At 31.7% G+C, this 72,089-nt stretch overlaps 3 protein-coding genes across 4 annotated transcripts in view; 1 reads left to right on the forward strand and 2 right to left on the reverse strand.

Moving 5' to 3' along the window:
* Positions 1-3,989, forward strand: part of LOC141723611 (formin-like protein 20) — a 22,555-nt gene extending 18,566 nt beyond the window's left edge. Inside the window, exon 17 of the mRNA XM_074525455.1 lies at positions 3,056-3,989. Within this exon, the coding sequence (XP_074381556.1) occupies positions 3,056-3,207 (152 nt within the window). The 3' untranslated portion in view covers positions 3,208-3,989. The remainder of the gene's footprint in view (positions 1-3,055) is intronic.
* A 1,369-nt stretch (positions 3,990-5,358) lies between these two features.
* Positions 5,359-6,943, reverse strand: LOC141723612 (uncharacterized). Its single transcript, XM_074525456.1, has one exon. It carries the CDS (start codon positions 6,775-6,777, stop codon positions 5,779-5,781), a length of 999 nt encoding a protein of 332 aa, XP_074381557.1. The 5' UTR covers positions 6,778-6,943; the 3' UTR covers positions 5,359-5,778.
* A 31,258-nt stretch (positions 6,944-38,201) lies between these two features.
* On the reverse strand, positions 38,202-47,944 carry LOC141723614 (uncharacterized). 2 transcript variants are annotated; one of them, XM_074525457.1, is made up of 18 exons: positions 47,481-47,944; positions 47,120-47,218; positions 46,435-46,517; positions 46,235-46,319; positions 46,054-46,140; positions 45,604-45,665; positions 45,263-45,444; positions 45,111-45,171; positions 42,840-43,017; positions 42,242-42,280; positions 42,068-42,129; positions 41,940-41,976; positions 40,929-40,978; positions 40,773-40,842; positions 40,167-40,242; positions 39,235-39,314; positions 39,066-39,134; positions 38,202-38,503 (listed from the first exon to the last, which is right to left on the reverse strand). In XM_074525457.1, exons 1-18 carry the CDS (start codon positions 47,547-47,549, stop codon positions 38,444-38,446), a joined length of 1,449 nt encoding a protein of 482 aa, XP_074381558.1. In that variant the 5' UTR covers positions 47,550-47,944; the 3' UTR covers positions 38,202-38,443. The 2 variants fall into 2 exon arrangements, with proteins under 2 accessions (XP_074381558.1, XP_074381559.1); XM_074525458.1 differs by lacking the exons at positions 46,435-46,517; positions 47,120-47,218; positions 47,481-47,944 and having other exon boundaries at positions 46,054-46,156; positions 46,235-46,314.
* Positions 47,945-72,089: the final 24,145 nt, after the last annotated feature.

Consider the following 72,089-nt stretch of genomic DNA (forward strand, 5'->3'; position numbering starts at 1 on the left):
ATGCCTCGAAAACAGTAGAATCACAAGTTTGCTGCATTTTTTCCAATGTAGCACTCATGTCCTTCGATAACTTCCATAGTTGCTCTAATAATGATTTTTTACACTCATACTCGAGATGTCCAATTAAATCATCATAGTATTTTCATTTTTCATGTGATAGCCTATAATAAGTGCTAAAGGAATGAAGCAACGAACGTATAATTGATAGAGCTTAATTGGAGCTTAATTGATGTATTTTAAACACAAAATATCTCCTAATCAATTGCTTTGGGTGTTTATTGTGATGACATAGTTTTACGCAAGAAAATTAGGGAGTATGGGGCTGCTGTGAATAATTTTAGGGTCTTCAAAGCCTTCAAACCGTCTATCCACAGTGGTGAAAAGCATCCGCTAGTGGCCAATGTTGGTTGTTGGCTGCTGATGGTGGTCACTGGATGTTGGTGGTTATTGGATGATTGCGGAAGTAGGAGTTCATGGGTTTTGTGGGTGGAGCAAAGTTGCTCTTGATGCCACTTGATGTGGGACAAGGTTAGGAAAAGGGATAAACAATGGATAATGGCATATCTTCGCAGAGAATCAGCGAAAACACACCATAAATTTGCATATTTTAAGTCATATTATCATTTCTATTACAATAATGATGCATATTTAATTCATATTATCATTTCCATTCCAATAATGAAAGATTACGAATGGATAAAAAATTACATAGAAGCCAAGTAATTTCTTGAAAGTAAATACTTATCTATAAAAACTACCATAATTAGTTAAAGGAAACAAATTCTTTTGTTATAACTTACTAAACATAACTAAAATACCTAATCAATTATATTCAATTTTATTCTTAAATAATAACACTATGTACAATTTAATTTGTTAATTCCTCACATCATATATTCAATTTTGTTGTTAAAATTGGTTTTGGAGTTCTCCTTGTATAAAAGGAACTGTGTTCTCAAATAATCTTTAGAGTATAATGTATTTTCAAAATTTAAGTTGCTCTGTTGTCGGGGGGGTTGCTATCTAAACACTTTTCTCTCTATCATGTCGTTCACATGTTCATGCAACCAGAACAAGTCGGATCGCGCTAGTATATAGTCTAATAAGAGTATAATTTCTACAAAGAACCAAGATCAATATAAATTTCAAGTACTTTATTTCTTAAAATCTAGAAGTTTAGAAAATAGTTTGAGGGTTTGTTATCACCTAAATATTAATCTAATAAGTATATAAACAGTGAGGATTAAATATGAGAAAAGGCAATCCAGGAATGCCTAACGTTGTTCCCAGTTATTACTTTTAAAGCTTAAATGGATATTTTCAGCAAGATGAATAACAAGACCTATAAGAGAGGAACCTATCTGTCCCGAATCGGAATTCCATCTTGTCTGGATTAATAATGGAACATAATCCATTTCACCAATTTTAGCATCCATCATCATGTCTTCAATGAAAGAAATATTGAAGAACGACCTGAGATCATAGACAACTCTATAAAAAGTTTGAAAATGTTATAAAGTAGAAAACAGTTATCATAGTGAGGCCAAGGCCGCAAAATGGTGCCCTGTAATGTTTTATAAATTAAAGAAGTACTATTAACGGAGTCATTGTATTGATCCTCGTATCCAATTCACAGGAGACAAGAATCCCGTACCCGTACACAGTAACGGCCAGTGGTCTGTGCAACATTCTTATTTTGTTTAAGTTGTCCCGTAGGACACATACGTAGAAAGAGAAAGAAATGTTTTTTAAATAATCTAATTTGTTAGTAGTGTGAAATTTTAGATGTGAATTTTCAGTCAGTACTGATACATTGTAATAATCTCTATATTCTCGTTTAGTAACTGGTTGCAAATAAATCACATGGTATAATTTAGCCCTTCAAGTATAACTTGATGTACACATGATGAGCCCTTAAACAAATATATTATATATTTTTCCCCAATAACTATTAGTTTTGAACACTTCAATCATTTTACTGATTTTTTTCCAATATAACTCTTAAGGGTTGTACACGTTTGCCATGTATCTATGAATTTTGTAAATTTCAACCCTTTAATCTTTTTACACACTATTTTGATTCTTTTAATAAATTATTTAAATTTGCTTAATATATATATTTTTTAAAATATTATTATCATAATATTTACTTTATACTATTAAATAAGTTAAAAAAATTAAATTGGTTATAATTACATTTATCATGAGATATTAATAGTATATTATAATTGTGCAAGATCTTATTATAATTTAACTTAATAATTTTAATAATATTCATCGAAAGTAAAATAAAATATAATAATACATAGTTAATTAGTATATTATATATATTTGTATTATTTGATAAATTAAAAATGACACAAAAATGATTGACAGACAATGTAGCCCTTGAAGTTTATGATTGCGGACGTAATAACCCTTGAGGGCAATATTGGAATAAATTTTAAGAAAAGGGTTAAATTGAACAAATCTCATAGTTGAAGGGTTATAATACACGACTTTTTTCTTTAAGGGTTCGTGTGCACAACATGTCATACTTTAAGGGTTAAGTTATAATTAAGCCTAAATCATATAAAAGTACAGTAATTAAAAACCTAAGTACTGCATAGTTTATATCTTTTCTAATTGAAAATTTCAAGAAACTCGGAAAAGTATTTAAGACATGATTGGTACTTTTTTCTATAAACTTTGTTTAAATTTTGCATCTGCTACTTCTTTCTATAAATTTTGTTTAAATTTTGCATCACATGTGTCGAACACTATAAATGTATAAACTACATATTTTACAATTCCGCGCACACACAAGAGCTAATCAGGTATCTGGCTAGTCAGCTCATTCTGTGGGTTTCCCCCCTTTCTGTCTATTTAATTTGCCATTTTTCTCTAGAAAATCTTAGTACATTGTTTATTTCACACCTTTGGGACAATCAGATCTAGGCACTATTACAAGTAATTGCTTGCTTTTACTGGTTTATTCCCTTTTAGTTTCTCTATTATATGTGCAAGTATGTCGAGAGCTAACTCTGCTTCTTCCACCAAATGATTTGCCATGCAGTTACTTCAACCCTCTTAAACTTCGTAAGAATGTTCAGGAAAGCTCATGAAGAGAATTGTAAACAGGATGAACTAGAGAGAAAGAAAAAACAGAAGGAGGCTGAAAAGGAGAAGGCAAAGGGATTTAATCAAACTAAGAAAGGTGTGAAATAGCTAGTAATTGTTCACCTGGTTCTATGCATAGGGTTTTGATACTTCATATGATCCCCCCGACCCGGTGATTACGGCTTACGCCTAAATTATCTCGGTAACCAGAAACCTCCCTCAGTGGTGTGTACATAAAATGAACAGAATTGCAAAAGCCAGTTGTTCGAACTTGCAAATGTGGGTGGCTTGGGTTACAAGGCTGGTCGGAAATTCAGACAGCATGCCGGTTTTTTAAGCAGCGAGTGTTTGATGCGGTCTGAGCTTGGGTTTCACATTATTTATTCAAGGAATCCAATCTGGTCAGTCTTATTTGTTTCCCTCTGAGTGGTTTGATTTATATCAAGCCTGGAACACAAAATTTGCTTGTCTGGGCTCTTCGATGAAATTGTGGTAAGTGGATGCTATTGTTAACGGAGAATGACAAGACCATGTTGTACCATTAAAAACATGTACATAACACCAGAGCTATACGGTCTGATGATTTACTGTAACATAGAAATTAGATCTCAGTTGACCAACTCACTTTAATAGGAACCTAGCAGGAACATTGTTGTATATACATATAGTGAGGATTCAGGATTAGCACAGGAAATCTAGATGAATACATAGTTTTAGTTTTAGATGTATAGTCTACAGCAACTTTGGGCCGATTTGAAATCAGATAGATTATTGAAAAGCAAAGTATATTTAGCTTCTACAAGTTTCCCTGCTATTGTTAAAAGCCATTGTTGCTTTTGTATCTGATGTACTCGTATTTAGATCATGAGGCTAAGTTCTTTTTGTCTAAATCATTCTATTATTCTTCTGCAGCTTACTTGTTTTTTAGTCTTTCTGCGTGTTCTGTGTTGAAGCTAGTAGCTTCTCAATGCAAATGCTTAATAAAATTCTCATCCCTCTCTCATACACATGGCAATATATTAATAATAAGAAAATAAAATTATATAATACTGTCAAATTATAAGTTAAAACAGATATGGTAAAAAATCAATTGCAAACTTTAATATAAAAAGCTGTATAATAAATGTGTAAATAGTATTCGTTCGTATGGTATCTTATTTATCTATATGTTAAATTTTAATAAATAAAAGTCAAATGAAAATGAAAATATAATATTGTCACATAGATAATATCTGTAATCATGTTATTTAATTTAACTAGATACCTTATAAATTAGTGGCAAGTAGGAGCTGGTTTTTGGAAAAGCTAGGGGATGATTGATCCAGCTAATGTATCCTATAAAGTTGTGGTTACTATGCTGAACACTGCATGTGGTTGAATTCTAAATATATAATTGTAGAAACGGACACAGGCTAAAATCCAATACAACTCCCTATAATTCCATGCCTTGTAAGAGCTATATGGGGTATTTGTGTAGTTGGAAACTATCAAGTTGACATCATGTTGCAAACCATTCTTGGTTTTGTAGGTGCCGTTATTTCCTTCAGTTGCCGTAACAAGAGGTCAAGAGTTCGAGTATCAGAGTTTGGTTTTCCATCAGAGACATGGCATATACTGCCAATACTGAGGAGTTTGAAAGAAAGCTGCTGGTAGTGTTAAGTAACATGCCAAATTATCAAAAACTTATGCTTTTTTAACAATTGTTTGATAAAAAACAGTGTAGTTGTGTTTTTGTGTATAGCGTTTTTAAACCAACCCTTCACTACATGTTGCCTGTGATTTGTATGAGCTTGACAATCATTGAAAGATACTATCTTTAAATGGGGGCAGTTTATTGCATGATAACATCTTGGACTCTTATAAATCTTTGTTGTATTGTCTTTTCAGAAACAGCATGTTACATATAGCTTATCTAGGCTGTCATCGCAGCTATATTATCCGACGTGTCCACTTTGCTGACTTGTCCAATCCCACTTCATTTGCAGATATTAAACTTTTTGATGAATACATTTTGAGCATATCCTGGTCTGCTTCACTACACATTACACCTGAACAGACTTCTGAATGCTGCTTCGACTAGAAAACTATTAGCATTGTCGTAGAATGTAAGCCATATGTAAGCAATGTGATCCAAAGAAAGATGACCATTAACTAAATACTTGTTTGTCTTGAGGTAACATGTAGGCTGTAGTGATAAAAACATTCGCTTACACATATTAAAGGGTTGGATTTGTCAAGTTCACCTTCTAAGGGAATGTGTGTCCTTAAGACAACCCGCCTTCGGGCGAAGAGTAGATGTATATACAACCAGGTTTTCTATTACATTCTGTTCTTAAAAAAATAGTATGGTCTGAGGCCTCTTGGCATTGGATTTCCAGTACAAATACAACTAGGAACTGAATACAATGACATTTACATATATTTTTACAGTGTAAAAAACCCCTCAAATTCAACAAAGTAGACTTGTGTATAGAAAAAACATGTGAATGGAACAGAGCATTTTGTGCCTTTTTTGCTCCATTTCCAGCTTACTCCAAGTGATTGTAATGTAGCTTCTTGGCTTGACTTGTTTGACTTTATTTTTTACCTATGCATTGTCGCCTCTTGGAATTGAAATGAATGATTGTAGAAACTACCTACTAAAAAGTAATTATAAAGAAAATTCAAGAAAACTCAATTTCAAGTCTTTACATTTGCAGAAGAATTGCAGTGTTCTTCTAGTTCTGCAATGTCAATCCGATAAGAATATTTCCCCGCCTGGTCTTTAATCGCGAAAGATGCTGTGCAGCTTTTGTAAAACAGACAACTTACTATTGTATCAAGAACAATGAAGATAGAATATAGATATGCAATGAACATCCACTCTAAAGCCATGGAGGAAGTGGGAATTCCAGTTCTGTAATAAGCTCCGACAACGCGGTATTGGAACAAAGCTTCAATTGCAGCCAAAGTTAAGTTTAGAGGCAGAGCTAATGACAAAGCTGTTGAGTTTCTTCCTCTGATCAAAACACATGCCTTGATTATCGACATGTAACCTCCACTTTTCTCCATACCAGATGTAACCAATGCTAAATTGCAAATAATGATCGCATTAGCAAGAACTATGGAATAAAAAACAGCTGCAGTTGCTGATAAAAATAAAGTTGACGTGGGGGACAATAGTAGGCCAAAGGCTTCAAGAATGTTGAAGGCAATAAACAGGATTGAGAAGCAAGTCGCGTTTGCTGAAATGATGACTAACAGGTTGCAAATTTGAGTACTGAGAAGCGAGGCATAAAGGGAGACGAAAGACGAAAAATTGAGTTTTGAAGATGGTTTATGGTGATGATTTAGAGCTTGGATGATAAACGCTTTCGCGATCAGGAGGAATGAAAGGGTGAAAGGAAGAACAAGAATCGACGAGGTTATGGTTTGGGAGAGTTTTAGGCTTAGAATTTTGAACAATTCTGATGATGGAGGAAAGCCTGCTGCAAAAAATAGAGCTTGTAGCCTATTGTGAATTGATGGTAAGATAGATGCATAAGGTACAAGAGGTTGTGATAGTAGAAGTGGAGCTGAAAAGGGTAAGAGCAGAAGAGCTGTGCTTGTAAAATACTGATAATTTGAAAGAAAAGTGTAGATTGATCTCCTCAAAATCCTGCCTGTTTTCACCATTGGAAGAGATGAGGATTCTTCCATTTTGGATGTTTTCTCAAACAAGACTAAAGATTGAGTCTTTTAATCTTTTCTCTGTCTTTCAAGAATAGGACTAACGGTGCTTTATATGAATGAGTAGAGTGAAAGGCAATCATGCATTGATGTTTCTTCTCTCTTTTCTTGAAAGGTTCATTTGAAGGTTGTTTCAATATGTATGTAAAAAATGAAGATGAATATTTAATATATGTGTTTCACTCCATGGTAGTTTAGAGTTTTTTGGGGAGTTAGGAGAGTTTGGTGATTTGGGTGAAAAGATGAACTACCAACTAAATGCTAACAAACCATGAGGTGGATCAGTTGTTCCGCTTTGTTTTCACCTATGAGTTTAATTTGGACTTATCAAAGATTGTATCTTTGTTATTATCTCCTCATATTTTAAAACCATTTTTCAGAAATATACTCCATGTAAATTGCTTTTTGTACATTACAAAGAGGGCATGTCTTAGGTGGCTTAAAATATACACACTTTGCCATCACAATTATTATTAAGTTTTCTTTAAATTATTTAAGAGCTAAGTTTGTTTAGAGTTTGATTAGAGCAAAGTGGTCCCTTTATGTGTAATGATCACTTACCTTCCATGTAAGTTTGTATGAAATTCAATTTTGTTGCAAAATTAAGACTAAGATCTTGATAACCTTTGTATATCTACCACACAAATGACAAAATAATTAATTAGGCTAAATAATTCATACATAATCAAGTTTAGGTTTGGTGCATAATTCATTGACCTAATCACTTGCACAAAATTTGTTGAGAAATTTATATAAATAAAATTGTCTCTCTTTTCATGGTTGTTTAGGTTGGAAGGAATATAGGACAGTTCAGTTGTATCTTATCTCTAGGTAATGGGTCACTGCCATTTTAGGATTTGGACCTCCTGACCAATAATTGATTACTTTTTATTTTTATATTTATTTCCCCAAAATAACCATTAAAAAGTATGTGAAACTAAGAATTGTAAAGCATTGACTATTCATAATAATTTAATGAAATCACATTTATATATAGAGGTTGAACTCCTATATATAGTTATCATAAGCCCTATGGTGTTCCCGAAGACATGTGACAATGGTTGAAAATATGCAAAAATGTAACTTTACCGGAACATAGAATATCAAGTAAGCTACAACCTACAATACATACAAAAACCAGTTCCATTTGTTGTTTGTTTTAAAATTTTATTCTTTGTTTCACCTTTTACTTTTGCATACAGATTTTTTTAGGATAAGTAACCAACTTTAACTAGCACTCATGAAAAAATATTCATAAATTGGAAGTTCTAACTTACAAGTATTACTGTATACTATCTTTGATCGCACGGGGATGATTATATTTTTTATATATATTTTTTTTTAAATTATTTTTCTTTATTTAACAAAATTTTAATTTAATAATTTCATTTCCTAAATAAATTTTATGTCTTTCGTAAATAATATATTTTTCAAAAAAATATTTTTTTTGTTCTTTTATATTTAGTTATTATTGTATTTTTATATTTGACCTTATAACTTAAATATAACATATGTGTTATAATTTATCTTCTTTCTTCCTTATCATATTTTTTAAATTTGTAAAGAGAATACTTTAATTTCTGGAGTTTGATCAAAGATCGAAAAGTGGTTTGGGATTTGCAGCTTGCGTGTCTGTAACAATATTTTATAAAAATTTTAATTTTAGTAATGATTTTGAAAAAATACTTTACATTTAATTGTCATAGTACATTTAAATATATTTTATTAGATTTATATTTCAATTTTGAATTGTAATAATTTTGTATTATTATTATATTTCTTCCTAATTTTTATATTTTATAGGATTCATGTACCCCAATTTTTTTAAAGAAAATCCGTAATTTTCTTAATTTATAAAATGAAACAAAATATATTTAATATTTATACCTAAATACAATCTAAATATATTACTCATTTTATAAGATAAAAATTTAAATTATCTATTCAAAAATATTTAGAATCAAACCTACAAATTCCATTTTTTTAAGAAAATGATACTAATTTAACCCGATTAACAAATGATTTGTTGATTATTACTTATATTTATTTTTATTCAGATAACTGTTTGTTGTATTATATATTTAAAACTTTTAAAATTATTAATATTTTTTAGGAATATATAATTATAATTCAATTTCTCAATTAAATACCTATTATTTTTTTATACATATTATTCAATATTATAATAAAATAAATAAAATAAATATAATTTATAATGTATTTTTTAAGATTTATATTTCAATTTTGAATTGTAATAGATTTATTATTATTATTATTTATTCCTCGTGTTTATGTTTTATAAGATTCATGTGCTCTAAATTTTTTAAAAGAAAATCCGTAATTTTCCCTTTTTACAAAATAAAGCAAAAAATGTAATATTTATACCTAAATATAATCTATATATTTTTCCTTATTTTATAAGATACAAATTAAATTATCTATTCAAAAATATTTTAAAATCAAACATACCCATTTCAATATTTTTAAAAATATGATACTACTTTAACCCCGACATAAATGTTTGATAATTGTTACTTATATTTATTTAAAAGAATGCCCAAAATACACCACTTTTCACATTCAACTGCCCAAAATGCCCAAATGCGCGCGAACCGCCCAAAATACCCACGAAATACACATTTCCGGGATGCGTAGTCAACCTTTCAAATTTTAATAAAGAGTACGCATGTTCCAAATGCGTATTCACTTTTTGATTTAGGAAGAATCACTAAAATACAAAAAGTGAATCTGCATGTGCCACATGCTTAGTCTTTATAAAACATTGAAATAATGAATACGCATTCTTCACATGCGTATTCAGCAGGTATTTTGGGCGTACAGTCCGCCAATTGGCATTTTGGACATTTTTCCCCAAATGGTAGGTATTTTGGTTTTTGACCCTATTTATTTTTATTAAGATAATTGTTGCTTGTATTATATATAATATAATACTTTTAATATTTGTTATTCCCAGTGGACTAACAATGAGATTTACAGAAGGGGGGTTGAATGTAAATCTCAAAACTTTTTCAAGTTTTGAGCAGTTTGTAAGACTAAGTGTTTGAGTGATCAAATGTGTGTGAATTGCTTGGAGCTGATGCAGACAGATATATATTCAAACACAAATGTAATGAACACAAAGAACTTAAAAACTTTTCTGGTGGATTTGTTGTTCCACCAGAGATGTGTTATTTCAGAAAATCTGTGATTTAAAACTAAATCACAGCTGCTTCCTAGTACAAACTAGATGATTTTCTCTCTTGATATTTCTAAACAGCTCAGGGAAAATTCACATCTAATTACTAGCTACTACTTGGTTTATATAACACCAAGTTTACAAGTGAAGACAAAGATAAAGTACAATAAGACAATAGTTCTCCACTTGTTTCTGTTCCATTTTTTATCCAGTGTAATATGGAATTATCTGTTGACTTTCCATTTTGAACCAGACTAAAAACGGCTGTTTTTTCTGCTGTTCCTGAAATAGGCTACCACATCTCTGTCAATCCATGTGCCTCTGTCAGCTTTGTTAACTGTCACTATCAACTGCTATGAGAGTGAGCATCCGTTGAAGCTTTCATCCGTTGATGGCTTTATCCGTTGATGCTCTAGCAGTGCATCCGTTGAAGCTTTCATCCGTTGATGGCTTTATCCGTTGATGCTCTAGCAGTTGAAGCTTTATCCGTTGAAGCACTTATCCGTTGATGGATATTATCCGTTGAAGCGTTAGAGACATCCGTTGAAGCTTAGTTTCTTACCCGTTGAAGGTCTTCAATATCCGTTGACACTTCTTCACTTATACAAAATTATAAGACATGAAATATTTACAATTAGCCCTCCTATTTGTACATCCATTAGTAGTCAACATGACTGATTATCTCCTAACAACATCTAAGAATTACAGCTTGAAATCAGAGAGTGAGATGTGCTACAATACCAAACTTATTGCTAAGTAAGGCTACTCCTTCAACGGATAGCCAAGATGGTCTTATCCGTTGAGGCTACAAATACTAGATTTCTACTTAAGTGTTTTGCTGAACTTATCATCAAACTAATACACATATTCCTAACAATCTCCCCCTATTTATGTCTACTAGAACTGTAGGCATAAATTTGGGTTTAGCTTGATGATAACAAAACACTTAACAAATATATAAACTGTAACAAAGCAGAAATTCAAAAGTGCTACAAAAGTGTATATGCTGAGATGAAATTGAAGAAATACATTATTTCCAAGGGTGCTCCTTTAGCCTGAGCAAATTACTTTCTTTTCATTCAATCCCTAGTTTTCTTTCCTAGCCTCCTGTCATTCTCCTCTATTTGAAGTTGAAGTTGTCTGTAGAATTCAGCTTCATCTTCTTCATTGATATCTAACTTAGATTGCATATCCTTGAGAGTTTCATTACTGGCAATCTTTAGCTGATCTTCAATTCTGAAAAATCTTCTGACTCCTTTGTTGTCTCTGAACTCCATCAACCAATGAGGTAATTTGTGAATTGTAATACCTCTCTCTTGAATGAGTAAAGTTCTTGGCAAGGCATTGGGCTCCCTCCAAGTTTTCCTTATGTTGGCAATCTTGTTGAGAATCTCAGTCCTGGCAGTTCTGGTAAAGCCAGAATCCTTATGTATGGCTGAGTAGACTCTAATCAAGGTAGAGTAGCCTTCATTCAGAATTCTGTGAAGAGGCCATGTTCTTTCCCCAGCTCCTTTGTATTTGAACACTAGTCTTTCTGGTAGCTGTCTGTAGGCAGTTATTCCCCTTACATCCTCCAGCTCATCCAGATAGAGTTCAATGTCTGAAAATTCTTTTATGTCACAGATGTGAACATAATCATCTTTAGAGGTTTGAGGTTTAGGCTTATGCTTCTGTGTGAATTTGATTGAGGCTTTAGAGGGTGTTGATTTGATTCTTCTTTTCTGCTTCTTTGATGGTGGAGAAGAGGTTAGGAAGGTGGGCAATTTAATGGTGTCCCAATCAATTGGTTCCTCCTTGGGAATGATTGTTTCACCATGAATGTTCATGAAGGGGTCAGGTACAATGGGTTCAGGAATAGAGGGTAGTGGTTTGGATATTGATTGGGTTTCTTCAGTCTTATCTACCTTCTTTCTCTTTGCATTGACCTTCTTTCTTTTCCCTTTCTGCCATTCTTCCTTACTTATTTCCTCCATCTCAGTACCAACCATGTCCCCCATAGCTTCATCTTCACCTTTGTCTTCAATTTCTTTCTGTTCTTCAGCCTGACTTGACTTTAGCTGTTTTTCAAGCTTTGCTTGTGCTCTTTTGTCAGCCTTTAGCTGTTTGGCTTCTTCCTTCAACCTTTTGGTTTCTTCCCTCTTGGCTATTGAGAATTTGGGATGTCCTTGCATCACACTTATGCTCTTTCCCTCTCTGAAGATAATAGCCATGTTTCTCCTTACAGCCTCATCCATGGTCTCTTTGAGATATGCAATACTTCTACCTAAAAGCTTGTCCTCATCAGCTTTTGGAAGAGGAAAATTCACCTCTTTTAGAGGATTCTTTGTAGAGTCCTTATTGGATCTGTTGTTGGGCTTGAGAACAATAGGTTGCAGATCTTTGGAAGAAGTTTCTCCATCCTTATGCCTCCCTACTGGCTTGAGTACCATAATAATTGATTCCACTTTTGTGCTATGCTTCATAGATTGTGATTGAGAAGTTGTAGAACCAAATATTAGTTGCATCTTTTCATCAATCTTCTTCCTTTGCTCTTTGACTTGCAATTCAGCTGCTGCTATCTGGATTAGATCAATTCCATCTAGCTTTCCTTTGACTTGAATTGGTGGAGAAGTTGTGATGACAGGAACTAGCACTTGAGAAATCTGAACTGTTGTAGATGGCTCTCCTTCCCCTTCCCCTTTATTCTCCCCCTTTTTGTTATCATCAAGGATAGGGGTCAAGCCTTGTGTTTGTGCCAGCTGCATGAGTAGATTTGTTTGAGTTTGTTGATTTTGAAGAATGGTGACCATAGAGTCTTCAATGATTTGAACCCTATCTTCCAATCTGGCCAGCCTCTTGTCAGCATCAGATGCCTTCCTCAGTCTCCCCAACAAATCTTGCATAGTACCATAGGGTATAACTGAATCCAATTTCTCAGCATTGTAGGATTTCAGAACAGCAATGTCCAGCTTGAGCTCATCCACACTTAGATTTTGCTGGTAATGCTGCAACTGCAAGAGATGCAGAGATTCCAGATGAGCTTGAAGAATTGCCTTGGTACCAGCATCCTGAGTCTCCTGAATGGCCTGCTGAATTGTCATGACTTGTTTGACCAAAGTGACACCAAACTCTCCTGGTGTTGATGGTTTTGCCCATGCCCATGCAGGAAGATTAGGAACAGAACTTGGGCCTGCTACTCCCCCTAAGTTAATGCTCTCATTCAAAGAATTAGAGTCATCATCATTAGAATTTACTCCAAATTCTTCAGATGGCTCACCAGCTTGAGAAGGCAGCCTGTTGACAGCAGCTTTATCTCTGAGAAGAGATTCTGAAGTGTGTACAATGTGTAGTGTCTGTTCTGCCTCCACATTATCCTGTGCAGCCAATAATTGATAGGCTGAAACAGGGTGAGTAAAAGTGTCAGCATCCAAGGAAATGTTATCAATTACAGCTTTGTAGTGTTGCTGAAATTGTCTTTCCTTATCTGCAACATCCACTGTCATTAACTCACTAGCAATGGCTGGATCCACCCTTATAGCTTCTGTACCTGCCTTTCTCACAATTTCTCTCTGTTCTTGCATCAGGGGCTCCCCCTGGCTCACACACACCCTCACACCCTCACCTTCACCTTCTAAGGTGGTACTCCTCTCACTTACTTTTGCCATGCTGGAAGAAATAGCATGTATTTGGTGACTCTCAACCTCTCCTTTTGCCTAGGAGCAACCCAGCCTCTCACTTAAAAAATCACTCCCTTCCCTCAAGCCTAAAAGTGATTGTACAGTTGCCATGTCCTCTACAGTTGGAGTTGTTTCTGTTAAGTGTGTAGAGGCCATCAACGGATAGGGAGTATCCGTTGAAGTAGAAACTGATGGTATCAACGGATAACTGCTGTTAAGCTTATCCGTTGAAGAACAACCACTTGTCAACGGATGAGAGATATCCGTTGAGGAAGGAAATGATGTAGAGATAGAAAGTGACATAATTGTTGAATCTGTGTGGATTGATTTTAAGTGTGGTGACACAGATTCTGCAACTACATCTGAAAGAATTGGCTGATGATCCAACAAATCATCTAAAAGATGATGATCACCAGGTTTTGAGTGGGGCTCCTCCCTGAGTTTTAATGAGGGAGAATCAGGAATTGATGTGAATATCATATCCACATCCAGAGAGGGTGTTGGAGAGTTTGAGGAATGGTGTGTTTCTATATTGAGAGAATGGGGCTGTGATTCTACATTTGCTGGAATCACATCAAGCTGAATTTGAGAAGGCACAGATACTGGTGGATGTATCTGTACTGTGTGTGTCCCTTGTGTGAAAACTAGGGTTTTGGCCTTCTTCTTCCTTGAAAAGGCTTGAATTTTGAATATGTAGCTTCAGTGTCCCTCCCTCTTTTGTTCTGTGTCCCTGGTTGGGGACTATTTTCAATAGTTGCATCCTTTTGGGAGGATGCAACTAGGGATGTGCTGGACTCCTTTTGAACCACTACAGTCTTTTGAGAGACTGTGGCTTGGCTGGTTTGGGTACCACTCACCTCTCCCACCTTATCCTGGGGGGCTTTTTGATGTTCACCCCTCCCCTCACCACTCACACCCTGTTCACTCCCTTCAGGGTTTTTGGTAGTTGTTACAACTGTTGTCTTTTGAGAAACAACAGAGGTAGGTTTCTTTGACTTGACTTTGGAAACTTTAGATTTGGTGGCTTTGGTAGGAGCCTGTTTGGACAATGACACAGGTTCCATAGCCACACTAGAAGGCAAAGAAATATTGGGGTTGGAAATAGTAGGAGTTATAGAAACATTTACCTCACTTACCAGTGGTGCATTCATGATTGGCAAGTATACCAATGGCACCTGGCTGTTGAGGTTCATTCTCAAAAGGTCTGCAAGGACCCTTTTCTCTTGTGCCCAGCATTTGAGTTTATTATTCTCATTGGATATAACCAAACCTTCAGCAACATGGTTAGCCAATAACATAAAGAATCTAGCAAAGTAGATGTTATGTGGTCTATTTGCTTTGTTGCCTAATCTGGAACCTAATTCTAGCATAACACAGTTGCTAAAATAAAGTACCTATCAGAAACTAGCATATAGAGCATATTAACAAGAGATGAAGTGATAGCATCAAAATTGCTAATCTTCCCAGAGAAAACCTTAATAAAGGCATCTCCAAGAAAACTCCATTCTTTCCTAAGGCCTTTCCTTCTAATACTACATAAACTAGCAGAATCAAAAGCATAGCCTATGGAATCTAGCATTGCAGAGACATCTTTATCAGTATGTGGTGTCATGGCATTATTCTCAGGCAACTTAAAGCAAGATTGTATATCATCACAATTAATGCAATAGTCCTTACCTTTGACAGAGAAGGCAATAGTCATATCTGTGGAGTTGAACTCTGCAGTTGTCCAAATCTCTTCAATCACTTCACAGTAGATGGTTGGGGCTTCCAGCATTGCATAGCTCAGTTTGCAGTTCTTGATGAAGTCCATCATCTTGTGATAATCAGAATGGGCTTCATTCTTTTCAACCAAGACTATGAAATTATTCTTTTCATAAATAAATCCTGTTTGAGACATAATTTTGACTACTGGTGCCATTGTTGTGAGTAGAGATTGCAGAGAAAAACTTGAGAATTGAGAGAGAAAGAGAATGATAATTGCAAGAAAGCGTAAAGTGAAAATAAGAATTCAATTGGGCTTTTATACTTTCTTGAATTAAAACACAAATAAAATAATTAAATGATACTTTTAAGTAAGTGATAGCCGTTCAGGAATAAATGAAACTGTAGAAATTCTGAAAACTACCGTAAATATAAATATATACAACACTGTATATCTGTATCAACGGTTGAGTAAAAGAATCAACGGCTGTGACTCACTGACGTGACACATCAACGGATAAGGTAAATAGTTATCCGTTGATGAACAACACTATTTTATCTGTTGAAGGATAAAATTACCAGAAATGTATTTGTCTTTCAACGGATAATGAATATCCGTTGATAGAACAATTTTGGCTTTCAACGGATAGGGAATATCCGTTGATAGGATAAGTCTTGATTAAAGCCAACTTTGTTCTTGCAGCAAATTCATTTCAGGCTACAATACAGATTACATAGATGACATAGATTATGAATAGTTAAGCATACCTAACTCACTTACTAATCTTGTGAATGTTGATTCATCAAGTGGCTTGGTAAATATGTCTGCAATCTGCTTTTCACTTGGAACAAAATGAAGTTCCACTGTACCTTTCATCACATGTTCCCTAATGAAGTGGTACTTGATATCAATGTGCTTGGTTCTTGAGTGCTGCACTGGATTTTCAGTAATGGCAATGGCACTTGTGTTGTCACAAAATATTGGAATTTTGTCAACAGTTATACCATAGTCAAATAACTGGTTCCTCATCCACAGTATTTGTGCACAGCAACTACCAGCTGCAATGTATTCAGCTTCAGCTGTTGATGTGGAAACAGAATTCTGCTTCTTGCTGAACCATGATACAAGCTTGTTTCCTAGAAATTGACAGGTGCCTGTTGTGCTTTTCCTGTCTATTTTGCAACCTGCATAATCTGCATCTGAGTAGCCAATTAGATCAAAACCAGACTCTCTAGGGTACCAAATTCCTAGATTTGGAGTCCCCTTGAGATATTTGAAAATTCTTTTAATAGCCACTAAGTGAGATTCTTTAGGGTCAGCTTGAAATCTAGCACAGAGACATGTAGAAAATATAATATCAGGTCTACTGGCAGTTAAATATAAAAGTGAGCCAACCATGCCTCTATAACTTGTAATATCCACAGACTTTTCAGCCTTGTTTAATTCAAGCTTGGTGGTAGTGGCCATGGGAGTTTTTGCAGGTGAACAATCCATTAAGTCAAACTTCTTTAAAAGATCATAAATATATTTAGTTTGACTAATGAAAATTCCACCACTAACTTGTTTAACTTGTAAACCAAGAAAGTAAGTTAGCTCTCCCATCATGCTCATTTCATATTTACTTTGCATTAATTTAGCAAACTTTTTACAAAGTTTATCATCTGTAGATCCAAATATAATATCATCTACATAAATTTGTACAAGTATCTTAGAGCCATTAACATTTCTAAAGAAGAGAGTTTTGTCAACAGTACCTCTTGTGAAGTGATTATCTAGAAGGAACTTTGATAAAGTCTCATACCAGGCTCTAGGTGCTTGCTTTAGTCCATAGAGTGCTTTCAACAAATAATACACATGGTCTGGAAAATTTGGATCTTCAAAACCTGGAGGTTGGCTTACATAAACTTCTTCCTCCAATTTCCCATTTAGAAATGCACTCTTGACATCCATCTGATAGACTTTGAAATTGGCATTAGCTGCATAGGCTAGAAAGATTCTGATGGCTTCAAGTCTTGCAACTGGAGCAAATGTTTCATCAAAATCTATTCCCTCTTGTTGAGAATAGCCTTTGGCAACCAATCTGGTTTTATTCCTTATGAAAATGCCATTTTCATTTATCTTGTTTCTGAATACCCATTTTGTGTCAATAGAACTCTTGTTCTTTGGCTTGGGTACCAGCTTCCACACTTTGTTCCTCTCAAATTGGTTTAGCTCCTCTTGCATTGCTAAAATCCAATCTGGATCCAAAAGAGCTTCTTCCACTCGCTTAGGTTCCTCCTGTGATAGAAAGCTACTATACAGACATTCATCTTGAGTAGCCCTTCTAGTTTGTACTTTAGATTTAACATCACCAATGATCAGTTCAAAAGGGTGATTCTTGGTCCATTTCCTTTGAGGTGGTAGATTAGCCCTTGATGAGGTTGCCTTAGTATTGTCATGATGTGAGATAGAATGTGGATTTGTTGAAACTCCCCCCGAGTTGCTGATCCTTTGAAAGGAATTGGGAGTTCTATCAACTGATGAGGTGAATTGATTATCCGTTGACAGACTGTGATCAACGGATGCTTCGTTATGAACTTCAACGGATGATGCACTTTGTCTTTCAACGGATGCTGCATTGCTTCTTTCAACGGAAGCTGAATATTGTCAAATTTGAGTCCTTCATGATGTCCCTCATCTGTTAGTCCATCAATCTTTTTATCATCAAACACAACATGTACAGATTCCATGACAATGTTGGTTCTTAGATTGTAGACCCTATATGATTTTCCAGCAGAATAACCAACAAATATTCCTTCATCAGCCTTTGCATCAAACTTTCCTTTGTTATCAGATTGATTTCTTAAGATGTAACATTTGCAACCAAAGACATGTAGAAAGTTTAAAGTTGGTTTTCTTCTCTTGAATAATTGATAGGGAGTCATGCATTTTGCTTGATTGATTAGAGAAATATTCTGAGTGTAACATGCACAGTTAACAGCTTCGGCCCAAAAATAAGTTGGGAGTTTTGACTCCTCAAGCATTGTCCTTGCAGCTTCAATTAGTGATCTGTTCTTCCTTTCCACCACACTATTTTGTTGTGGAGTTCTTGGAGCTGAGAACTCATGCATGATCCCATTTTCTTCACAGAACATCTTCATGGTTGAATTCTTGAACTCAGTTCCATTGTCACTCCTAATATTTCTTACTTTGAAATCATGATGATTGTTGACTTGCTTGATATGATTGATGATGATTTCACTAGCTTTATCCTTTGATCCAAGAAAATAAACCCATGAAAACTTTAAGAAATCATCTACAATCACTAGGCAGTATCTTTTCCTTGAAATTGACAATACATTGACTGGTCCAAAAAGATCCATGTGTAGAAGTTACAGTGGTTCATCAATTGCAGATTCAAGCTTCTTACTGAATGATACTTTCTTTTGCTTTCCTTTCTGACAAGCATCACACAGTCCATCCCTTGTGAATTCCACTAGAGGCATTCCTCTAACTAAGTCCTTTTTGACTAGATCATTCATTATCTTGAAATTCAAATGGGACAGCTTCTTGTGCCATAACCAACTTTCAACTGGACTTGCTTTGCTGAGAAGACAAGTAATGGATTCTGCATCTGTAGAGTTGAAATCAGCTAAGTACACATTCCCTTTTCTAACTCCAGTTAGAACCACTTTATTGTCCTTTTTACTTGTGACAATACAGGCTTCAGAATTGAAGGAAACAGTATTCCCTCTGTCACATAGTTGACTGATGCTCAATAAATTGTGTTTGAGACCATCAACCAATGCAACTTCATCAATGATGACATTTTCTTTTGAAATCAAGCCATATCCCATAGTGAATCCTTTGTTGTCATCTCCAAAGGTTATGCTAGGGCCAGCTCTCTCCTTAAACTCTGTGAGCAGGGTGAAATCTCCTGTCATGTATCTTGAACAACCACTGTCCAAGTACCATAGATTCCTTCTTTGTCCCTGCACACAACAAAATCAATCAAGTTGATTTTGGTACCCAAGTGTCCTTGGGTCCAGTCTTGTTAGTCTTTTTCCTAGACTTCATTCCTCCTGCATCTTTTGACTTAGGTAACTTTGGGTCAACCTTGGTCTCAGATGTGGTTGGTTGAAGTGTAGGGTTAGTCACAGAATCATTTAACACATTTGATTGAATTTGATAAGGCATAGGTTGTGCAAACATGTTATTCCACATAGGCATATTGTATGGCATTTGAGGCATACTAAATGCAGTAAAGTAAGGATTGTTAATGTATGGCATGTTTGCAAAATGTGCATGGGGATTCTGGTGAGACATAACAGGCATAGCATGCAGAGGTGACATAGACATGTTAGGCATGGAGGTATTTGAAGGCATGGGAGCATTTTTAACAGATTTGCAATTATCAGATAGGTGATTAACACTTTTACAATGTACACAGCTTTTTCTAGGAGCATACCTATCAGGTGTGTAATTGTTATGTTTATTAATCCCTACCTTCCCATTTCTTTTAGATTTTTCTTTTAGTTTCCTTCTTATCCTCAACCAACTTAAGCCTATCTTTCAACTGATCTAAAGTCATGTGTCCTATATTCACCTTACTGACATCTCTGGATGTGCTAGCTCCTTCTTTGACAAAGTTCTTGAGAGTTGAATCATTCTTTTTATTTTTAAAAGAACTTGCCTGTTTTAATTGATGAGCCTTCAACGGATGCTCATTTTCTTCCTTCAACGGATAACTTTCATCATCCGTTGATTCCACATCCGTTGACAATCCATCAATTAATTCTAACTTCTTTTTGTTTTTCTTCCAGGCATCCTCACAGAATGATTCAATTCCCTGAACCTTGGCAATTTGAACACCAACATCCCTAGATATTTTCCAGGCCTTGATTACCTCTTGCTCACTTTCTAACTGTTTAGAAAGAATTTCTACTTTCTTAACAGTTTCTTCTAGTTCACTCTCAACAGTCAAGCATTTAAGTTTAATCTTTTCAAGCTCAATTACCTGACTCTCTAACACAACATTCCTATCACTTAAAAATACATTATTTTCTTTGATCCTAGTGTTTTCTTTAGCTAGTGATTTAAGAGAAACACGCAAATGATATAATTCATTGGACATATCATTTATGGCTTCATTGCATTCATGTTTAGAAAGCTGAGAGAGATCAGTAGTAATTATCTGGTTGCTTGATGAACTAGTTTCATTTTCATCAGAATTAGCCATCAGGGCTAGGTTGACATATTCCACATCATCATCTTCATTTACCCCATCTGCTGCCCAATCATCTTGAGTGAGAAAAGCTCTTTCCTTTTATTTGAGCAAATCAAAATACTTCCTTTTGTAATCAACTTGCTCAAATTTCTTTTTCTCAGAATTTGGCTTCCTACACTCACTTGCAAAGTGTCCACTAATGCCACAATTGTAACATTTGAACTTTGATTTGTCCACCATGTTTTTGTTTGGCTTAGTGAACTTTGTGTTTTTCCTGAACTTCATCTTTGCAAACCTCCTGGACAGAAAGGCCAGATGTTCATCAATATCATCAGATTCATCCTGACTGGAATTGTCTTCATCCTCAGCAACTTGCTCTTTACCCTTGCTTGATTCTGATTTGCTTGTGCCAATTTTGAGACTTGGCATTGTCTTTTCCTCATTTCTGGCTTCAACTTTTTCACTGTCAGCTACAAGTGCAACTGATCCTCCTTTTCTCTTTCCCTTTTCCAACAGCTCATCTTGCTCCATCTCAAGTTCATAAGTCTTCAATATTCCATATAATCTTTCAAGTGTGAAGTCCTTATAATCTTGAGAATTTCTTAGAGAAACAGTCATAGGCTTCCATTCCTTTGGTAGAGACCTTAGAAATTTTAAATTGGAGTCCTTGACTTGGTACACTCTCCCATACAGCTTTAATCCATTCAATAGTTTCTGAAATCTGTTGAATGTATCATTCAATGATTCTCCTTCTTCAAAATGAAAATATTCATATTGTTGAATGAGAAGCTGCATTTTGTTTTCTCTAACTTGCTCAGTGCCTTCACAGATAAGCTGCACAGTATCCCAAATTTCCTTAGCAGTTTGGCTATTGATGACATTGTCAAACATATCTTGATCCAGGCCATTAAACAAAATGTTCATGGCTTTCTTGTCCTTGTGGACCTCTTCAATATCTTCAACAGTCCATTCTGCCTTTGGCTTGGGAATAGACTGTCCAACAGCAACTGTAGCAGTAGCAGCTGTGGCCACCTTGTGTGGGATGTGAGGACCATTCTCAATGCAGTTGATGTAGCTTTCATCTTGAGAGAGAAGATGTAAATGCATCTTCACCTTCCAGTGATGATAGTTATCTCTTTCCAGGATTGGAATCTTTACACCAATATCCTTCTTACTCATGATGTTAGCAGAATAGATCTTTAAACTCTTTGTATGTTAAGAGCTTGCTCTGATACCAATTATTATTCCCAGTGGACTAACAATGAGATTTGCAGAAGGGGGGTTGAATGTAAATCTCAAAACTTTTTCAAGTTTTGAGCAGTTTGTAAGACTAAGTGTTTGAGTGATCAAATGTGTGTGAAATGCTTGGAGCTGATGCAGACAGATATATATTCAAACACAAATATAATGAACACAAAGAACTTAAAAACTTTTCTGGTGGATTTGTTGTTCCACCAGAGATGTGTTATTTCAGAAAATCTGTGATTCAAAACTAAATCACAGCTGCTTCCTAGTACAAACTAGATGATTTTCTCTCTTGATATTTCTAAACAGCTCAGAGAAAATTCACATCTAATTACTAGCTACTACTTGGTTTATATAACACCAAGTTTACAAGTGAAGACAAAGATTAAGTACAATAAGACAATAGTTCTCCACTTGTTTCTGTTCCATTTTTATCCAGTGTAATATGGAATTATCTGTTGACTTTCCATTTTGAACCAGACTAAAAACGGCTGCTTTTTCTGTTGTTCCTGAAATAGGCTACCACATCTCTGTCAATCCATGTGCCTCTGTCAGCTTTGTTAACTGTCACTATCAACTGCTATGAGACTGATTCGTTGAAGCTTTCATCCGTTGATGGCTTTATCCGTTGATGCTCTAGCAGTGCATCTGTTGAAGCTTTCATCCGTTGATGGCTTTATACGTTGATGCTCTAGCAGTTGAAGTTTTATCCGTTGATGGATATTATCCGTTGAAGCGTTAGAGACATCCGTTGAAGCTTAGTTTCTTATCCGTTGAAGGTCTTCAATATCCGTTGACACTTCTTCACTTATACAAAATTACAAGGCATGAAATATTTACAACTAGCCCTCCTATTTGTACATCCATTAGTAGTCAACATGACTGATTATCTCCTAACAACATCTAAGAATTACAGCTTGAAATCAGAGAGTGAGATGTGCTACAATACCAAACTTATTGCTAAGTAAGGCTACTCCTTCAACGGATAGCCAAGATGGTCTTATCCGTTGAGACTACAAATACTAGATTTCTACTTAAGTGTTTTGCTGAACTTATCATCAAACTAATACACATATTCCTAACAATATTATTTCATATCATTTAAGAATATATAATTATAGTTCAATTTCTTAGTTAATTAACTTTGTGTTTGTTATAGAGATTATTAGATATTATAATAGAATAATAGAATAAATGAAATAAATATAGTCCAGGACAACCAAACCATACCACCAAAAACCATTTCTCCTATTGTATTTAATATTAGATATCATAGTAGAATAATAGAATAAATGAAATAAATATAGTATATACTATACCTATACTTTTAACACGTGCAAGCCACCTCGACAGCTAAATCATGCCAGCTGTACCACCAAAACCCCTTTATTCCAATTATATAATTTTTAAAAGAAAATCTGTAATTTTCTCTTTTTACAAAATAAAGCAAAAAAATGTAATATTTATATCTAAATATAATCTAAATATTTTCCTTATTTTATAAGATACAAATGAAAATTATCTATTTAAAAATATTTTATATCAAACATACCCATTTCAATTTTTTTTAAAAATGATACTACTTTAACCCGATTATAATGTTTGATAATTGTTAATTATATTTATTTTTATTAAAGTAATTGTTGCTTGTATTATACATAATAAAATACTTTTAATATTATTTCATATCATTTAAAAATATATAATTATTGTTCACTTTTTTAATTAATTAACTATTCTGTTTGTTATAAAGATTATTAGATATTATAGTAGAATAATAGAATAAATGAAATAAATATAGTCTATACTATACCTATATTTTTAACACGTGACGACTAAACCATACCACCTAGAACCTCTTACTCCAATTATATTTAATAAATTTACAATCTTGACTTTCACGACTATGTCATCTTATCATACCACCTAAACTCCCTTAGACCAATTATCTATAGGATATAATATAATATAATTTCTGGCCTTGACGGTTGGCGCTACACAAGTCATACACAAGTTAAACAGTAATAACATATTTTATTTTATTTTTATTTTGATATTTTAATTTTATTAATTTAAATTTTAAAAAATATATAGTTTTAAATTTTAATTTAATTTAAAATACCTGAATTAAAATAATTATATTTAAATATTATTTATTTTAGTTCATTCTAGTAAAAGAAAATTTGACTTATATATGAAATTATCCAAAAAATTATATATCTTATAAGGATTTATCTATTTATCACTTTTAAATTAATTATTCATTTTAAGTGATTATTAATTATTTTAAAATTTCTCAGGCACTTCATATTCATTCTTAGAGTATCTGCAAGTATAATAGCTAAAAACGATAGCCAAATCATCATTATCTGAAATTTTATTGGTGATTAGCTATATCAAAAAATATTATTTGAATTCTATTTTTATGATTCTCAATATATTAGATGATAAAATAAAGTTGGTTAATATTTAATTCAATACATGTGAAAATAATATATATATATATAGAAAATATTGAATATAATTACAATTTAATCAATAATAAAATTTAAAATATAAACACATATTTAAATATGTAATTGTTTGTTAAATTAATTAACAAAATTTTGTTAATGCGAAAACAATATTTTTACATTTAATATTATTTAAGCTAAAATTATTAAATACAAAATAAAAATTTAATACATATATATTGAATATAATATAAATATATGAATACATTTATGTATAAACCTAATTTAAAATATGGCATAAAGCGTGGGGATGTGTTTTAGTTAATGGAACAAAATCAACGATATAAAATATGAGATAAAAGATATATGCATGTTCGGCCGACGACTTATGAGTCAGTTTATGACTTATAAGCCTGTAATAGCTAAAAACGATAGCCAAATCATCATTATCTGAAATTTTATTGGTGATTAGCTATATCAAAAAATATTATTTGAATTCTATTTTTATGATTCTCAATATATTAGATGATAAAATAAAGTTGGTTAATATTTAATTCAATACATGTGAAAATAATATATATATATAGAAAATATTGAATATAATTACAAGTTAATCAATAATAAAATTCAAAATATAAACACATATTTAAATATGTAATTGTTTGTTAAATTAATTAAACAAAATTTTGTTAATGCGAAAACAATATTTTTACATTTAATATTATTTAAGCTAAAATTATTAAATACAAAATAAAAATTTAATACATATGTATTGAATATAATATAAATATATGAATACATTTATATATAAACCTAATTTTAAATATGGCATAAAGCGTGGGGATGTGTTTTAGTTAATGGAATAAAATCAACGATATAAAAGATGAGATAAAAGATATATGTATGTTCGGCCGACGACTTATGAGTCAGTTTATGATTTATAAGCGTCATTCTTAGTGTATCTCCAAGTATAATAGCTAAAAAGGATAGCCAAATCATGATTATCTGAAATTTTATTGGTAATTAGCTATATCAAAAAATATTATTTGAATTCTATTTTTATGATTCTCAATATATTAGATGATAAAATAAAGTTGGTTAATATTTAATTCAATACATGTGAAAATAATATATATATATATAGAAAATATTGAATATAATTACAATTTAATCAATAATAAAATTCAAAATATAAACACATATTTAAATATGTAATTGTTTGTGAAATTAATTAACAAAATTTTGTTAATGCGAAAACAATATTTTTACATTTAATATTATTTAAGCTAAAATTATTAAATACAAAATAAAAATTTAATACATATGTATTGAATATAATATAAGTATATGAATACATTTATATATAAACCTAATTTTAAATATGGCATAAAGGGTGGGGATGTGTTTTAGTTAATGGAACAAAATCAACGATATGAGATAAAAGATATATGCATGTTCGGCCGACGACTTATGAGTCAGTTTATGACTTATAAGCGTCATTTTTAGTGTATCTCCAAGTATAATAGCTAAAAAGGATAGTCAAATCATCATTATCTGAAATTTTATTGGTGATTAGCTATATCAAAAAATATTATTTGAATTCTATTTTTATGATTCTCAATATAGTAGATGATAAAATATAGTTGGTTAATATTTAATTCAATACATGTGAAAATAATATATATATAGAAAATATTGAATATAATTACAATTTAATCAATAATAAAATTCAAAATATAAACACATATTTAAATATGTAATTGTTTGTTAAATTAATTAACAAAATTTTGTTAATGCGAAAACAATATTTTTACATTTATTATTATTTAAGCTAAAATTATTAAATACAAAATAAAAATTTAATACATATGTATTAAATATAATATAAATATATGAATACATTTATGTATAAACCTAATTTTAAATATTGCATAAAGTGTGGGGATGTGTTTTAGTTAATGGAACAAAATCAACGATATAAAAGATGAGATAAAAGATATATGCATGTTCGACCGACGACTTATGAGTCGGTTTATGACTTATAAGCCTGTAACAGCTTATCGTCATTCTTAGTGTATCTTCAAGTATAATAGCTAAAAAGGATAGCCAAATCATCATTATCTGAAATTTTATTGGTGATTAGCTATATCAAAAAATATTATTTGAATTCTATTTTTATGATTCTCAATATATTAGATGATAAAATAAAGTTGGTTAATATTTAATTCAATACATGTGAAAATAATATATATATATATAGAAAATATTGAATATAATTACAATTTAATCAATAATAAAATTCAAAATATAAACACATATTTAAATATGTAATTGTTTGTTAAATTAATTAACAAAATTTTGTTAATGCGAAAACAATATTTTTACATTTAATATTATTTAAGCTAAAATTATTAAATACAAAATAAAAATTTAATACATATGTATTGAATATAACATAAATATATGAAGACATTTATGTATAAACCTAATTTTAAATATGACATAAAGCGTGGGGATGTGTTTTAGTTAATGGAACAAAATTAACGATATAAAAGATGAGATAAAAGATATATGCATGTTCGGCCGACGACTTATGAGTAGTTTATGACTTATAAGCATGTAACAGCTTATCGTCGTTTGTCGACCCAATTTATAAGTCGAATTTACAACTTATAAGCTGATAAGCTGAATGTTAATAACGGCGTACTTTTTCTTAACTTATTTTGATTTTTTACTTTTTTTAATAAGTGTAATATTAAAATCTATGTTTTTAAATATTTTTATAACTTAAAATTCACGAATTATGAAAATTGTATTTAAAAAATATTTATTTTAGTTCATTTAAGTTAAAAAAATTCTAACTTATAAGTAAATTATCCATACACTTATATAACTTATAAGTTTTTATCCACTTATCACTTATAAGTCAGTTATGCATTTTAAGTTATAAGTTACTTATTTTAATATTTCTCAAACGGGCACATAGAATTATTACTAACAGGTCTCTTAGTGGGAGAGGTATATTTTTTTAAATAATATGCAATATTACAGGTAAAAAAATATTCACTTTCATTTAGCAAAAAAAAAAAAAAATATTCACTTTCGTCAGAAGGGCTCCGCTTGCTGCTTTTCATTTTGATCGGAGTAGGTGCTTGCTGCTTTTTTTCCCGAACATTCTTTTATGAGGTCATTTTGAAGCAACTAAATAGAAGGTTTGCACGCTCACTCGAACGAGCACCCCTTCTCCCGAAGTTACGGGGTCATTTTGCCGAGTTCCGCTAGTTCACGCAAATCTGAAAAAGTTATCACTATGTATGAATGGTTTGAACTGCCTAAACAAGAATTTCAACAGTACTTGAATCTTAAGTCGCAGTCATGTCTCGCCCCCAATAGTATAAGTGTGACGCCCTCAAACCCGGGATACTGATTTAGGCCTCACAACACAATTATTAAATAACATAATTAATATTATAAGTAACCCTGAGACTCATTACAAGATCTATACATGGTAAGGTATGAATAAGACTACAACTACCAACCAGGAGTTTAAAATTACATAACCAACTTAATCATTATCACAATTTACAATTCCGAGTTGAAATTGTCAGATAACCCAAAAGTATCTGGAACCAAAATATACATAACCAAAAGTCAAAGTGATCCTTCAACTTACCATCTACCTGAGCTGGGACAACAAACCTAACAGTCTGCAAAGGTCCACTAAATACACTCTTGCGCACTGTGCATCTAAGATTCGTTATCTTCTCGCTTAACTGCCATGGATTAGATCAAAATAAAATAAATGAGCCACAAGCTCAGCAAGTAACTAGAATAAATAATAACATTTAAACTTGGCAGTATAAATATAGCTAAACACTTCAACTCAATCTTATTATGGTTCAGGGTTTAGATTGAGGGTTACAAGGAAGGTAATACTCAGGATTCTACGATTCAATTCTTTTCGACAATTCTGTTCGCACTAAAACACACGTGAAAATACACGCAAGCGTACGTGATCACAAGTAGTATAAGATTTAAGTCGAGTTCGTTCCCACAGAGACTGGTTTAGGTTAAGTTTAGATTATGCACTTATGCAACAATATATGATTATCGTTCACAAGTAAGACAAGTAACAAGTTTGAGTTGATTAACTGCATTAACTAAGAGATTAAAAGTGATTTACTTATATGAGAATAAAACATGGGATTCTAACTTTATTAAATACTTCATTCAAAGTCTATGTCTTTAACCTTAGCATGTGATGGTGATGACAACTAATCAGATAACACGAAATTAGTATACGCCAACTTTCGTTATACGTATACCCTACTACTAAGCATCCACAATTAAGATAGAAGATAGTAGACACAAATTATGCTTAGAACCTATATGTCTATAAGATTTGAAAACATAACGGTTGAAGAGCAAGTTATCTATCTTGATTACATAGGGTGAATAAGATGGTTAAAATTACCCATGAATTATGCATGTCAATTCATACATAAACCTATGCTAGCATGGCAAGTTCTAAACCTCTATATCACTGTCGCTTCAATAGAGATTAACAAACAATCTTAGATGTTAGCTACGCATCAAAGACGAATAAGCACAATCAAACTTGGAAATCATAAATCACCACACACTAAATATTATAAAATAATTAACTATTAAAATTCATAGATAAATCCGTTAGAACCCAATGATAACGATTAGTTCATAATCGAACTCATCGTCACCATGGGTTCCAATGAAAATATGATAATAAACAATATAAGAGTACTAGGGTTCAAAGACAAATCGAAAATAAGCATCAAAGTATCGACTATATTAAAGAATATAAAAGTCTTCTTCTCCGTAGCCGTCTTGTGCTCTCTAGGTCTTCGTATTGCTCTCCCTTGGCTCCTCTGTTTATTAAAAATGAATTATTATGGGTATATATAGGCTTCTGGTGGACTTGGACTCTCAAAATCTCCAATTTCAACACAAAACAGGATTCTGGAACAGGGACCCCGCGCGGCCGCCCAGCTCTCCGCGCGGGCGCGCGCAACTTCTGCCCACCTGGCGCGGCCGCCCCGCATCTCCACGTGGGCGCGCCGTGCCTCTGCACTTTGACTCCAATTTCTTGTTTTGGCTGTAACTTGTGTTCCGCTTGTCAGAATTTGATGATTCAACAGTCCACGCGAAGCTATCGAGATGCTCTTCAACATGAACATGGCCTAAGCTTCCAATTCTAGTCTCTTTTCAACATATTTATTTGAAAAGCTCATTTATTCATCCAACTAATGCCTGTAATGCAGAAACATAAAAACACATCAAACATACCAGATACTTGAGTCGAAAACACTAACTTAAGTCTGTAATGAAGCGTTCCAAGTAGATATAAAATCCACTTATCGAATTCTTTCTTTCAAAACATTCTTTTTTTATTCAAAACTTCAAAAATTCATTCTCCTTTTAAATATAACCGGTGTTATTGCACACATATCACTTTTTGAAAACAAATATTAATATTTTCGATTAGAGTGTATATCAACTTTCATAAATAAATAATACGGGTTATCAACTCGTACCGACTAGGGGTGAGCAACGGGTCAGAACCGGACCGAACCGAACTGGAATCGAAAGAACCGAGAACCGAAATATGAATATTTTAAGAACCGAACCGGACCCGTTTATATGTAAAAACCAAACCGGAACCGAACCGTAAATTTCGGTTCGGTTCGGTTCTTAACCAAAAGAACCGAAGTTATTTATTTTTTTATTTATTTTTCATATTATTTTATATTCTTACTTTTTAAATTTTGACTAGTTTTGATTATTTATTAAGGGTAACTTAGTAAAAGGAGATTTTTATTATTGGTGGATCATTTTGGATTCGATTACTTTCTAATATTTAAGAACAAAAAATATTTATAAAAATATTCAAAACTCCATAAATATTTAAAGAAACGAGTAATACAATAAAAATCATATTTTTCTTAAATTTTATTAAAGTATTATATAAATAAGAAAACATAATACGTAATATATATACATATATTTATATATATTCTTGTATTTATTCATTTATATACAATTCGGTTCGGTTCTTACGGTTCTAGTATGTTAAGAACCGAACCAAGAACCAAAATTTCTAGAAAAACAAGAACCGAACCGGACCCGAATTAGTTAAGAACCGAACCAGAACCGCAAATTTTGATCGGTTCGGTTCTCGATTCCAAACCGGAAAATGCTCACTCCTAGTACTGACCTCTATCTGGTCATTAAAGGTACCTAAGGCACCGTTTGACCTTTAAATATATTTCGGTCCATCTCCGTATTCAATAACACACTGGTCCATCTCCGGCTCTATACACTTGGCTGGACCATTATTACATGGCCACTTATGCCTCCAATCAATAGGATTTCAATGAAAACCTTTATATTGGAAAATCATTTCACTTTTCAAAACTAAATTCATTTAAAAATATTTACAGACCTTTGAAATCATTTAGACTCTTTCAAGTCAAAAAACTTTTTTATTTTTATTTCAAAGTATAAGAGTGTAACAAGAATCTCATGGGAATCTATTTATCAAGGTACGAACAAGGAATGAACATAGGTATTAATAGCTTGAACGGTAGACAAGCTTAAGGGTGCAAACACTGGTTACCAAATAGCGAGGTAGTATCAATGTAAAGTTATCGCATGAACACGGTTTTTAATAAGACAAAGGTATTCAATCATTATAAGTATTGTTAAGGCACAAGTTATGAATGAACGTAATGTTAATAGAGTAAAAGTATCAATATAACTTAAAGGTTATCAAGAGTGTAATGTTTAGGTTACAATTAAGGTTGACAAGTATCTATAAGTGAATCAAGGTAAACAGGGTAAATGTATGGCATTCATAAATTCATACTATCATTTAATCCATCTTTTCATTTCAATATCACAATCATTATCGTTATAAGAAGGGCAGAGTTACTTGCCTCAAAAGTTTTCCCTCTTAACCTGAATCGGTTCACTGTCACTTAGAATTCCTATTCCTTTCCTAGTCCGCGCTTCCCCGCTTTCCAAATCTACAATCAACAAACAAACCCTAATTAGGGACTCTTATGATTACAACCCTTACAATCAAATGACGTTCCACTGACGTCTAATTCTTCAACCCTTTCGTACCAAATAACATACGTATAAGTATACACATGTACTTATATTTATCTTATCACATATATATACGTAATCACATTGTCACGTTCATACATAATCATACCTATTATGTACTTATACTCAATCTTTATCTATTTCACTTCACTACTTATCAATTAGTCTTACAGATAAACCCTAATTACACATAACATGTAATCACATCAATAGCATTCTTATATACGTATGCTTAACATATCAGTTTTCAAACAATCACTATTGTTATTCATAAATCTTTACGTTTCTAATTAATAGACGATTACATTTCTATTGAAAATTTGACATGACGTATCCGTATATTCATACTTCCCAAACTTGACATTACCAATCAATTTCACAATATAATTTACTTTTTCAAATCAATTATCCGTATAACTATATTTTCTTCCAAATTCAGATTCACATCAACTAGACAGATAATCACATAATTTGAACCATTAAAGTAATCCAAGTCAAAAAGGTAGGATCTTAACATGCATTACTTTAATTCAGATTAAATCTCGACAACCACTCACATAATCAATTATGTCAAGTTTAACTACAGAAATTTGACTTAAAAATCTAAAATTTCCGAACCAAATCCTTTCGAAATTCACAATCATATAATACAAATTTACGAAACAAGTTCATATCAAGTATTAGCAACAAAATCAAATATCTCAAATCATATTAGACATGACATCTCAAATATATCTAACACAATACGCCCGAGCAACTAAACCTCCACATCAGACTATTTTTCATCCATTGTCATCCCTTAGAATTTGTACTAGAGTACGTATATAAACTTAGAGAGGATTGCATTTTGCACCCCTTATATTTGGCCAAAACTCAATTGTGTAAACCTATTTTAATAAATTGCAGTTTGCATCCCCTTACTTTGAAATCCGCTTCAACATGCATCATTTTTGCCTAATTTTTTAGCTCTAATTGATGTCTCCAACAATATATCTCATCTTTTCTCTTCAATAATAGATTATATATGTTGTTGAAACAATAATTTGGGCAAAAAATTGACAAAATTTAGCAAAAAGGGTGCAACTTGAAGCGAATTTCAAAGTAGGGAGATACAAAGTGCAATTTATGAAAATAGGTATACAAAATTGAATTTTGGCCAAATATAAGGGTGCAAAATGCAATTCTCTCATAAACTTATTACCTGAACATATCAATTGGATTAACTATGTCATGTTCTTATGTTTAGGCTATATTCAATTATTTTAAGTCAAAATAATCCACCAATTTATTAAGGGCCGTTTTATGGGATATTTTAATTTATTTTGAAATTTTATTACAATAATATATATATAAGTAATTTAATTAAAATTAATTTCAAACAGAAATATATATATATATATAAATATATGAAAAATATATTATAAAATTAATATAAAACACTCTGATTAATATATTATAAACTCTATATAATTAAGTAAATACAAATAAAAATTTAATTTATATATACTATTCATCCGCACTTCAAAAAATTATACCATTGATACGGGATAAAATAAAAAAATTAAATATAGTTGGTTATATAAAGATTCTTTAATAGATTAATATTCACAAAATAATTATAAATACAAATAAAATTAAATATGTATAATGGCCTCATGCCAAAACAAAATAATGTATGCTATTCACCCGGGCCAAAATTTGTTTTACTATTGAACCGTTTAAAACAAAATTCAAATCAAAAAAATAATTTGTTGGTAGGTATAATGGCTGCTATAAAATAAAATAATATAGTTATTCATCCAACCTTAAGCAAAATTATACCGTTGATCCGGACTAAAATAATAAATAAAAAAACTAAAATAGTTAATTGGATTTGTTGTATCGGGTTAAATGAAATAATACATACTACTAACATGGTTAAAAAAATTATAGTATTGGACTGAGCTAAAAATAAAATTAAAATTGAAAGATAATTCGTTGGTTGATATAATGACATTGAGCTAAAAAAATAATATAATACTCATCTGGGCTAAAACAAAATAATATTCAACCCCGACTAAAATAAAATTCAAAATAAATATAATTACTTGAATTTGGTTGATATAACTCACTTATATAGTTATGACTTTTCTCTATCTATCTATGAAATATAATATCCATATTATTTTATTAAAACAAAACTATGAATATACTTTGTACAATAGTGTCTAAAAAACAAAATAATATATTCTATTCACTAGGGTTAAAAAAGATTTACAATTAATCCAAAATAAAATTAAATTAAAAATAAAAATATTTAGACCAAGTAAAACAAAGTAATATATACTTTTATCCTGAATAAAATAAAATTGTTTAAACAAATTAAAATATACCTCAATATAATTAGTCAGATTTTGGGTGGAGAACCATTATTTTAAAAATATAAAATATATAATTTATTTCATTTTTCAACATATATATTTACAAATTTTAATTACCAAGTTAAAAATTGAAATTGCACAATATTTTATTTAAAAATTTATTAAAATTTAATGAAAAGGTTTAAATTATTTCTATAGTAAAATCACAGTAGAATTACACATATTAAAAATTATTACACTGTAGAATCAAATTTAAAATCCATTATATTTTTTAATTTTAATTGTTAATTTTTTTTATTATATTCAAATACAATTATTATTCTAGATTAGCATTGTATTATATATTTTTAAAATAAAATGATACAATTTGTGATGAGATTTTGTAATATAATCAATGTTTCTCCAAGTTCTTCATATAAGATGGTTTTTCATGTAATAATGCTTTATATATATATATTATCAAATCATATTATCATATATTTTAAGTAACAAATTTCATATATTAAAATTTTCAATTCAAAATAAATTTTATTTTTTTTATGTAATATTAAAAATAATTCACGCATCACATAAATTCTACGAACTATGATAATATAGTTAGACATAAACTTACAGTTTCATTTTTAAGTAAAAAAGTAGTCAACGATTGATTTAGATTTCATATGTTCTGAGTCGCATTGTTTGTTTTGAAACCGAAAACAAATCCAAAGTTTTTTAGAATATATATCATATCAACATTAGCGAATATTTGTCAAGCTAAACCACTCATAAAAAATCATTTCTATCTTCAGTAAACTCAGTTGTAGTTTGGTCGTTTAAATTATAACCGTTTAATACGATAAAAGATATATTCAACTATATTTATTCATACATACTTACTCCCTCCGTCCCACGGGATTGTTTACGTTATTTTTCGGCACGCTTTTCAATGATCGTTTAAATTATAGTTTCATAATATTTTTTTATTTTTTTTTGAATAAAAGTTTTATATTTAAATTTTTATTCAAGATTTTTTTTTTTTGAAATAACAGTATAAAACTATATTTTATAGAAGTCTCGAAATGCGTGCAGAAATAGTAACGTAAACATCCTAGTAACGTAAAGTCACCGCCACCGGTGATGAACTCCGGTGAACCAGTGGTGAGTGATGATGTAATTACTGAGCTTTAATACACTTAAAACTTAGTTTCGGTACTTGCATGTGGTGATTGTCTAAAAACCGAATGGTTTTGATTTTTGAAGTTATTGATTTGATTTTTGTTGAATAAAGTGATTGTGGATTGTTATTTTAGAATAATAGTGAGAAATTAGATTGGTTAGTGGTTTAAAAGAAGTGAAATTGTTGTTGCATGCTAAGGTTTGTTTCGGGTGTTGTACTAATGAAAGGGTATGGAATTTTGTGACTTGATTCTTAGTATAAACTAAGTTAATTAGCAAGAAATGAGATTGCATGTTGATTTAAAAGATAAATTAGTAATGCATGTCATTGTTTGATTTTTGATATATGATTTATGATTATAGCCGAATGAAAAATGAGTTTAAAGAGATTGGTTTGATGCTATTTTAATCGCACGGTTTTTTTTACGCAAGTTTTTTTCCTTATAACTTAGTATCTGTTCAGATAACGTGGTAGGGGAAAATCGAACATTGGTGGTTCGACAAGGCATAATCCTCATTTAACACATGAGCTACACCATCACCCCTAATTGCACGGTTTTAGATTTGTTCCAATAATATAATCAAAATCTACTAAAAATGTGTGTCGTAATATCAAATGCCAATTAGTTTAAAACTGGAAAGAGAATATAAAAGAGCAAACAAAATAATTAGATCAATTAATTAATTAATTGAAGGTGGGAGTTACTCGTAGCAACAACTTTTTATTTACATAATTAGCATATTATTGGGTAGAAAAACTAGTGATCAAATAGAAGCATTGTCAATCATTAAGGCCAAATTATTACTAGGCAATAATTCACAACTTGACCCGTACGTTTAAGTTGTAATCGTACAGTAATTATTCCCAGATGCAGCATCTCTATGCATATTAGAAATTGAAAAGCCAAAAAACTAGGGAGCTGTAAGGTTTTTTTTTATGGTAAAATAAATGAGGGTTATTCTAAATTTTGTCATTAGTTAATGAAACTACTCCCTCGCTGGCTCCATCAACGTGTCTTCTTTTGATTATTACGGGGTGAATTTGACAACCATAAATTAAAAGATTTATTAATTATTTTAAGAACCTGATAGATATATTTTAATAATTGGATTAGATGTATTTTCTAATAAAATAAGTTTTTAAAAATTTTCGCATAGAGTTCAAAACTCTGTTCTAAAAATTACCGATTTTACCGAATAATTATCGGATTAATTGTTTCAATATGTCCTTTTGATCAATTTTATAATTCGATAAATCACTACATTTTTTTCTGAAATCAATATTTTTAGTTTAATAAATTAATTATTTTTATACTTTATTAAAAATATTCAATTAATATTCTGATTAATCAATTCAATTAATTACCGATTATTTGATTAGTTACTGAAAAATTGATTTATCGAACAATATTGATTTCTGTTTTTCAAAATAATGGTCCAAACTTCTAAGTAATAGTCAAAAGACAAGAATATGAGGGGGAATGTTTTATTTGCAGCCAGCTAGATACGACTGTATGTTATTAGTGCATGAATTTTGCCGACAACTAATGATTGATCTATTTGCTAATTACTTAATTATTTTTTTTTATAGATTTGCAGGAGTATTAGATGTAATTATTTTTTTTATAGATTTGCAGGAGTATTAGATGTAGATGAAAGTTGAAACACTAATAAGCTACCAGCAAAAAGTCTCCTTTAGACGAAAATACTAGAACTCCCAATATTGTTACAATAAATTTTTTCAAATTTTTTATAATGATGGTAATTTTTTTAAAATACTTTATAATGATAAATATTTATACTACTTGCCTGAAAAAATTGGTTCAGTTGATTAAATAGGGAATAATTACTTTTTTCTCACGTCTTCGAATCTCACGGAAGGAGAATTTATAATTATGACTCATGAATCGGAGCATGTCGCTTAAATGCGGTTTATCTTAGTTTATTTGGTTTGCAGGCTATTACGTGAGCTCGTGCCATTTATCTGGGTTCACGCGATTTGCAGGCTATTGCATGAGCTCATGAAGTTTATACAGCGCTCTCCTGCGGATTTCCTACGATAAAAACGGTATACAATTACTCCTATATTGTTTGAAAAGTCAAACATTAAATGTAACCGGCAGTAATTTTATAATAATTATTTTTATAGACTAAAAAACGTACCAAAAAATTGAGCCTTCATTTTATTCAAAAATAAATATATAAAAATCGTAATTTTTGTTTTTCAGTACCATTCTTTCGCATTTGTTTTTTGTCATTTTCGATATAACATTCAACAACCCCCCGTTAAGTCCAACTTTTGTGTGAGTGAATAGTAAAAATATGGATGTAATCTGGTGCAAATTTGAGAAATTATTGAGATATGATATGGATTATCGAACTACTAAATCTGGTTGTCGTTTTCAGGAAAATATACTTAAAAGATAAGTGCAATTATCAAACAGAAAGCTGTGTGTTTGAATGATTTTATCGATTTATTAAACACTTTGGATTCCCTTAATAGCAGCTCAGCCGACAGTATTTCTTTTTATTTTTCGTCTTGCTTATGTAAATTAATCTTTTAAACTTGCGGGTTAGTACTAATTACTTCTATCATCCTCTGTTTTCACAAAAAAAAATTAGTTTCTCTTAATTTAATTGAAGGAGGTGGGAATGTCATTCAGATAATGAGAATAAAATTCTAAGTGTAATGGGAATGTGTTTAAATATCACAGGATTACCCATTAATCAATATAACGATACTCATTCGATTCAATTTTTATAATTCGATTAATCTCTGTATAATTTTATTTGGCTAATATATTACATTTTTTAAGAAAAAATAGAATCCTAAAGTTTACTTTAAAAAAGTTATCTAAAGTCAATAGAATTTTGCATATAAAAATTGAATAACATTTTTGTAGTGATATAATTAGACCCCTTCATTTACAAAAATAACCTTTATTTTGTATTAAAAATTGACTTAACTTTAGATTTTAGGGTCGTTACAGCATTTTCAAGGAATATAACTAAATTGGTTGATTAAAATGATATAAATTAATGATTAGCTAAAATTTGTGGTTGATTAAAATGATATAAATTAATGGTTAGCTAAAATTTGTCGAATATACAGGATATTCCTCTTTTGTTTGCTACAACTGTCCAACCCTGTTGAGGTTAGCTATACTTTAACAGCGCAGGCTCACACAGACCACAGAGCCACTACATGGTGAACAATATAATTATACATAAACTAATAATAATTACATAAGCTAGTATACAAATAAAAATTAAGTTCAGAACGTTCAAGATTTACTATTATCTGAAATCGGGGTTTTGTGAACTTGCACAGTTTGTTGCAGCATCACGTATATATCTATCTTTTTACCTCACTTTTCTCTCATTTTCTTTCTGTTGCAGGGGACCTTTACATGGGGGGCGGGTAGTCAAAAAAAATATATTAAATCACATAAGAAAAAAAATAAAAAAATAGCCTATTACAAAAAAATTGTAGAATACATTTACAATGTAATCACCGCACTCTCCAGCCTTCTTCCTCGGCTTGCATACAGAAGACAGCAAATCGTAATCTCTGCAGGCAATCATTTTCATTAATTAATCTACATGCATATAGCAAGATGGGGTCAGTAGGCCAAGCCAAAAGAACTGCTGCTCCTCTCACTTTCATGCAAAGAAAGTCATTTGATTATGTTTATGTACATGTATATTGATCTCCCTCAAGTGAATATACATCACTAATTTCAGGTTGCTAATAATCACATTCATGAATTCAATTATCAGAAAGAGAAGTCCATTTACATGTTGTAAATACCTACTTTGCGGAATCATTCCAACATAGAAGAATTTGTAAGTTAAATAACTTATATCTAACATGAATAAGCTGAGTTTATATCTTTCTTTTATAAAAACAACAATACAGAATAATTTTCTTACTATAGCCTACAAGGAAGCAACAGTAGTAACTTGATATACTAAAAAAACCATATTGTAGTTACCTTAAACTAATATAGCAAGAGGATTAGCCGTGTAATATCACAAGTATATAAACATTCATCAACTGGCATAGGAGTTTGCTCGAGTACAATGTAGTCAACATAGTAACAAATTGTCATGACTATTTCGAAAGGGCATACCTCATTTGTATCTCTCATACGAAGCACATTTAATCTTTCAACAGGCCTCCGGTTTGTTAGAGTTGTAAGCTGCAACCAATTATCCGTCAGAAACAGCTTTTGAAGATCAAATGTACACTCAGCTGTCAAATTTCGTAAAGATCAACTAAAGCACAAATAATTTTCATACCCAGAAACTAAAACGCTCTGGATCCCTAGTTGAAGGCATTAAGCCTTCAGCTTTGAAGAGTTGTGAAAGTCGCATTTGGTCTGAATAATTATAAAACAAAAAAGAAAGAAATATCAGTGTCAGCAAAGTACTTGTGTTTCAGATAATCATGGAGTGCATGATTGGCGGAAAGGGTGCTTCAATTGTCCCCCTTCCATACTAACTATGTATAAATCATAGGGGGAAAAAAGAAGTTTTGAATCTGTTTATGCAAACATATAAAATGAAGTCCATGGGATACTTCAGCAGCAATAGACACATGTTCCACTGATTTACTGAGAACTATATGTTAAATATATATGACCCAATCTAAGTTCCTTCCTGTGACCTTAGGGTTTATGAGTGCTGATTAGTTTACATGGTATCATCATTCATCAGAACACAGGGAAAGGTCTCATGTTTGCCCTTCCACCCCCATTATTTAATTAATTTGTCTCTTTGTTTGTCCCCTCATACGTGTGAGGGTTGAAAATAATATATGATCAAATCAAGGCTTGCTCCGGCAGTACACAGATCTAAGATCTTCAATGTACTGCACAGAAGTTTTCCTTTTGTGTGGCATCCTATTTCTTTTACGCTTTTGGGGAGAGGGGATTTTGGCCACCCCCAATCAGAAAAGCTAACAATAAATAATATTGTGGACAAACAAATATGGATCTCACAGGCTAAAACTACAATCTCGGAATTATACTTCTTAAACCTGAACATATATATTTGCCAAGAAACACGTCATTACTGTCAAAATGTAGGGAAAGATTGTTAACTAGAAAGTCTCATATTTCAAATAATATAATATATCCTAATTACAAATAGTTCCTTCCACCTAAATATCCCCACCACCTAATGAAGACTGGGAAATAAGTGCTACATGAACTAGATAAATGTTTTATTACCTCCTTGTGCTGCCGCTTGTGATGCCTTTAACCATGATCGAGCATATGCTGCTGCCTTATTCGTCATCTCCTGTAGCTGAAAGTTTTTATTTATTAATCAAGACATCCTATTGTTCATTTGAGTAGATAGTCATTTGTATAGCATGATGCATGCATAGAATGTGGTTACAGAAACAGATTGGCCTTGAATATCATATGTACTACGTACCCATTCAAGCAACCCTCTGCAGCAAGGGTAGACAGCACAGATATCTAAACCAATGATCTCAGGAAGAAGTATTAACCCCCCCCCCCCAACCATCTATTGACAAGCATTACCATGTGGCATATATAAAACATGATAGTTTTTTTTACATAGGATTTACAGCTACTAGAAGATATTAGGTCCCAAAGAGTCAAAGAAGCAAGACACCAAAAGTTCTGCCCTGAGTTACACCGATATAATCATGCAACTCTAACTTATCTTTTTTGAGCTCTGCTTAAATGTAAAAGCAACGACCTCCAGACAAGAGTTCCGTCACCACGGCCTCATATGCTAATTGTTTCTTAAGGTTTAAACAAATAAATTTAACACATAGATTTAAGTAAATATTGTAACAAATATACCTCTACTTTCTCTCGTGTTCCTTCTGCTGGACATACATCTTGTACCCATTCGATTTCAGCAACTCGGTACCTTTATGTATTTCAAAAATGGTTACAAATAATATTGGAAACCATACATATACGTGATAATGGACAGGCACCATGAGTTTAACTAACCCATCTTGATCCCAGTGGTTAAGGATGCGAAATCTTCTGCGACTTTCAACCTACAAAAGAATAGAAAATCACTGACTCACTAGGCAAATACTGATTTTTCACTGAACGGGTTCTACGATATGACAGAAGAAAGAAACAGAATGGTTTCATGTTCTTTCATCGATTTCTTCACTTTGTGTTCAGCTGCATCTCTAATTTGTCTTCCTAAATGGTACTGTGCTCTTCTATTCTCCAATGTTATTAAAGAATATGTATATGCTGGAAAAAAATATTCAAAGCCTAAACCCCTCCCCTAGTCTCCATCAAGTTTTTTGGTATCATATTCTAGGTCGAGCTAATCATATATACATTGCAGTGTTGCATAGTGAACATGTGCCTACTAACAACTGTGGAAGATACTGAAACTACAAGAAACATGAAAAGGCATATATAAAGTTGTCTTAAGCAGATGTGACTGGTCCGATTCTCGCTGATTCGTTGGAAAGCTGCGACATAGTAATATTGGATGCTTCTTACAGTCTTTACTAATTCTGCGATTGAAATTATAACAAGATATCTAAATATATAATTGTTTCTACTACTGTCAGATTTTAATCATGCAATCAACATAATTAGTTGTGTTGCTAGTACTGTTAGACTCAAAACTTAGGAAGCCACCTAACTTGTGTAACGTGAGCAATCAAAAGCAAACAGATAACAAACTGACAGAGAAATGGCCTTAAAATTGAATATGCTGTGTTCCAAATATATGTCCACCCAAATTAAAGACAATAATGAATAAAAAGAGTTAAAGAAATTAAATAAAACACTCATATCTAGCCAAAGGTATCTTTCCTATAAACCTTAGCCATTATTCAATGTACTTCAAGTTTTAACATAAAATAAAAGAGTAAAAATGAATTGATTTATTACTTAACAGCAGATTACTAAATTTCTTACAAAAGATATGGATCAGACTATGTAAACAGTGAGAAGTATGAAAATGAGCAAGATTATGTAATTATATCTAACCTCAAGAAAGAAACGACCATCTGGAAGTGGCTCACATCTACAAAATATAAATATAAGCTGATTACTTTAAATCAAATTAGAATCAACATTAACCAAGACCAAAATTGACAACAAAAAAAGAATCATACTCGGTTATCTCCACTTCACAAGCATAATCAGCTACTAAACCTGTGTTTTGATCAGTGACCACCTATAAAGCATTAATAGGCAGGACACAGTGGAGTAAGGGATTTTCAAGGTATCCAAATTTTGTTGAGGAAAAGTCTGAACAAGAAAGTAAGTTAAATCATAATGTATTTTACCATTCCCATTCTTCGATTTCCTTCCATTATCCTCCTTACCTGCAATGTGATTACCGTTAGAATAGAATACCATAATCAGTAAAATTAGAGCCCTTTCAAATGGATGTTCAACATCAGCGAGAAGAGTTTCGATCATAGAAAACCAAGTAATGTTACATGTGTCCATTATATAAAGATGTCATATTATCATATTTCTAAAATAGTATAGTAGTACAGTAGTACGTGGTAGTTGGTACAAGTCTATTTGGTATTTTTTTTGCATATACTGAATCACTGAATCTCTAAAGAACACTAGCACTGGACGTGTTAGGAGACGAGATACTTGAGATTGATTGATAAACACAAAAGAGAAAATACCAATATCTAGCCTCTTTTTCAACCAGTTAAGAATTACAGTTGCCACAGGTTCCTACAGCATGTCTACATTTTTACACAAGACAATATTGAATATCCCTTTCACACAGAATCATTATAACATTTTACCAAAATTGATCATCACATGCAGGTTGTTAAACCATAGAACTAGCCAATTCGAGACTCAATTATATCATACAACGCATAGCAACCAAAAGGAAACTAGCTACTCTGACCAACCCACCATCAGTCTATACCGGGCTTCAAATATGTTGAGTTGCAGCTTCTGGCACGGTAGAACAACATCCATTACAAAAAGAGGGATTAAATTGACACCCATGTTTGTCAAACTGTCGTTCTCTAATTTCCTTTCAGCATATTCTACAGGAAAGTTTCTCTGTATGATGTTGTTCAGTGTGACACTGTACATAGATAAGCAGAAGATTTTATACATGAAAAAATCAGCATAAAGAAACTACTTAATTATATAAAATAGTAATGACATAGGAGAATTTAAATTCAAAAAAACAAGTATTCAATGCCAGTGACAGTCCCAGTTAGCAACAAGAGCACGGATCTAAAATTAAAACAGAGTAAGCTTCCTTCAAAGAATAGTTGCCAACTAAAGAAAAACCAAGGAAAACTGTCTAGTGCTAAAAATATGATCAGCCTGTGTTTACATTGTTAATAGCATTATGGACCTTCTCATTTAGACGTGTTAAATTTATCTTTTTGGCCCGCCTGTTTTGGTTTTGCACCACTAGGGCTTTACTTCCGTGAATCTATGCATTATTTAGCACCATTATATGTTTGCATAAAAGTATCTGAACATCAATTTGATCACAATAAAACCCCGTTGAATATAGTTGGGACCGGGGAATTTTTTTGCTTCGGAGAGGTCATCAAATAAGAAAGCTTAATATTTTATTCATTTAAAAATAATTATAATATATCTTTAGCTGCTAATACATACGACATACCTAGTTTATTGGATTTCTGAATAATATGTTAACAATTACGCACTTCAACACTTCCATGTCAAAATTACCCATTAATTCAATCAGTCTTAAGTTTATGAACAATTTGCCTAGGTACTGTAACATCCCTTGAGGAGATTTGGCCTTTGGGAGTTCTGTTCAGTTTATAAGACAAAGTATTACTACTATGTGCACCAAAAAATCATGATCTTTTGGGTGCATGTGGTGGGTTTGTTCTTTACCCAAGTTGGTTGCATTCAGGACAGTAGGCTTCGTCTTATTTCAGGCTCAGAATCGGGACTTGACCCAGTTTTCGAAAAAGTCTCGGGATTTGACCGGGGTTATCACAGATACAACATGAAACATATCACAACTCACAAGAAATAAAGACAATAGATGATTATGAATGGTGTTGAAGTTATTGGATAGGAAAACCTAGCACTAAATTAGTACTTCCTCCGTCCCACTGGATTCTTTACATTGGGGGACAGGGGATCGGCACGTATTTTAAGGCTCCCGTAAAGCATGGTTCCCTAAATAATTTTAAATATTTTTTTCTTTTAAATAAAAATATAATGTTTAAACTTTTATACAGAGAAAGAAAATTCTAAAAATAAATTATAGAACTATACTTTATAGTTGCCTTAAAATGCATGCCAAACATCAGGAAAAAGTATGCAAAGAATTCAGTAGGACGGAGGGAGTAAGTATTATGAAATATATTAAAATGTGCATTTAATTGAAATTCATTATGCAAAACTTGGGACAGAGATTTAACACTATAATTAAGGTTATCACGGCGCCAAGTCGACCCTCGACGCCCGAGTACCTTCGTGAAGATTAGTCGATAAGTCGCCCGACTAGTCGTAAAAAGTCGACAAAATGTTCATTATACATATAATTACTTGATTTAATATATAATAATTGAACATGTTAGTTTTATAATTTAAATCAAAAGTGATAGAATAGTAAATTCAAAATATGCACGATACACCACAATTATTGTTATGAAGACCCCAAGTCGGGTTACAAGACTCTTGGGCGACCTTCACGTCAACTAGTCGACGACAAGTCGGGCTTCGAGACTCTCGGTGCCTGAGTACCTTCTCATCGACTAGTCGCTGACTAGTCGTCGACTAGTCGTCTTCGTGATAACAATGTCTATAATCTTCATGAAAAAATATGGATTATTATGATATAGGGGTTGTTAAATTTTAACACTGGACCTGACTATGGACCTCAGATATTTTTTCAATTTAAAGATGTGATCACTTTAAAGAGTATTAATTTAGAGAGGTTCTACTGTAATTTGAAAATTAGCTTGAGGTAAGAATTGTTCAGCAGTTCAATTTTCCAACGTAATTGGTATATTCAACTATTCAAGTGCTTCCGACATCATGTTATCTGCCAACTACTTCGTATTTGTAATTCAAACACAAGGATGGAACCCAAAAGGTATGGGTACAGCAGTTTAAGAAGCAAGCATGTCAAGTGTCAACTGTCAACTATCTGCATAAAGCCATAAAATAATCACTCACCTGATTGAACATGTTCTGGGACTAATAAAAAGAACTGTTCGGCATAACGGGCATCTGTTACCTAGCATTTACCATTAAGGGTCAGAAGGACATCCAGTTTCAACATGCTTAATTATAATATAATGGAGTGACTGGAAACCTATAGAACTCACATCTGTCCATTGCTTGAAATAGGCAAGAACGACAAAAGGAGTGTCCACAAGGAGTTGTTAGTGGTTCATACAGCAACTTTAAGCAAAGGGTGCAATCAAAATCATCACTTCGTGACGCTATCCCATGAATTCTTCTCCCAAATGTACTAGCTGTTCTCATTGCAAGATTCTGAAGAGGGGTGCTAATTTCACCAAACAAAAAGAGTTTCACAATTTCGCGTTGATAATTGAATAGCCAGTAATAGAAGAATACATAAATTATGTAATCATATAAGTCAAAACAGAAACATAGACTATATAGCTTCTGTTTACTTCGAAATAGAAAAAGCAACGAAAATTACCATAGTGGATCAACCTGGAGTCCTGACAAGATTACATCATGGGCCTGCTCAAACTTTTCTAACTGCCAATCGTACAAGAGCGATGGTTACTTTAGTAAACAAAGAAAAAAACGGATTAGCTAAAAGTCAGGTTGTTAGGAACATATAATCGATCACATACTTGGGCGAAGGGAACAAAAATACTAATTCATGTAAAATGACATATAAGCAAAACAGCGAAATGACAAGAAAGCTTTTTGAGGAAGTTTATCACACTGTTCCACCTAAAATTCAATCTGCAACATCTGACTCCATGTTAAGGAAACAGTCATAGCTCTGCATGCCTCATGGATCATGATACAGCTACAGAGATACTTATGTTCATAAAAGAGCAATATCTTCTAAACTACTTGACCATGATAAAAGAGCAATATCTAAACTAATTGACCATGATAAGATTGATTATCTCACCAATATGAGTGCATCGGCCTTCAAAATATATGATGCTAATGAATTGTTCAGTAAGTTTATCAACTTCTCAGCATCCTTCAGTGCGAGCTGAAACAAGTTACCACTAAATTCAATTAGTTCTTATTGCATTACTTTAGTTGGAAAAGGATAATTTTTACCATAAAACAAACAAAAGACATACTCCAGCATGTATTGTGGGATCAAGGCCACTTAATGGTCTATTTTCTGACTCTGAAGACTGTCTTTGTACCAAGAATTGGCAGATTCTGTGACAAGTATATATCAAATTTATGTTAAAAGAATATTCATGAGATAGGCACTAAATATATAAAACAACAAAAAAGATATAGTGATTATGCATGTGTCTTATAATAACTCTACCTGAGGTAAGCCGTGCATCGGTTACGAAGAATGACGGGATCGTTTGGTTTGATATTATAAGCTTTTGAGTAACAATTGATTGCCTAACATGAAGCACGGTCTGTCAGCAATTAATATAAGATAAAGAAAACACTCAGAATTACCCATTTCATACAATGCTGAGCTTATTTCCTTGTAAGAGAAACAATCATTGTAGCATCACTGTACCATTTAAATTCACCAATAAACCACGAGCCACGTAAGATTCGAATATCTATAAGTTATAGTAGTTCACCACTTTCTCTCAGAAAAAAAAAATCTAATTCTCAACCCTATAATCACACTTGCATATTGTAAGAGCCAACTAGCAACAACTCAATGCCTATAGGCCCTATACAGTATACATAGCTAAACAAAACAAACCTTCAAAAATAAAAGTGTTCACGACGTCTCTATATAAAATATAAGAAACACATATAGGCTGCAAAACAATAATTGTAATTCTGTAACATGTAAACACTGATACCTAGAAGAATTAAACAAATTGATCCAAAATTACGACAAAAAATGATTTAGTAGACTACGAAAACAAAATTAACCCAAAAAAACACAATTAAGCAATCCCTACTACAAATTATTATTAATACAAGAAAAAAATCAGTTAAAATAGTGAATAAAGGGGGGGGGGGGGGTAAGATTATATCACCTCCTCGAAACGATTAGCACGGAATGCTTTGTTTCCCATCTGCATAAGATCATAAAGATGACTAAATCTTTCCCATGACATGCTCTCTTCTTCATTTTCCTGCACACACACAACTTAATTCAATACGAAATCGAATAAACCTTCTTCTCAATCAATTCTAAAACCTCCTCAAATTCCATAATAATCAACAAATTACAATAAACCTATTCATAACCTATCGAAATTGTGTCTAATCACCAATAACAAAACTAATACAATTTCGAACAAAAAACAAGTAGTAATTAATAATATTAACTAAATTAAATTAATACTAACAATTAAATTAATTATATGATGATATTTTAATTTAAGTTTTAATTACCCAAAGGAAGTCTTCAACATCGTTAACACCTTCCAAGCTCAAACCGGAAGAAGAAGCTTCACTAGACATTTTGTAAGTATGTATGTATGTATAGGAGGAGAGAGATAATAGCAGGAAGGAAACAAAAGAGAGTGAGAAGATGAAGAGGTGGAGTGTTATAGAGTTACAAATATAGAAACGACGTCGTAAATTAGGAAAAATAGCAGCGTAGAAGAATCGTGTGTTGCCCTGTATCCTTCATTGTATATACGGACCTCATTCGTTTACGTGGTGGTTTTACCTCTCTCTCTCTTTCTCTTTCTCTTTCTCTCTCGCTACAGCCGCTTAATTATATATATATATATACATAAAATTAATCAACGCTTTCTCTCTCTAGAAATTATGAGAGATGGGGGAGGGGGTTTATGTGAGGGAGAGCGGGGATGAGAGCTTTCCTTCTCAGACTTTTAGAGAGAGAGAGTGGGTCCTGCTAACTTGCTCTTTTTAACACCCAGATTACTGGTTTAGTCAACCTTCCGTATATGTAAGCACCTTCTAATTACTTATCACTACAGGCTACAGCTGTAATTTTCAATACCATCCGCTTGTTTACGAGTTTTCGTTAGGAGTTCGAATTTTGTCTAATACACGGAACGTGCCCATATGTTTAAAGGTAACAAATGTAATAATTGTGTGATTAAATTGAATTAGCTCATTGTAGTTTAAATAAATATTTTTTTTATCTGAACATAATTAGATAACTCAAGTGCTTAAGATTATATTCTGTCGTTTTAGATACTGGGTTCAATTCTCGCTCATTCGAAAATTTATCGGAGCTATAAGTCATATTTGTCAAAAAAAAATATTCCTTTTGTCCTCCTAAATATAAATTGGGGGACGGGGTTCAGCAAGCATTTGAAAACTAGTTTAAAGGATATTTTCGTAAATAATTTTTAATTTTTTTTTGTACTTAGAAAAAAATTATTGTTTAAAAAGAAAATTTTAAAAAAATATATGAAATTATATTTTATATTTATCTTAAAATGTGTGTCAAATATTGAAAAAAAAACTGTACAAAACGGGACAGGGAGTATAATTTAAGCAGCTGCGAAGTTATATTTTCAGAGTTTGATTTTTCTTTTCGAAATAAATTTAAGTGAAAAGATAAAATTACTGCCAAGTTTTAGTCGTGGTGTGTTATGTCATGTGTGTGTTGAGCAAACAGGGGGGATAGAAATGATACAAATACATTTTATTATTTGAATTCAAAGAACCGGATATTTCCCATTTATACGAGCATGATGAGACTTGTTTGAGATTACATAATTCAGTTACAGTCCTTTACTAACTCAAATGTGACGAGTTTCAAACAGAAAATAGTGTTAACAATGCAGAGGCCTATAATGAATATTTAATCTGTATACCAACCTATAAACAAAAGATACCGTGAGACAAAAGAAAGAAGGCCGTCTTGGTTTAGATCCCATGAAAACGGCAACACCCACTGTCAAAACATAAGCACTACAAACAATAAAATTAACCGAATTACAACAAGTCATGCTCATATTTAGAGTATAATTTAGTATTATGCTCATATTTGTTTATATAATTAGTACCGGTATCATCTTTTTATTACGTATGATATATTGCTACATGTATTATTCAGGCATATCCATGTAGGGGTCAACTGAGACACATGTACTTATAAAATTAAAAATTAGAATTCTTTGAACAATTCCGGTATAAGGCGTTCTTCAAGTCGAGCCAATTTTGTCATAAAATATATGATATTGCATTTTTATTATATTTTTCATTTGTATCCTTTTATTTTATATACCATTATTTAAAAAAAAATGCTTCAACAATTGTGAACTAAGGGTTTAAGTTTTTAGCCTATACCCTCAACTTTTGATATTTTAAGTAAATACTCACGTTCAACTCAAGTCGATTGCTAATTTAAAGAATTTTATATCATGTAATGATACGTACACGAGATTTTAAGAAACTGTAATTTTTAACGCTTCTCATACTTTGACGGCAGAACATCAACTACAAAAAAAGGAACCGGATAGGAAGCAAGGCAGAAGGAGTAAGTGAAGATAGACAAAAAAATAAAGTGACTAGTCAAAATTGGAAAGGAGCCACGTTCCATCCATGACATCCACAACGTCAAATTGTTTTAAAATCCTAGTGCTTTGGGAATAAGGTCAAAGACAACTCACTTTAAGTGCCTTGCTACAAATTCTTCATAAATCTCTTTGGTGAGGGTATTATTTGTTTGGTAGCCAGCGTCTAAGCATAAGATTTGTAGATGGAGGGTTTATTCCTATGCTCCATGAATGCATATGGTAGCCTAGCTAACTGCTGGAACAACCATTTCATAACTAATCACCTCTATTGTTTCCTCCTCTGCAGTCTACTTGTCCCAGCCATTTCATGACTATTAGCTCATTACCATTGTTTCCTCCTTTGCAGCCTAGTTGTGTCTCATTCATTGCAAGCTAAGTTAATTTTCGACAATTAACCACAAGATTTGCACTAAATTTTGTTGTTAAGTAACCTGATTAATGATTATCTAAATTCTCAAAATTTTATTATTATTTTTCTCTCATTTGTATGGATCCAAGGGTGAATTAGGAACATAAATATTTCAAATAATAATTTGATTCCGTGTTCATAATATTTGGGTATGGATGGTGGGCTGATCAAGATGATATATTTAAAATAATGATTTGATTTCATGTTCACAATATTTTATTATCATTTTTATCTTGTCCTAAAAATAAAGATATTTGTTTACACTATAGAGAAAAATGTTTTTTGTAATTTTTGATTATAATCACGTGAAGATGTGTAGCTCAGTCGAAATTCTCATCATACAAATATACTGTATATTTTTACAGTGCTTCAATTTTTTTCTCCCCAACATAAATAGCACGGCCGATTACACCACGTTGTTGGAAATATTTAGGGAAGCAAAGGCAAACCGTAGTGTAAGTTCGAAGAACTTGTTCTTTTTGATTTAAATATTACTCCCTCCGTCCCTCCCAAATGTTTACATTTGGGTGGGGCGCGGAGTTTAAGAAAAATGATAAAATAGTGGAGCAAAGTTAAAAATGTGAGTAAAGTAGTGGGACCGATTAATATTATATGTATAAAGTGGGTATAGTGGAGAGAAATAGTGGATGTAGTTATTTTAAAAATTATAAAAACCTTACTATTTTTGGAAAGTTTTGAAATGTAAACAATTGGATGGGACATCCAAAAAAGAAAAGTGTAAACAATTGGATGGGATATCCAAAAAAGAAAAATGTAAACAAATGGAAGGGACAGAGGGAGTAGTATTTAGAATTTTTTACAATACAATAAGTGAATAATAAACGGCAAGAACAAACCTAAAATGATGTACCAACATAACGGGACAGATGTCAAACGGCTAACATTATAAAATGGCGGCCGAATCTACGACCGACCTAAACTTAACTCCATTTATCTAGGTAAAAGGTAGTACTAATGCTGGTATCATAAATAATACTCTCTTTCCCTGCCCTTCTTGTTTCTTTTTAATCTTTTTAGAACGTTACTCTCCTTTATTTACGCATCAAAATTTTCTAAAGGTCTTTTTAATCTGTTTTCAAGTACAGGTAATAATCACAAACTTCAATGAATTTGGAGTATTTTTATTGATGAAATTATTGTACAGGAAGGGAATTATCATATTAATAAATAACTAATATAATTAATATAATATATTAAATAATATTTTAATATTAAAATATATTTAATTTTTATTTCGATTAATCCTTCCGATTAATTCCTAATTCCTAATTTTTGAATAAATCCTAATTGAGTAGTTCAACCAATTGATTCTTATTCCGGATTTTTAAAACACGGACTAATTCACGAAAAGGAAGCCACAACTCACTTTCATCATACAAGGAAACAAAGAAAAACAAAAAGATTATCAGATTATTTATTGTTCCGTTATTCTGGAATATAAATTAACCTAATGCAGCATTTGTATTGTGCTAACAGGAGATTTGTCTAGAGTCCCAACCCAACCGTTTCGGATCAGCTTATGCAAAAACAAGAGTACTGCCGTACGATAATTTGCGCGTGTTGAATTTAATTAAATCAATTATATATTTGGTTCTGTGAGGTTAGCCGTAATCAGAATCTAGCCGATGCAAAATCGACTTTATAAGTTTTAGTAATGAAGAAGATTAAACATGCTTTTATTATTGTTTGTTTTCCTGCTAAACACCTATTTTAAATATAAATTTTGTACTTTTTATAATTAGCCCCAGATAAATTATTTCGCCATTTCTTTTTATGATTTGAATATTTTATTTTTCGCTCAAAATCATGATGTCCAGTTTAGGTAAAAGTCTATCAAATAATATTGACATGAATAATTGCGGTATGATGTTAGTTTTATTTTTTTGTTTAAAATATATAATAGAAAAACAAAAAACTCAAATTAAACTATAACATAAATTAATTAATATGGTTTAATTTTATGAAAAAAGTTATAAGTCCCAAATTATGTCCAAACTAAAATACAATTGACACATCTACTATTCTTTTATCAGGCTTCATCACCAAAAAATTTCAGTTATCATTTTTTAATACAACTACAGAGTAATCATCACTTGAATCAGAAATGGAGGTAATATTGTTATTAATCGGGTCCATTCTGTTACTTCATCTTCTACATGTTCCATTTCATCATTTATTTTTATTCACATATGTTATTGTACATAATAGTTTTGTGTATATATTTATGTTTGTTGAACATTAGTAATGACTTTGATTAAGTAATTCTTCAAATCTGATTTCATTCATTCATACATTTTCTTCGTAGCATAAAATCAAATAGCTATTAAGCAAATATATAATGAGTTAACATTTAGAGATCAAAATGAAGCATATTTAGTATCCAATGTTACAATCATGCATTTGAACAATCCATAAAATAGTTAAACGCAAAACAAACATGTTGCTATCCAACTTCTACTTATAATACACATCTGATGTCTATATTATGACATAGGTATTTGATGAATCGAGTTTGGAAGAAAAAAAATTAAGTGCTACATCTCATAGATGTACATATTTGTTGTTTTATTAATTTATATGCAAAGTGTTTATCAATGAGACTACAACAACTGAGTACGATCTGACAACGTTCTATGATCTTGTATCGGAGGATTTGGAGAAGAACAAAACATGAATGGGTAAGAGAAAGATGTAAACGACACATTTTGCATTTGAGATACTAATGTAACATCATTATCTATTCCAAACTTCCTTACAGTACTAAAGTATTCTTTTTTATTACTGTGTGTAGATGAAAATTGAATGTTTAGATGTTACACGATTCATCGCTATTCTTGATCTTTATAAAGATAATAATAATGTTATAGTACGCCTATATGTACATTTAAGAAATTCCTATATGTTAAACAAATGTATAAGAAATCCCATAATTTAATACCTTCGAAATATGATCTAATACTATATCAAATGAAATTTTTTAAGTATCGTTAAAATATAATATTTAAGTTTTCAAGAAACAAAATAAGCGATTTTTCCTAATACATACATATATATGATGTGTGTGTGTGTTTTATTATATATATATTAATAAATATAATTGAAGTATTAAAATATGTATATTTAACAAAAAAAAAAGAAATAAAAAATAATGCAAAATTTTGTAGTGCATAATTTCGGTCATTACATTTTACATAAATCAAATCATGTCAATTTTTTGTTTAAATTTTTTTCTCAATAATTTTGAGATTTGACTAAAATCAAAGTAAGGTATTTATTGATAGTTATACGACGCCTAGTATTTTGCCACTAAAAGTTATGATAGAGGATGCACAATAATTTTAAAATTAAAATAAAATCAATATAAGATATTTATTAACAATTTATCAGCGTTGTTAGTCGACGCCTTATATTCTCTAACTAAAATAGAATAAAAGAGGAATTACAATAATTTAGAAATTGGAATAAAATCAAAATACTTTATTCATTGAGTGTTTCTCGACTTCGTTTTCAAGGACGAATCGTATTCTATAATTAAAAAGTATAATAGTGGATATACAATAAATTTAAAATTAGAAAAAAATCAAAAAAAAAGAAATTTATTGATAGTTTCTCGGCGTCGTCGAATACGACACCTCGTATTCAACAACTAAAAAGGTATAAAAGGGGAATACAATAATTTTAAAATTGGAATAAAATCAAAATAAGATATCAATTGACTGTTACTCGACTTCCTTTTCTACGATGCCTCGTATTCTATCACTAAAAAAAGTATAATGGAGGATATATAATAAATTTGAAATTATAATAAAACCAAGATTAAACATTTAATGATAGTTTCTCGGACGAAGACGATGCCTCGTGTTCAGCAACTAAAAAGGTTTAAAAGAGGATTTATAATAATTTTTAAATTGAAATAAATTTAAACTAAGATATTAATTGACTGTTTATCGTCCTCGTATTCGACAACGCTTCGTAATCTATAACTTAAAAGTATAATAGAGGATATAAAATAATTTTAAAATTGGAATAAAATCAAAATAAGATTTTTATTGACAGTTTCCCGGCATCATTGAAAACGATGTCTCCTATTCTGCAACTTAAAAGGTATAAAAGAAGATATATAATAATTTTGATATTGGACTAAAATCAAAATAAAATATCCATTGAATGTTTCCCAGCTTTTTTGTTCGACGACGCCCCGTATTCTATAATTAAAAAGTATTATCTAGTATATACAATAAATTTGAAATTAGAATAAAATTAAAATAATATATTTATTGACAGTTTCTCGGCGTCGTCTTCGACAACGCTTCGTATTCTGTAACTAAAAAGATATAAAAACATAATATACAGCAATTTTGAAATTGGAATAAATCAAAATAAGATATTAGTTGACTGTTTCTCGACTTTCTTTTCGACGATGCCTCGTATTTTATCACTAAAAATTATAATATAGGATATTCAATAATTTTGAAATTTGAATAAAATCAAAATAAGATATTGATTGACAGTATCTTGGTGTTGTTTTCGACGACGCCTCATATTTTAATAACTAAAAAGATATAAAAGAAGATATACAATAGTTCTGAAATTGGAATAAAAACAAAATAATATATTGATCGATTATTTCTAGACTTCGTATTGGACGACACCTCGTACTTTATAACTAAAAACTATAATAGAGGATATAAAATAATATTGAAATTGGAATAAAATCAAAATACAATATTTGTTGATAGTTTACGACGCCTCGTATTCTTCTACTAAAAAGGTATAAAGATATAAAAAGTAATTTTTTTAATTTTAAAATTATTGAATTAAAAAAATAACACATTCAATTCTTTTTACGTGTATTTTACAAAAAGTATGAATTAAAAAAGACTCTGAAATTAATAGTGCACAATTTCAGTCATTATATTTTACAAAAGTCATATCATATTAATTGTTTTTAAATATATGCTCATTTCTCAATATGTATATTTAAAGTAGAATAATGCATATTTTTTGAAAAAGTATGAATAGGAAAAGGATGTGAAATTAATGGTATAGAGTTTCACTTATTATACTTCACAAAAGACAAATTAGATAAGTTTTTTACTTAACTTTATTTCTGAATAATTTTAAAATTAGAATATAATTAAAATAAAATATTTTATTGACGGTTCCTCGATTTCGTCTTCGACGACTCCTCGTATTTTATAACTAAAATGGTGTAATATAAAATATGTATATATTATAATTCGTTGCAGTATATAAACAATACCCTAATATTAAAGAAATAACACAGCAGAGTTAGTTTAATCTCGTAGTATGTCAAATGAAAAATTATAATTACCGATGAAATAAAAAATTAAGTTATAAAAAAATATAATTAGTTATTTCTCCTAGTAAATGTATTTATTTCTCAATCTGTATGTTTGAAGTTGAAAATATGAATATTTAATGAAAAAATATCAATTGAAAAAGGATGTGAAAATAACGGTGTAGAGTTTCATTTGTTAACTCTTATGAAAATCGGATTAGATTAATTTGTTGCTAAAATTTATTTCTCAATAATTCAAAATTTTGAATCAAATCAAAATAATATTTTTATTGACAGTTTCTATTTTATAACTTAAAAGGTATATTAGAGAATATTTATATGTTATAATTTGTTGCACAATGTAAACAATAACCTCAAATGAGATGAAAGAACAAAAAAGAGTTTGTATAATTTGTCAAATGAAAAAATATAATTACAGATGGAATAAAAAAGTTAAATTACGATGAAACATCATTAAATGTTTCTCAAAGTAATACATATTTTACATTTATTATTACGAATAGCATTACAACAATTTTTTATTGGTGATTTATTCCGAGATAAATATTAATTTATATTGTAACATTGAAAAATATACAATAAATACTCTTGATTACGAAAGATTTAAGCTAAAAATAAAAATATTAGTGGCCTCTCCTTATAAGATTCTAAATTTTACATGTATAAAATGAAAATTAGTGGACTAAAAGATAGATAAATATTTATCTTCTTAGAAGATAAATATTAATGTGTATAATTTATCCTAATTTCTTGTTTACAACGATAATTAAGCATATTTGATACTCTAAAGAAAGTTTTTTTAAAAGCTATTTTTATTAAATAAATTTTATTTCCACGAAGCATAACTTTTAAGTGCTAAGAAATAAGTGATATAATTACATTTTTTTTGTTTTAATAAGATATATGTGCATATTTCAAAAAAAAATTGTTTCACTTTAATTTCTTAAAGATGTTTGCAACCAATAAACCTTAAATAGTAAAATGAAAAATGTGAACTTGTTCAACAATATTTTTTTCTATCATATGATAACTCTATCTTTATTTTGGTTTTGAGCATTTTCTCTTAATCATGAATTTTGTATCATTTTTAATGATTGAAATACATGTATACCTATTTATATATACATATTCAATTACTCTAACTCAAGTTTTAATATCCACTTTGTTAATTGTTTAACATAAAACTTCCATTTATCTTGAGGTATGTTAAAATGAAACAAATATATATATATATATATATATATAAATTTACTTTTGAAAATATATTATAGTTAAAAATATAAATATTTCTACTTTTATCACACACACAAATATATATATATATATATATTAGAATAGAAACTAGAAATTAAATAATTTTTTTAAAAATTACTTCGAAATATATCATATATGGTATGTAATATATCTATATATATAGCTCTATTATATTTATGTATAATAATTAAAATTATTATTTTTTTATTTTTAATTAAATTATATGTAATATGATTTAAATTCTGATTAAAGAAAAAATTGGAATTATTATAAAAGGTGGCTTTATAATATCTAAAAAACACCAAACTACTTGATAATGATATTTTGGTCCATTTATATTAATATTATTAAAATTTTACATTTGCGAGGTGTTGAGAAATTTAATATGTACCGATGGTAACCGATCAAAAATGAAATATTTATTATTTTAAAAAAAACAAATTTTGAACTTGATGTATATTTTTTTAAAGATAAATTTAAAATAATATTATTATTTCCTAATTTACTTTACAAATTCTCATTTTTTATATGTATTAAATAAGTTTATAAAAAATCTTTTAAAGTGGAAGTATATTTAAGTTCTAAAAATAGTAGTGATTTTTTTTATTATATGTATAATTATCAATAAGTTAGAAAGATAGTTGTGAAAAAAATGATTATATATATAATTATCAAACAAAAAAAAGTTTGTGCTCAAGTGTCATAGATTTATATAATTTGCACAAATAATTATCGTCCAAGAGTAAATTTGCTGACAACATTTGTAACTTTGTTCATATTCATTTGAAAAACTTTTTGTCATTATCATTATTTTCTATTATAAGTTAACTGTATTTGCACGAAAACCATCATTATGAAAAAACAATCATTTTTCCATAATGGCAAGGAGATTTTTGTATATGCTCATACTCTACAAACTCAAAATTTGGTGAATAACTTCCATTGTCGAGTCTAATCTTTAGGAACATTACTATACAAAAATCTAACTTTCAAACCAACTTCACTCGTAGAGTCTATCTCCGACAAATATCAAATGACAAAATCAAAGTAATGTTAAAAAATTAACTAACATCATATTAATACGGTGTTTGTGTTTGTTACCAAAAATAAAAATAATACTAATAGAAAATACAATTAATTTTTAAAATATTTAAATTATTGTCCAAGAAATTTATGTGAACCTCATTACAAACATTTAAACTGTTTTAATTATTGTCCAGAAAATTTATCATAAGTTTTGGTCATGAACAGAGCAGCCACACTTTTAGCTTAAATTTACAGAATAACAAACTCGACAACTTGTTTTTATTGATATTAAAAATAAAAAAAAATACAAACTCGACTAAAACACAGTGAAACTAAATAGTTATATATACCCGACTTAATAATTGCTGAAAACATGGTGCGATTTATCCTCCGTCATTTAAATGTTAGTATTTTGAAGTAATCTAAACATATGAGTGCAACCAAATTTAAAGAAACAAATTCAAAACATATACATGTTAGATTTTAAGTAATCTAAATTGAGCCGGAGGATTAAAAACAAATCTCTTTTAGAAATTTCATCAAATATGTAAACCCCATTAACAAAATTAATATAATTGTCTTCGTTTAAGAATTTTTATCCGATTTAATAGAACCTAAATAAAAAAACCTTCATCCTGCATAGATCAATTACATTGGCATACGTTTCATCCTGCACAAATTAAATAAATTAAACAAGGCGACAAAAAATGGGAAAAAGAAAAAAGTCTAAGAAGGAAAAAGAAAAAAAGAAATATATTAATGATTTTGTGTGTCTCGCCATTCTTGAAAGAGTTCTGAGAAAAGATATACAATCAGTTATTATTTTGAATTTTGAAATTTGTCTAAGAATAATGAAAAAATATTATTGCTATAATAGGGAGCTGTTTAGGTGTATAAAGTGATTTGTTAGGTTAGTTTTTTATGGGTTAAGATGAATTTAAAGAAAGATCCATGGATACATGTATAATATAAAGTTTTTACGTGTAAAAAATAAAGTGGGTCATGGATTATGGGTAATGGGTAAATTAGTATGTAAATGCTAAATGAGCAGTAGTAGTCTTTAAAATAATATAGATATAGATTTTATATAGTAATATTTAATTTTGCGTTGTTAGCATATAATCTCACAATTACAAGTAAAATGGTCCAAAATCTCATATTTCAGAAAAATTATCTTTTGTATCACATGAAAATGTATTTTTAAATTGCGTTTTCATAAAACGCTGTTTTATTTTTCATTTATATTAATTATAAAATTTAAAATTGAAAACTAGAAATTAAAAAAAATGAAAAAGCATTCGGCTTGTTACTACGTCGTTGCAAAAGCATTGCATGTATGCGTTTTTTGTGCTAAAAATATATGGTTTGCTGCAGGTTGAATTCGAACATGCGACCTTCAGCGCTAGGCTCTTATTAGCACAGCTAAACCACTACAGAAACTAGCACATTTGTTAAAGTATAAAAACATTTTTTATGAACGTTTCTTTGCGAGAGAAATGACCATCTTTTTATATTATGATATTAAGAGCATTTTACTCCAAAATTGTGAAAATTATGGACATTTTTCTTAATTTTGAGGGTACGTGATTGCAGAAAGTTGTTTAAAATGAATATTTAAATAATATAGAGGTATTTTTTAATATATTTTAATCAATGAATATTTAAATTTATTCTTTTATTTAAATTAGAATTTGATATAATTTTACCTAAAATTACTAAAAGTATTTCTCGAAAGTAATTTTCCATGTACTAGTTCTCTCATTTGTACCGTGATTTTAAAGATCCCCGATTTTATCGATTAATTCTCGATTAATCATCTTAAAAGTACGTGACCGATCCGATTTTTTTAAATCCGATTAATCTTTATGTATTATCTTGATCTGTATGTTGCAAATTAATTATTATTTATAATATATAATTTCTATTAAATTTTAAAAATTATTAATTATATAATATGATAAATTTTCATTAACTTATAAATTACTACTAAACTAAGGATGTTAAAATTAAATATAATTAAAAATATAAAATGCATCCGCTTTTTCTCCGATTTATCCTTCCAATTAATCGCCAATTTTTCAATTAAATATAAATCATTACTTCGACCGATCTCTTCAGATTACCAATTTTTATAACATTTCTGCGGACATTATTGTATAACATATGCGTATATTGTATTCTATTTAATTAAAAATGGAGCAGATATTGTGCTGAAGAGTGAAGTGGGGCAATAAGAGGAACTCCAAGGCATGACACTCTTCGATGTTAACTTATTAGAGTATCAAGGGTGCTTGAAGAGTGTAATACCCGAGAAATTTTGTGACCGTAATTACGTGTTTAATATATAAATATATGTTTCTTATTCTAATTTGGTGCATTTTTATTTTTCTGAATTTCAAAAACGCAATTTAAAGCATCATTATTACTACTTGTTACGTGTTATCCATTTTTGTAGCATGTTATGTGTTTTAGCATGTTCTGTAATTGTTTTCAGGGTTTGTTATTATTTTAGAAAATATTTTGTTTTAGAAAAGTGTATCGAACCGGGCCCTTACCGGGACGTCAGAGCCCTCAAAATCATGTTTTTATTTTTATAAAATTATGGGTATTTCAAAGATTCGTTATTTTTATATTTTTTAAAAATCCGTATTTTTTTGGGAATTTTGACATATATATTGTATTTATTTAATAATAATATTTTTAAAATTATTCCCCATAAAATAAATTTGGGGTCAGATATTTTAATTAAGGGATTAAAAACACCCTTAGATGATTTTTGGATATTAATTTTCTGATTAATATATATAGCAGAAGTTAATCTTTTTATTTTCATAATTATCCATAAAATTCAAATAATTACAAAATGATTTTCAGAAATTAGGGTTTTAAGTTCATTGTGTTATTGAAGTCGGATTCAATCGTTCAAGGTGATATGATTGGTTGTTTTTGAAGTTCAAATAACAAAATCGAAGCTTAAATCGCCCTCTTCCTGTTCATAACCTGTGAATTTAACAAATGCTAATCAAATTTTAATCTCGATTTTGTTCTCCATAATCGAATTTTGGGGTTTCATAATTGTTGATTGTTTGTTGTTTTAATTGTCGCAGTTACCTGTTATTCCCAAGGAACTAACAATGAAATTTACAGAAGGGGGTTGAATGTAAATCTCAAAATTTTTTCAAGTTTTGAGCAGTTTCAAAAGCTAAGTGTATGATGAACAGATGTGTGTGAATTGCTTTAAGCAAGTGCAGACAGATGTATATTCAAAACACAAATGTAAAGAACACAAAGGCTTTAAAAACTTTTCTGGTGGATTTGTTGTTCCACCAAAGATGTGTATTTCAGAAAATCTGTGATACAAAGAATTGATCACAACTGCTTCCTAGTACAAACTAGATGATTTTCTCTCTATGTTTTTATAAACAGCTCTGGAAAATTCACATCTAATTACTAGCTGCAACTTGGTTTATATATCACCAAGTTTACAAGTGAAGACAAAGATAAAATATAATTATAAAATAGTTCTTCACATATTTCTTCTTCATTTCTCTATCCAATGCAATCTAAGATAATTTGTGAATCTTTGAATACTTCCTTGTTTGCACCAGAATTGAAATGCTGCTTTTTCTTGATTACTCCAAGAGGCTACCACATTCCAATTATCTCTGTCAACCCATGTGCCTCTGTCAGCTTATGAATTATCACTATCAACTGCTATGGAACTGAGCATCCGTTGAAGCTTTCATCCGTTGATGGCTTTATCCGTTGATGCTTTAGTGACATCCGTTGATACTTTAACAGTTGAAGCTTTATTCGTTGATGCACTCATCCGTTGATGGATGTTATCCGTTGAAGCTTTAGAGACATCCGTTGAAGCTTTGTTTCTCATCCGTTGAAGCCCTTTAATCTATCAGTTGATACTAATTCATTTACACAAAATTAGAAGGCATGAAATATTTACAATTAGCCCTCCTATTTGCATATCCACTAGTAGTCAACATGACTTATAATTTCCCACAACTTCTAAAAATTATATCTTAAATACAGAGACTAAAATGTGCTACAATACTAAACTTATTTCTAAGTAAAGCTACTCCATCAACGGATAGCCAAGATGGTCTTATCCGTTGAGGCTAAAAACACTAGATTTCTACTTAAGTGTTTTGTTTAACTTATCATCAAACTAATATATATATTCCTAACAATCTCCCCTATTTATGTCTACTAGAGTTGTAGGCATAAATTCAGGGTTAACTTGATGATAACAAAATACTTAACTAATATATGAGTTGAAATCAAGTAGAAATTCAAAAGTGATGCAAAAGTGTATGTACTGAGATAGAATTGAAGATTTACAGTGTTTCCAAGGGTGCTCCTTTAGTCTGAGCAAATCATTTTCTTTTCCTTTGTTCCCTTGTTTTCTTCCCCAGCCTCCTGTCATTTTTCTCTACTTGGAGTTGGAGTTGTCTGTAGAATTCAGTTTCATCTTCTTCACTGATATCCAACTTAGATTGCATGTCCTTGAGAGTTTCATTACTGGCAATTTTAAGCTGATCTTCAAATCTGAAAAATCTTCTGACTCCTTTATTGTCTCTGAACTCCATCAACCAATGAGGTGATTTATGAATTTTAATTCCATGCTCAGGGATGAGTAATGTTCTAGGCAAGGAATTTGACTCCCACCAATTCTTCCTTATGCTGGCAATCTTGTTGAGAATCTCAGTTTTGGCAGTCCTGGTAAAGCCAGTATCCCTTTTGATAGCTGAGTAGATTCTAATCAAGGTAGAGTAACCCTCACTTAGAATTCTTTGAAGAGGCCAAGTCCTTTCCACACTTCCTTTATAGTTGAACACTAGTCTTTCTGGTAGCTGTCCATAGGCACTTATTCCCCTTACTTCCTCCAGCTCATCCAGGAAGAGTTCAATATCTGTATGTTCTTTTATGTCACAAATGTGAACATAATTATCCTTTGAGGCTTGTGGCTTTGGCTTAGGTTTATGTTTCTGAGTGAATTTACTTGAGGTTAGAGCAGGTGTTGGTTTGGATTTTTTTTTCAGTTTCTTTGGTGGTGGAGAAGTAGTTAGGAAGGTAGGCAATTTGATGGTGTCCCAATCAATAGGTTCCTCTTTAGGGATGATTGTTTCACCATGAATATTTATACTGGGATCAGCCACAACAGGTTCAAGGATAGAAAGTAGTGGTTTAGATTTTGATTGGGTTTCCTCAGTGTCATCTTCTCTCTTCCTTTTTGCCTTGACCTTCTTTCTGTTCCCTTTCTGCCATTCCTTTCTTTCCTCACTCCTTTCCTCCACACTCTCACCAACCATATTCCCCATATCCACATTTATGCTTTCAGTCTTGTCTCCTTCACTCTTATCTTCAATCTTCTTCTTTTCTTCAATTTGACTTGACTTTAGCTGTTTTTCAAGCTTTGTTTATGCTCTTTTGTCAGCCTTCAGCTTTTTAGCTTCTTTCTTTAGCCTCTTGGTCTCTTCCCTCTTGGCTATTGAGAATTTGGGATGTCCTTGCATCACACAGATGCTCTTTCCCTCTCTATAGATGATAGTCATATTCATTCTTTCCACTGCATCCTTGGTCTCTTTGTGCTTTATGATGTTACCACCCAAAACTTTGTCTTCATCAGGCTTTGGAAGAGGAAAATCCACTTCTTTTAGTTGAGCAAAGCTTAGAGGGTTCTTTGTAGAGTCCTTGTTGAATCTAGTGGTTGGCTTGAGTACCATGGGCTTCAGGTTCCTGAAAGAAGTTTCTCCAACCTTATTCCTCCTTACTGGCTTGTGCTCCATAATGATTGGCTCAACTTTTATGCTATGTTTCACATACAAGGATTTTGTAGTTGAAGAGCCAAACACTTGTTGCATCCTTTCATCAATTTTTCTCCTTTGCTCTTTCACCTTCATCTCAGCTGTTGCTAGCTGGATTAGATCAATTCCATCAAGCTTTCCTTTGATTTGAAGTGTTGGAGAAGTAGTGATGGTTGGAACTAGCACTTTTGATATTTGTATATGTGTAGATGGCTCCCCTTCCCCTTCCCTTTTATTCTCCCCCTTTTTGTTATCATCAAGGAGAGGGGTCAAGCCCTGTGCTTTAGCCAGTTGCATTAGAAGACTAGTCTGATACTGTTGATTGTGAAGAATGGTGACCACAGAGTTTTCAATAGTTTGAACTCTTTCCTCCAATTTGGCCATCTTCTTTTCAGCATCTGATTCTCTTCTCAGTTTCAGTAACAGTTCCTGCATGGTACCAAAGGGCATGCATGAATCCAGTTTCTCAGAATTGTAGGACTTCAAGTCAGCTATATCCTTCTTGATTTCATCCACACTTAAATTCTGTCTTAATTGTTGTAGCTTCATGATATGTGGAGAATCTAAGTGGGCTTGAAGAATAGCCTTGATACCAGTATTTGAAGTTTCCTGAATTGTCTTTTGGATAGCCATGACTTGTTTGACTAAGGATACATTGAAATGCCCTGGTATAGACTCCTTTGTCAATGCCCATTCAGGTAACTGTGGAATAGAACTTGGGCCTTCATCTCCTCCTAAGTTCATGCTTTCATCAAAAGAATCAGAGTCATCATCATTAGAATTTACTCCAAATTTTTCAGATGGCTCACCAGCTGTAGAAGGCATCATATTGACAGCAACTTTATCCCTTTGTAGAGATTCTGAAGCATGTACTAGATTTAAAGTCTTTTTTGCCTCCTCATTTCCCTAAATAGCCAACAGTTGATAGGCTGACACATGATGAGTAAAAGTGTCAACATCCAAGGAAATGTTATCAATTACAGCTTTGTAATGTTGCTGAAATTGTCTTTCCTTTTCAGCATCATCCACAATCATTAACTCACTAGCAATGGCTGGATCCACCCTTATACCTCCTGTACCTGCTTTTCTCTCAATTTCTCTCTTTTCTTGCATCAGGGGCTCCCCTTGGCTCACACTCCTCACACCCTCACCTTCACCTACTAAAGTGGTACTCCTATCATTTTCTTTTACCATGCTGGAAGAAATAGCATGCATATTTAGACTCTCAAGCTCTCCTTTTTCCTGGGAGCAACCCAGCCTCTCGCTCAAGTTTTCACTCCCTTTCCTCAATCCTAGAAGTAATTGTACAGTAACCATGTCTTCTACACTTGAAGTTAATTAAGTTGTTTGTGTAGAGACCATCAACGGATAAGGAATATCCGTTGAAGTTGAAACTGATGGTATCAACGGATAATTGCTGTTAAGCTTATCCGTTGAAGAACAACCACTTGTCAACGGATGAGGGATATCCGTTGAAGAAGGAAAAGAAGTAGAAATTGAAAGTGACATAATTGTTGAATCTGTGGATTAATTTTAATTTAGGTGACAGATTCTTCAACTAAGTCTGAAAGAATTGGCTGATGATCCAACAAATCATCTAAAAGATGATGATCACCAGTATTTGAGTGGGGCTCCTCCCTGAGTTGTAAATAGGGAGAATCAGGAAGTGATGTGAATATCATGTCCACATCCAGAGATGGTGATGGAGAATTTGGTGATTGATGTGTGTTAATTTTGAGAGAATAGGGCTGTGACTCCACATTTGTTGGAGTCACATCAAGCTGAATTTAAGAAGGCATAGATACAGGTGGTTGTATATGTACAGTGTGTGCACCCTGTGTGGAAACTAGGGTTTTGACCCTCTTTCTTCTTATGAAGGCTTTTACAGGTGAGTGTGTGACTTCAGTGTCCCTCCCTCTTTTGTTCTGTGTCCCTGGTTGGGGACTATTTTCAATAGTTGTACCCTTTTGGGAGGATGCAACTAGGGATGAGTTTGAATCCTTTTCAACCACCATAGTCTTTTGAGAAACTGTGGCTTGGCTAGCTTGGGTACTACTCACCTCTCCTACCTTATTCTGGGGGTTTTCTTGATGTTCACCCCTCCCCTCACCACTAACACCCTGTACACTCCCCTCAAAGTTTATGGTAGGTGTTACAACTGTTGTCTTTTGAGAGACAACAAGGGTGGCTTTCTTTGACTTGGATTTTGAAACTTTAGATTTGGTGGCCTTGGTAGGAACCTGTTGGGGCATTAACACAGATTCCATGACCACACTTGAAGGCAAAGAAATGATGGGGTTGGAAGTAGTATGATTTGAAGAAGTATTTACCTCACTTACCTGAGGTGCATCCATGATTGGTAAGTATACCAATGGCACCTTATTGTTGAGGTTAATCCTTAAAAGGTCTGCACGGACCCTCTTCTCTTGTGCCCAACATTTGAGTTTATTACTCTCATTATTTATGACCAAACCTTCAGCAACATGGTTAGCCAATAACATAAAGAATCTAGCATAGTAGATGTTATGAGGTCTATTAGCCTTGTTACCTAACCTAGTACCCAATTCTAGCATAACATAATTGCTAAAATTAAAGTACCTATCAAAAACCAGCATATAGAGCATATTAACAAGAGATGAAGTTATTGCATCAAAATTACTAATTTTCCCAGAGAAAACCTTGATAAAGTCATCACTAAGAAAACTCCATTCTTTCCTAAGGCCTTTTCTTTTAATACTGCCTAAACTAGTAGAATCAAGGGAATAGCCTATGGAATCTAACATGCTAGATACATCATTATTAATGTGTGGTGTCATGGCATTATTTTCAGGTAATTTAAAACAGGACTGTATATCATCACAGTTAATACGATAATCCTTACCTTTGAGAGAGAAAGAGATGGTCATATCAGTGGGGTTGAACTCTGCAGTTGTCCATATTTCCTCAACTACCTCACAGTAAACCATTGGGGCTTCCAGCATTGCATAGCTCAGTTTGCAGTTTTTGATGAAGTCCATCATCTTGTGATAATCTGAGTGGGCTTCATTCTTTTCCACCAAAGCTACGAAATTGTTTTTCTCATAGACAAACCCAGATTGGGACATTATCTTTACTACTGGTTTTATTGTTGTGAGTAGAAATTGCAGAGAAAGGTTGAGAGTTTTGGGAGAGAAAGAGAGTAAAAGCTTTTGAAAATTGCAAGAAAGCGTAAAGTGAGAATAAGAATTCAAAGGGGCTTTTATACTTTCTTAAATTAAAACATAAAGAGAATTATTAAACAATATTTTTAAGTGAATTACAGCCGTTTGAGAATAAAAGAAAAACTGTATGTATTCTAAAAACTGCCTTTAATACAAATACATACAACTGTGTGTATATATATATGTATCAACAGTTAAGTAAATAGAATTAACGGCTGTGACTCACTCAAAATGACTGATGTGACACTTCAACGGATGAGGTAAACAGTTATCCGTTGAAGATGAACACAGTTTTATCCGTTGAAGGATAAAATTATCAAAAATGTATTTGTCTTTCAACGGATAATGGACATCCGTTGATAGAACAATTTTGGCTTTCAACGGATAGGGAATATCAACTGATAGAATAAAAAAGCCAACTTTGTTCTTGCAACAAATTCATTTCAGGCTACAAGACAAATTACAATTAGGACATGAATTTAGGAATAATTAAGCATACCTAGCTCACTTACCAATCTTGTGAATGTTGATTCATCAAGTGGCTTGGTAAATATGTCTGCAATTTGTTTTTCACTTGGAACAAAATGAAGTTCCACTGTACCATTCATCACATGTTCCCTTATGAAGTGGTACTTGATGTCAATATGCTTGGTTCTTGAATGTTGCACTGGATTTTCAGTAATGGCAATGGCACTTGTGTTGTCACAGAATATTGGAATTTTGTCAACATTTAGCCCATAGTCAAATAGTTGATTCCTCATCCATAATATCTGTGCACAGCAACTACCAGCAGCAATGTACTGAGCCTCAGCTGTTGATGTAGAAACAGAATTTTGCTTCTTACTGAACCATGACACAAGCTTATTCCCTAGAAATTGACAGGTGCTAGTTGTACTTTTCCTGTCTATTTTGCAACCTGCATAATCTGCATCTGAGTAGCCAATTAGATCAAAACCAGACTCTCTAGGGTACCAAATTCCTAGATTTGGAGTCCCTTTGAGATATCTGAAAATTCTTTTAATAGAAACTAAGTGAGATTCTCTAGGATCAGCTTGAAATCTAGCACAAAGACATGTAGAAAACTTTATATCAGGTCTACTGGCAGTTAAATATAGAAGTGAACCAACCATGCCTTCATAGCTTGTAATGTCCACAGACTTTTCAGCCTTGTTTAATTCAAGCTTAGTGGCAGTGGCCATGGGAGTTTTTGCAGATGGACATTCCATTAAGTCAAACTTCTAAAAAAGATCATAAATATATTTAGTTTGACTAATGAAAATTCCACCACTAACTTGTTTAACTTGTAAACCAAGAAAATAAGTTAGCTCTCCCATCATGCTCATTTCATATTTACTTTGCATTAACTTATCAAACTTTTTACAAAGTTTATCATCTGTAGAACCAAATATAATATCATCTACATAAATTTGAACAAGTATTGTAGAGCCATTAACATTTCTAATGAAAAGAGTTTTGTCAACGGTACCTCTTATGAAGTAATTATCTAGGAGAAATTTTGACAAAGTCTCATACCAGGCTCTAGGTGCTTGCTTTAGTCCATAGAGTGCTTTCAACAGATAATACACATGGTCTGGAAAATTTGGATCTTCAAACCCTGGAGTTTGGCTCACATAAACTTCTTCCTCCAATTCTCCATTCAGAAATGCACTCTTGACATCCATTTGATAGACTTTGAAATTGGCATGGGCTGCATAGGATAGAAAAATTTTGATGGCTTCAAGTCTTGCAGCAGGAGAAAATATCTCATCAAAGTCTATTCCCTCTTATTGAGAATAGCCCTTGGCAACCAATCTAGCTTTATTCCTTATGACAATGTCATTTTCATCCATCTTATTTCTGAATACCCATTTTGTGTCAATAGAATTCTTGTTCTTTGGCTTGGATACCAGCTTCCATACTTTGTTCCTCTCAAATTGGTTTAGCTCCTCTTGCATTGCTAAAATCCAATCTGGATCCAATAGAGCTTCTTCCACTGTCTTAGGTTCCTCATGTGATAGAAAACTATTGTATAGACATTCATCTTGAGTAGCCCTTCTAGTTTGCACCTTAGATGTTGCATCACCAATGATTAGTTCAAAATGATGATTCTTGGTCCATTTCCTTTGAGGTGGTAGATTAGCTCTAGATGAGGTTGCCTCAGTATTGTCATGATGTGAGATAGAGTGTTGATTGGTTGAAACTCCCCCTGAGTTATTGGTCCTTTGCAAGGAACTGGGAGTTCTATCAAATGATGATGTAAATTGATTATCCGTTGATGAACTATGATCAACGGATGCTCCATTATATACTTCAACGGATGATGCACTTTGTCTTTCAAGGGATGCTTCATTACTTCTGTCAACGGATGCTGAATTATGACTTTCAACTGATGCAGCATTTTGTGCATTATCCAAAGGCAGATTTTGAATCCTTTTTGAAGTGTCTTCTCCATCATTCTCAGCTTCACTATCATCACAGTATATCTCAATGTTGTCAAATTTGAGTCCTTCATGATGTCCCTCATCTGTTAGTCCATCAATCTTTTTATCATCAAACACAACATGCATAGATTCCATAACAATGTTGGTTCTTAGATTGTAGACCCTATATGATTTTCCAGCAGAATAACCAACAAATATTCCTTCATCAGCCTTTGCATCAAACTTGCCTTTGTGATCAGGTTGGTTCCTTAGAATGTAGCATTTGCAACTAAAGACATGAAGGAAGTTTAAGTTTGGTTTTCTTCTCTTGAACAATTGATAGGGAGTCATGCCTTTTGCCTGATTGATTAGAGAAATATTCTGAGTGTAACATGCACAGTTAACAGCTTCAGCCCAAAAATATGTTGAGAGTTTTGACTCTTCAAGCATTGTTCTTGCAGCTTCAATTAGTGATCTGTTCTTTCTTTCCACCACACCATTCTGTTGTGGAGTCCTTAGAGCCGAGAACTCATGAATGATCCCATTTTCTTCACAGAACAACCTCATGGTAGAATTCCTGAACTCAGTTCCATTGTCACTTCTGATATTCCTTACTTTGAAATCTTGATGGTTATTGACTTGCTTGATATGATTGATAATGATTTCACTAGCTTCATCCTTTGATTCAAGAAAATAGGTCCATGAAAACTTTGAGAAATCATCTACAATCACTAGGCAATATCTTTTTCTTGAAATTGACAATACATTGACTGGTCCAAAAAGATCCATATATAGCAGTTGTAATGGTTCATCAATTGCTGATTCAAGCTTCTTACTGAATGATGCTCTCTTTTGCTTTCCTTTCTGACAAGCATCACACAGTCCATGCCTTGAGAATTCCACTAGAGGAATTCCTCTAACTAATTCCTTTTTGACTAGATCATTCATTGTCTTGAAATTTAAATGGGACAGCTTCTTGTGCCATAGCCAACTTTCATCTTGACTTGCTTTGCTGAAAAGACAAGTTATTGATTCTGCATCTGTGGAGCTGAAGTCAGCCAAGTACTTATTCCCTTTCCTAACTCCAGTTATAACCACTTTGTTGTCCTTTTTACTGGTGACAACACAGGCTTCAGAGTTGAAGGAAACAGTATTCCCTTTGTCACATAGTTGACTGATGCTCAATAGATTGTGTTTGAGACCATCAACTAATGCAACTTCATCAATGATGACATTTTCCTTTGAAATCAAGCCATATCCCATAGTGAACCTGAAAGGCATATGTCATAGCCTATTTGTTTATTCGAGGATTTAACTCAACTCAAATAAGGATGTAACAAGTAAATAGTGGTTCTATCGTCAGAGAGATCTCTCAAAGTAACATATATCAAAGGATTAAGTAACATTGTTCATCTACAGACTTGAGGACTTAATTAACTGGAAGAAGCTCAAGAAATTGATCAAGCCTCGGTGATATAAATCAAGATTGTGGAGTTAATCAAGTGACAGAGATCTCGTCAGGGTATCAATTAATTACAGGGATTTAATCTGAAGAAAATCAAGACATGAAGAAACATCACAGATGTTAGTCATTCATGAACCAGACAGTACATCGAGTGTCAACATTGAAGTGGTGAAATGGATTCATAAGTTTCAGTGATTTTCAGCAGATTGTCAGAAGAGTGGTTGCTGTTCAAGATTAGTATTAATTTTCTATTAATTAATTAATTCATATAATTTAATTAAGAAAATAAATTAAATCTGCAAAGATTAATTTATTGATTAATTGAATTAATTGGTTAATTAATTCTGAATTAATATTATGCATTTTTCAGAAATGATTTTGGATTAATATTCAAAATTAAATCAGCAAGATAAATATTTAACTGGTATGACAATTGGATTGTCATACCGAAAGTCTTTCCAAGCCTTTTAGATAGTCCTACCGAAAGTTCTACCAGTTCAATAGATTGTCCTACCGAAAGTTCTACCAGTTAAAAAGATTGTCTTGCTGAGCTAACAGGATTGTCTTGCCAATTAAAAATCATAGGTTGATTGAATATAAAAGAGCAGCAGCTAATTTTTAACAGACAGTGCATTGAATATCAAATATACAGAAGAACACAGAACCAAGAAAACAACAGAGAACTTATTGCAATTTCTCAGATCATTAATTTCTAGTATTCATTGTTAAATCTAAACCACTAGAAATCCTTTTCTTGTTCTTGCGTAACTATCTAGCGGATCAAAATCCCTAGAACTTAATCTCAAATTGCTTTTAGCATTTGATCCTTTTTATTTCAAAAATAGAAAAAGTTCATGTCGAATTTATTCTAGATTTGGAATAATTTATTTAAGATTAATCCCTTGTAAACGATACCGTTGTTGTAACACCTTTCAAGTTTAATAATAGTTTTATTTAACTTGAATTTTGTTTCACCTTTTTTTATTCCGCATTTTATTCGATTAAACGGTATAATTTGTATTCAACCCCCCTTCTAGAAACATATTGAGACCTAACAGAACCCTTTGCTGTCATCTCCAAAGGTTATGCTAGGGCCAGCTCTCTCCTTGAACTCTGTGAGCAGGGTGAAATTTCCTGTCATGTGCCTTGAACAACCACTATCCAAGTACCATAGATTTCTTCTTTTTCCCTGCACACAACAAAATCAAATCAAGTTGATTTTGGTACCCAAGTTTCCTTGGGTCCAGCCTTGTTAGTCTTTTTCCTAGACTTCACACTTCCTGCACCTTTTGACTTAGGTAACTTTGAGTCAACCTTGATCTCAGATGTAGTTGGTTGAAGTGTAGGGTTAGTCACAGAATCATTTAGCACATTTGATTGAATTTGATAAGGCATAGATTGTGAAAATATATTATTTCACATAGGCATGTTGTATGGCATTTGAGGCATACTAAATACAGCAAAATAAGGATTATTAACATATGGCATGTTTGCAAAATGTGCATGTGGATTCTGTTGAGACATAACAGGCATAGCATGCAGTGGTGATATAGACATGTTA

Source organism: Apium graveolens, chromosome 5, assembly GCF_009905375.1.
Source record: "Apium graveolens cultivar Ventura chromosome 5, ASM990537v1, whole genome shotgun sequence".
Taxonomy (NCBI): domain Eukaryota; kingdom Viridiplantae; phylum Streptophyta; class Magnoliopsida; order Apiales; family Apiaceae; genus Apium; species Apium graveolens.

Bases quoted from the DNA above. Each gene is read 5' to 3' on its own strand.
- LOC141723612 (XM_074525456.1), bottom strand. From the start codon at position 6,777: ATGGAAGAATCCTCATCTCTTCCAATGGTGAAAACAGGCAGGATTTTG.
- LOC141723614 (XM_074525457.1), bottom strand. From the start codon at position 47,549: ATGTCTAGTGAAGCTTCTTCTTCCGGTTTGAGCTTGGAAGGTGTTAAC. The intron at 45,666-46,053 runs GTGAGATAATCA...TACGATTGGCAG, and splicing joins AGGCCGATGCACTCATATTG to TTAGAAAAGTTTGAGCAGGC. The intron at 40,979-41,939 runs GTTAGATATAAT...ATTCTTTTGTAG, and splicing joins ATGGTCGTTTCTTTCTTGAG to GTTGAAAGTCGCAGAAGATT.